The sequence below is a fragment of the Emys orbicularis genome, chromosome 12 (assembly GCF_028017835.1).
Source record: "Emys orbicularis isolate rEmyOrb1 chromosome 12, rEmyOrb1.hap1, whole genome shotgun sequence".
Classification (NCBI taxonomy): Eukaryota; Metazoa; Chordata; order Testudines; family Emydidae; genus Emys; species Emys orbicularis.
Window position 1 is genome coordinate 16,378,902 of NC_088694.1, and position 71,623 is coordinate 16,450,524.

Here is a 71,623-nt window from a genome sequence, read left to right on the forward strand (position 1 = left end):
AGTCAGGGTGGATGTGGTCTACTCCCAATAACTGATGAGGAGGTGTCAATACCAAGAGAGGGAAAATTGCTTTTGTAGTGAGCCAGCCACTCCCAGTCCCTATTCAAGTCCAAATTAATTATATTAAATTTGCAAATGAATTGTAGCTCTGCAGTTTCTCTTTGAAGTCTGTTTTTGAAGTTTTTTTTGTGGAAGGATGGCTACTTTTAAATCTGTTATTGAATGTCCAGGGAAATTGAAGTGTTCTCCTATTGGCTTTTGTATGTTACCATTCCTGATGTCTGATTTGTGTCCATTTATTCTTTTACGTAGAGACTGTCCGGTTTGGCCAATGCACATGGCAGAGGGGTATTACTGGTTAGATATGAAACAGGTCATTTGCACCTGCCATTACTGCAACTGCATTCACAATTGGAGCTACACATATGTGCATACATCTTCCTGTAAATATAGGCCTAACGAACTTCTAAGTCTTAGTTAATCAGTGGCAGAGCCAGGCCTAGAACCCCCACCTTCTGATTCACAGGCCTATGCCTAACCATGTCATTGATCCCCATTCCTTTTCATTTTTCTCCCTGTCTTACATTGTTAATTATTTAACTTTGCACCACTGTTGTTATTTGGCTCTCTAAGTGTCTGGGAATACAGTGTGTCTGATGGACACTGTGTACATATACAGCTGTAGTGTTAGTCTTTTGTCTTCCATTCTGGTTTCTCAGAACTAGGGACCTGCTGCAGCAAGTTACTTGAGCACACATTTAACTTTAAGCACAGAAGTGTTCACTGCCACCATGGCTCATTAGCAATAGCTGAAGTGGCAGGCAAAGTTGTAGGAAAGATATCTTTATTGAGCATGCACCTAGGCCTGTGTTACAGGCTGAAGCTCTAGAGTTTTAAGTGTAAGAGGGCTGGGCCAGCTTGCACTCTTGGCCCCCTGGTACCAACTGCTAGACTAAGTCCCTCTTGGAACGTGACCTTCTTTCTTTAGTTCCATTAATTAGTCTATAGTGAACTGTTCCCTCAACTTCATTGTGACTACTCAGGTGCTTACAGTTAAGCCTGTATTAAGGACCTTGCTGAATCGTATTCTAGATTAGCTTTCTGGCTTTTTGTTTTCTAAAAAGCCCATAAGGACATAGACAGACAATATTTCACCAGCCTGAATAAGACACCTAGACAATTAGGAGTGGAGCAAGTCAGTGTCAGAAACATCCTCCACCCCCAGAACCATTGTCTATGGCAGATGCTGGGGAACTTAGCGAAACAGCTTTTCTATTAGCTGGCCAGCAGCACTTTTCCCCTCTGCCTGTTGAATGGGCTCCAGGCACTTTCTCTTGTTCCTGTGATTCCCTTCCTGATTTACTTCAGCCAAGTAATTATTTCATCATGTTGCACAGAAATATTTTCCCAGTGCATCACTGTGACATTCATTTCTGAAACCAATGCTCCTCGGCTCACTGATACATAACATAAATCATGCTCCCTGAGCTTCTGCAGACCCAGATCACAGGCAGCCCAGTGTAGGAGGGAGCAGTCGATAGGTTATAAATCAGAGGGATTTTTACATTATTTTTAGAGTCCTATTTACTGTTTCTGTCATTTGGAGGCATCGTTGATGAAATACCTACCACGGGCTTCATTATCTGTTGTTGCAATATACTAGTAAGCCAAAGTATTTATAGAAAATAAACAAGCCATGATGGTGCTGGTTTTAATGGGGGGACAGAAACCATTAAGCTCTGTAGGCCCTATCAACGACTTTATTTCCTCACTTCATTCTGATTGGCTCAGTGTGCAGACTTGTTCTGTGTTAGAGCCAATCAAAAACAGGTCTGTTCACAAAAGGTCAGTGTTTTTAAAGAGCACTGCATACAGGGAATATGTTGGATTTGTAGAGGCTATTTTTTTTTCATTGTATTAATTGCATGAAATTACAACACGGGACCTAAGTAAACCCCCAGATGCAAACACCCCTGAACTTTGAGGAAGTGCTTTGATACCTGTGTGACTGATAGGTGCTTTAAAAATATCACAGACAGGAGAGGAAGGGCCAGGACAGGATGAAGACCAAGACCCTCATGTGGATCAAAATGTGTATCTAGATTCTGTCCCTTTAATGGGCTGAGCAAAACTGGATCTAGACACTCCAAACTTTGGGGAAGTTGAAAGCAGATGAAGATCAGAACATTGTGGCTCTGTGTGAAATTGGTGGCAGCCAGTTGAAGGTCTGGGTCTGAATTCAGCTCTAGGGTAAATGGTGGCACCTCCATTTATGTCAGTGACATCATTTACAATCAAGCTGAATTTTACCCCTCCTGTCTCAGAATATAATCACCCACTTTTCTGGGAGGAGGGGGAACAAAAGCTTCCATACAATAAAATAAAATAGAAAACAGTTGAGCAGGCAGGTGGTAACAGTTTCCAAAAGGCACTTTGGTTGTGAATGAATCATACTGATGGAGAGTCAGAATTAGGATGAATTCAGTAGTTTCACTTCACAGGAACTCATGAATACATTTCCTTTGGCTTTGGTCCATGTGGGATTACACCCCCCTAAAATTATCTTTTGAGCTTCAGGTTCAAACATAACCAGAAATTCAAAGTGAAACTCGATTGCAGCTTCACCTAGTTTTGCATCAGGACCATATGGAACCATGGGTTTCACATGAGTTTGATGCCAATCCAAAATGGAATCTAATCTATGTGTTTACATAGGGCACCAGTCACTATAGCAACCTGGTGCTCATCCACCCAGTCTGGATTGAAATGGAGCCCAATTCCACCTGAGAGACTCAAGAACCTCAGCAAACATTTTGGGAGATGTTATCTGAATTTGTTTCAATGCCAAGGGAATTTGCATGGCTTCGCATTCTATTGCAAACACTTCCCATGGCTCAAGTTATGAAGTATCTTTGGAGCTCAGCAAATAATTTGCAAAGGAAAATTTATAGACTAATAGAGCCTCTTTTCCTTTTCAGGGACTATCTGCCAACAGAGATACAATTTCCTCAAATATATTTTCTGTTCAACCATGTCAACATATTTTATTTTACTTTTTTTTAACTTTATGGACAAATATTCAAAATTTGAGCTGATTTGTTTAGTTGTGATTGGTCAGTTAAGTTTGTGGTGTTGTTTTTGTTCCCTGATTGGATGGTAAGTATTTTCAGCCCAAATACTTGTGGTTGTGTGTGAATTTAACTCTTCTTTCCGTTCACATTGGTTCATGCAAATTTGAAACACATCAATTTGGGCTGATAAAACTGTCTCTCGAATATTTGCACAAAACAAACATAAAAGGGTGCAAACATAATTCATTTAAAAATGCATAGGATTTTGTTTGCATTATTTCATCCAGCTCTAATGTTTAGGAGGACTTTTATGTAGCAAAAGAAGTTAGGGCCCAAACCATCACTGCCCTCTACATGTTGTGTAGTTATATCATGGCAAACTGGATGCAAATCCTACCCTTTTGATTTATTCATGTTCTACATTCACTTTGTATTTATGTGACTGACTGCACAACGTGCAGGGAGATAATTGGACCCTGAAGTTAAAATATAAACATAAGTGATGAGGTATAATCTGGCTTCCAATTTTTTTTTTCCGGTTTCTTAAAGCAGATATTATTTTGAGTTGCAGCATCCTTCCTTCTAATTTAGGACTACTGTGATTGCAAGGGTAAATCTCAGTCATCAAAACTTAGTTATACTGCCTCATTTATAGTTTCCCTGGGCTGTTTTTTTAGATATTTGATGGCTCTCACATGATTTCAAGAAGACAAACCTGTTGTTATTAAATTAATATATGACTGACCCTTCCAATAATCTTTTTGTGCATGTTTGTAATTTGTAAGATTGCATTTATTAGTGTGACACAGGAAAAAATGAATGCAGACACAAACAAGGGTAATTTTTAACAATAACTCCTACTGCTGCAAATTCCAGGGGTAACTAATGGAAGGCAATGCGAGTTAAGCATCTTTAGAATGTGAAGCACAGCATATAACATCAGGAATGCAGAAAACTGTTGCTAAAATATCTGTGACATGTAGATGCCACGGTGACAAGTGTAGTACAAGGTAGACAGATTGACAGATAACTTGCTTAAAAGTTAGAACTTGTTAATATTTTAAATTATGTTTATTTAAACAATACATTTTGAGGAATGGATTTTCTGTTGTGGAATTAAATACCACTGAATCCAAATGGTGTAGCACAGGGATTCTCAACCTTTTTCTCTCTGAGGCCTCCCGCAACATACTATAAAAACTCCACAGCCCACCTTTGCCACAACAACTGTTTTTATGCATCTAAAAGCCAAGGCCAGCGTTAGTGGGTAGCAAGCAGGGCAACTGCACGGGCCCCATGCCACAGGGGCACCCACAAAGCGACATTGCTCAGCTTCAGCTTCAGCCTTGGGTGGGCGGGGCTCAGGGGCCCGGGCTTCAGCCCCATGCGGTCGGGCTTCAGCTTTCTGCCCTGAGCCCCAGCAAATCTAATGCTGGTCCTGCTTGGCAGACCCCTGAAACCTTCTGCGACCCCCCAGGGATCCCAGACCCCTGTTGAGAACAACTGGTGTAGCAGATTCAGAAGTGGGATTTAGAACCCTTTAGAAACAGAATGTATATGGCAGGGATTTTATGTTCTCATTAGGAATATTTTATTTCTAAAGATGGGGAAATTCTGCTATCTCCTACCCCAGCAAAACCCCACTGGGGTCAGCAAGCATGAGCTGGTAGAAATAAAAAATAAGTGTTAATGATAACTTGGAAAAAAAGGCTGAAATCTGAATGGTACGCATGTATTTCAAAGGAGACAAAATTGTGCTCATGGGTCTCATCCTGATCCTTTACTTCAATGGGAGTTTTGCTTGCATATAGACTCCAGGATCACACCCCAAAATATATTTGGCTCCTCAATGAGCGTCCTCAACACAGAGAAGCAGAAGAGACAGAGCAAAGTGACAAGTGAAGTGCATGAGGCTCTGTTTTCAATCAGCAGAAATTTATTTTTAATGGGACTCTAGATCAATATTTGAGAATGAGCTAGGTTTGGATGGGGATGATCCCCATTTCTCTGCTGTGATCATACTTCGATGGATTGCACAGATTGCTTTGTTTATTTGTTTTTTGTTTCTGTTTTCCCCCAGATAACAGTCCCTGCATATTTTATACTACGAAATCTTTTAATTGTGAGGTATTTTTTCTGAAGACTCGTATTCCATGGCCCATACACACCTAAAATCATTGCAAAGCTGCTCAACTGTAAGGTAGGTGGCTGGATAAAACACACAGAGCCAGGGATTCATGAATTCTTATCCTGGCTTTGACACAGATGCCCTCTGAGGCCTTTGGCAAATCACAACATTTTGCTTCAGTTTTTATCTGTAAACTAGGGGTAGTAATACCTACCTCACCAAAGCTCAGTGTTGTACTGATACATCCCAGCTGAGTTACACATGGTCCAAATTAAGGGAGGCATTAGATTCTGTAGCAATAATCCAAGTAGTCTTTATATCAATCTGCATAAATGCTGGAAATAGGGATGTTGGGGGGAGGGCGGTGCTCCCGCACCCCCTGACTTGAAGTGGTTTCCATTATGTACAGTGTTTACAGTTTGATTCAATGGGTCTCAGCACCCCCACTATAAAAATTGTTCCAGTACCCCTGTCAATCTGTCTTGATTACAGCTGTGTGGTCCCAGTTAAAGTATAGCAAGTCCAGGCTTAAAGGCAACGGGTTAGCCCATCCATCATCTCTGGTGCAACTCCACTGCTGGAATTTGGCCCACTGATTTATGTTATTTTAAACAAATATTAGGATCTTTAATATGTCTTCTCTTTCAGTTCCATTCCCCCTCACATCTGCCCTCCACACACAGATTTGGATGGAAATTTTGTCCTTTATAAATGAAATAAGAAATGTTCCTGGGGATATTTCCAGCCCTTCATTCAGCAACTCTAAAGCCAGCAGTCCTCCCATGTAACTCAGAACCATCACTTACAAGTTTGAGAACAAATGGGCCTTCACTGCAGAGAAGAGAATAGGGTCTAAATATTAGGATACGTTTTGTAACTAGGAGAACAGTTCAACAGTGGAACCAGTGGTAATGGAAGATTGTGGAAATCACCATCACTAGGTAGATTCAAGGCAAGACCTTACATCCAGCCAGCCTGCAAGAAGTGAACCTGCCACAATGCAGGAGGGTTGACTAGATAACCCCAAAAAGCCTGATTCTAGGGGCTCAGAAAAGTCCCTTAATTACTTTGTATAAACTGCAAAGCAAAAGGGAAATACAGCTGCATTGAATCTAATCCCACACTTCTTACTCTTGCATAGCTCCTGGTGAGGGCTATGAGAGATTTGCATGAACAGAGAGTTACTTGATCAACTCCACTGTAGACTCTAGTTTTCCCTGCCTGAGGAAGATGTGATCACTGTGACTGAAAATTAAAAACAACTCCCTCATTAACCACATATTTTGTGAGTAAAATCAGTATCAACAAACACCAAATTTAAGGCTGCTCCACATCCACTCCCAATCACTGTCCTTTACAGTAAAATATATAACAGGCAGCAAGTTCAAATCCACACCCTTAAAGAAACAGAACATTTGTGCCCTACTGTAAAGCACAGTATAGAGGGGTTAAGGAAATTCTTTCCTGGTAGTTTTCAACATCTGGATTTAGAAGATGGATGTGCTTAGAGTAGGCCTAGTATGTTGGAAAATGCTGAATAAGACCTGAACATGTACCCAGCTCCCTGCACGTAATCAGCTCTAGGCTCTCATAACATTTTACAGGCACGTACACAAGAGCAAACTATAGAGAGCCATGTGTAACTCACAGGCCTTGACAAATCCCACATAGTACATCTGCTGGCCGAGCCTCTATTATTTTTGTCACAAAGTTCTTACGGCTCCATACACACATCCTCCTATACCCTAACTTTTACCCTAAACCACATACCTGACCTGTTCACTACCACCACCATTACCACACACCCACCTTTCGAAAACTCAACTGTTTCAGCAGCTTCTTTTAGAAAAACGTTTTAAAAAGAAGGCTCAATAGGAAATTATAGAGAGAGTTGTTCACACCTTTATCACACGACCTAGTTATGTGAGAGAGAGGTCCCTCATTGCTGGCCCAAATTTACCGCCATCCAACACAAAAATGCCATGTTATCACTATTCATTGCTGTAAACCACAGACATTAGAAATGCTGAGTCATGAAACTGAGCGGATACAAAAACTTGAGCTTTAAAGAAAGAATCCCTCCTCATTTCAAGCTTCCTCCTTTACTTTTTCTTTTCCACACCCGCTCCCACGCTTTAACCTTGTCCCTCGCTTGGAGGGACTTTGTTAAACATTTTTCATGGTTTGGATGGCACCTCTGGTCTTGGCATGTTGAGAGTTATGAGTGTTGCAAAAAATCCCAAACAGCATTTAACTCAAGGGATTAGAGGAAATTCAGTGAGGCAGCAAGGGGGAACTGGCTGAAGCTCCCACAGCTGCTCTTCTCTGGTTCTCTCCCGGTTTTTTGCTGAGTCACAGAGAAAGTCAAAAGGCCAACAGAAAGCCCTGATTCCTGACACAGCCAGATCTAGCTGGCATTTCAACTGATTTCATTCTGGCTTTAAAGTGCCTTTAAAATAAAACAAGTTTCCTTTTTTCCCTAGCCATAAAGTTTATTAAAATTGTTCATTAATGCTTCGAATGTAGCAAGAACGTTTATAGATCCCAAAATATACATATGTGTTTTTCTTATAGAAATAGATTTTTCTTTATAATAAAAAAAAAACCCAGGAACATCTTTAACAGATTACTCAATTCATGACTGACAGTTACACGAGATTGCATCATGTGTACACAGCATTCCCAGCCATGTTTAAAGGATTGCATCACTCTCTGCTTTTTCTCTCCCTCTCTCGCTCTGTTTTAAATAACACGAACATTCAACAAACTCTGCAGAGAGACCGCTTCGGGGAAAGGGGGGCTCGGTGGGACTGTAACATTAAAAAAAAAATTTACCATCGGCAACTGTCATTCCGCCACACGGTGCTAAGGACCATGGCGCCCGCCAGGAGAGTCCCACTCCTAGGACAAACAGGCTGCGGCGGAAGTTTTTTTCCACCAAATTGCAAATAAAAGACAACAACAACAAAAACAAAAACCTTGAGTCTCTCCCCATTTCTCCCCCCTCCCCGATCCAATCTGTCCTCATAGGGGAGGGGAAAAGCAGCCACCAGATCCACCCCTCCCCCCCCATCCTCCTTCCCCAAATTCAAGCCCTTTCTCCCTCTCCCTCCCCCCGCAACCCCAACCACTGCGGCTCTAGCAGTGTCCAGCGGTGGGGCTAGCAGTGGCCAGCTGTGGCCAGCAGGGGCTCGGGCAGCTGTTTGAACAAGTTCCTGAGGGTGCTCAGCTCCCGGGAGAGCTGCTCCACTTTCTTTTGCAGCCGCTCGTTCTCGGCGGTCAGTTCCAAGACTTTGTGCTGCGTCTCCAGGTTGCGCAGTTTGGCTTTGTCCCGGCTCTTGCGCACCGCGATGTTGTTCCTCTCCCGGCGGATCTTGTACTCGTCGCTGTGCTTGTCCACGCTCTTCTTGGACTTGTTCTTGCCCCCGGGGGTCCCGGCGTAGCCCCCGCCGCCGGATTTGGAGGAATCGGACGGATTGGGGGTGCCGGGGGGGCTGGAAGAGGACGAGGTGGACAGGTTGCCGCTGCTGCCGCTTGGCACCGATTGGTAACCGAGGTAGGAGCGCATGGTGCTGCCGTAGGGGGAGGACATGCCCCCCGGCCCCGGCCCCGCGCCTCCTTCTTCCTTACAGGGCCCTTTGCAAGAGTCCAGGGACTCGAAGACCGGCTCCACTTTGGTCTCCACGATCTGGGGCGGGAAGCAGGTCAGCAGCCCCCCGGGCTTCTGGCCCTGGCCGGCGCCCGGGTGGCAGTGCCTGGGCAGGCTGATGTAGGTGTAGTCGGGCTTCTTGCTGCCGCCTTTATAGTCCTCGGAGAAGAGGTCGGAGAGGAAATCTTGGCTGCCGTTGCTGCTGCAGGGAGGCTCAAAGTTGCCCCCTGCTGCTGCTCCTGCAGGAGGAGGCTGCTGCTGCGGCGGCGGCGGCTGGGATGCTAAGGGGTCCAGGTAATGGCTGATGTCGATAGTTCTCTCGTGGTCCCCTACGGTGAACTCAGTCATGGAGCGGCCCCCTGCCGCCCGCGGGTGCACCTTGCTCAGAGCAGCCAGACAGTCCGCCTCGTAATAGAAATTAGCCACTTCCATGGATTTAAAGGCGGGCGGCTGGATGGGGAGGCATGCTGGGTCCCAGGCCACCAGGCGTTGCATGAAAGCAAAGGGGGGGTGCAGGGAGGAGGAGACAGCGCAGGGGGGGGCCCCCAGCCACAGGATCAAGCTGCCAAAGGTGACGTGGGGGGCCTGCAACTCCTGCCTCAGTCTCTGGTGCTGGGTCCGGCTTCCCAGCTGTGCTGCCCACCTGGGCTGGCTCAGATCCTGCTGCGGCGGCGGCTGCTGCTTCTCCTCCGGACCATCTGGTTCTAGGTCCCGAGTCCTAAAGTCTCTGACTTAGGAAAGTTCCTTTGCTGTTATTTATAGGGGCGGTGGATCCCATGGCAACAGGAACGTCACTGGCTGGCTGGCTGCCACCTGGTGCACACTTTGTACAGTTGTAATTGTAAACTACCGCCTCTAGCTCCGCGGTAGGCACTTGGTGTGTGTGACTCTGACCTAGTCATTCATAAGAAAAACAGGGCTGGCTTCGGAGCGGAGGGGACTTATTCTCACCATCATTAAGGGGAGGGAAAGATTTGAGGCGGAGAAAGGGATCGCAGCCTTCTCCTTTCTTCTCTCTAGCTGTTGTCAAATCTCCAGGAGATGTCACTGGACGGTAATCAACCCTGGTGTGACCCTAGGACAAATGCACACACAGTGGGAGACTGCATCTGCCCATGTACCAGTATGGGCATGAACGCTTGAGTCTCTCCCCTGCCCGATCCAATCTGTCCTCAGAGAGGAGGAAAAAGCGGCCACCAGATCCACCCCGTCCTTCTTCCCCAGATTCTAGCCCTTTTCTTCTCCCTCCCCAACCCAAACCACTCAGGCTTTAGCAGTGTCCAGCTGTGGGGACAGCAAGTGGCCAGATGTGGCTAATAGAGGCCAGTATGTGCTGGATCCATTGTCTCTGAGGCTTGTGATGTCTGTAGATTTCATCTGTAGATCTTTAAGTGTTGTACAAAGGCGGGTGAGTGTCAGTATTCTCATTTTACGTATTAAGGCACAGAAGTTAAGAGATTTACCCAAGGTAGCTCATCCAGTCAGGGGTAAAGCCAGGCAGAGCCATCCCTTGGGTATGGCAAATTGGGGCGACTGCTCCGGGCCCCACGCTTTGGTAGGCCCCGCAGGCCAATGCAATTGGCCGGTGTGGTCGGTCCCGTAAGTGACGGGTCAGTCCCAGAAGTGACGGATTTGTTACTTCCACCCTGGGCCCGCACCTCCCTAGAGACAGCCCTGGAGACAGGAATAGAAGCCAGATCTTAATACCAATCCAGTGCCCTATGAATTTTATCATGCTGGCAGGCAAAATTGTCCCATACAGATGCACTTAGAACCAGGTTGCCACAGTGGGTGTAAAAAGCATACTGTGTTGGGCTCAAACCAGGGTAAGGCACTGCCTCAGAAGACCCTCTCTGTATCTGGCCATGATTAGAAGTGCCAGGCAAATCCAAAACTCCCCTTCCCACCTCTGTGTGCAGGGTGGATGGCCTTAAAGTTTGGCCTGGCATGTTTGCCTTATATGGTATGTTGCAATTGTCAGAGTACACAAGTGCTATGGAGTTTGTGCTCTGGGAGTTGTATTTAAAATTAATGGAAAAAAGTGAGATATATACGCGTAAAGGCATGGGATGCAATGATTTATTAATTTATTAAGTCAAATTGACTTGGGGGGGCATGGTAAATTTGGGAAGTAAGAATAAATTCTTATGTCCATTTTAATTAGAGACACCCACCTTGGGAATCAAACTTATGTTTTCCCTTTTACTCCCACATTTACCTGTTTACAAGCTGGTGATTCATGCTCAGAATAAAAGACATCAATTTAAAACAAAACATATAATTAAAGGAAGTAGGAGTGTCCTTCGTTTCAGTAAAGAAGACCAGCACTGCAGAGAAAATGACACTGCCTCATAGAATAATGTGAAGCAATCCTGCGGTGTGGGAAATATTGCAACGTTAAGCCAGAGGAACAGGTATTGCATTATACGATTCAAACAGTCAACTGTTCATGAATGTTCAAACCTCAGACTTTGAAAAGAGGAAGAATTCAAAAATCAGCCTATGAAGCATCCTTTCTTTCTTTCTTTCTTTCTTTCTTTCTTTCTTTCTTTCTTTCTTTCTTTCTTCAAAAGTTTTAAACTTCAGTAGCAAATGTACACTAACAGGTTTGTAGACTTCAAATATTTCTGTCTTTATGCAGTAGTCTTTGGTGAATTACATTTGTTAATAAGGATATTTAATTGTGGAGCTGGGCTTGGACAAAGAATTCTGGATCCAGATCTGGATCTGAATGTTGTGGCTTGAGCCTACATCTCTATAGATCCAAACATCTCTACAGAATGCAAATATTGGTAAGTTGCAGTGAGCCAGGGCTTGCTCTTACGGCTATTTACACTCCCATTCTGTGTCTTCATCCTCCTAAAGAGTTTTTGCTCTGGAAAGCTGCTCTGTGTAGGTATTGGGTATGTCTACACTACGGGATTAATCCGAATTTATCTAATTCGAATTTAGGAAACCGATTTTATAAATTCGAATGTATTCGGCCACACTAGGCACCATTAATTCGGTGGTGTGCGTCCAAGCTACCGTAGTAGCATCGATTTCCAGAGCATTGCATTGTGGGTAGCCAATAACATTGAATTGCCAATAACATCGAATTGCAGCCACACTAACCTTAATTCGGATTAACAATACCGATTTTGACGCTACTCCTCTCGTCGAGGAGGAGTACAGAAATTGAATTAAAGGGCTCTTTAATTCGAATTAAATGGCTTCGTTGTGTGGACGGGTCAAGCGTTAATTCGAATTAAGGCAGCTAAATCCGAATTAAAGTCGTAGTGTAGAACAGGCCAATGAGGTGTAGACATTCCTATTAAAGGAAGCTGAGCTCTGGTTCTTTCTCCAAGAAGCAATTGAGAGTAGCAGCACTTTTTATTAAGGCTGATCCAAATTTTTCTGTCAAAACATTTTGACAATTGGGTTATCGACAACATGACATTTTTTGCAGAAAGTGTCTACTTTTCTAGAATATTTTTGTTGAGGGAAGCCTGAATTTTGTTCTGTTTTGTTTTTGTTCAAAGCATTTCATTTTCTCAAAAAAAAAATTCCTTGGAAAAATTCCCCAATTTCCAACCAGCTCTATTTCTAATGCAATAAAACACAAATTCTTACAGCTTTGCTTGGACAAGAAGAAAGATGCAAACAGTGAACGAGTGAAACAAAATTAATGTAAAAGGAAAACGGCAAAGAGAACAACCTATTCAGATCTGTATTACAGAGATCACTCTTGCAGCTTTCCCATCATGTCTTGGATTCTGCTCCCAGATTCACAACTCCCCGGTAGCATCACAGTAGCACCTTGTTTCCCAATGTGCTCTTTTCCCAGGCTCAGACCTATATCAAAGCATTGCAGAAGCTCTCCCTCTTTTTCAGTGATTCCAGGATCTCCAAGTCTGCACCCACCTCTTTCTACAGTCCAGAAAGAGCTGGTGTTAGCTTTGGGCAGAGGACATCTGTATAATGCCAACAGATCAAAGAGTGAAGTGTTCATAAGAAGATCTGCCTACTGAAATTACACTATTAGCTGCTCTCTAGTCAGGCTGCATTTGGATAAAAACTGCAAATACTTCCCACTGCAAATTGTTAACTTGTTATTTATTATTTGTATTGCAATTAGTCCCTAGAGATCTCAGCGAGGTCAGGGCTCCATTGTGCTGGGCACTGTACAGATATATAGTAAGAGACAGGTTCAGTCACAAAAAGTTGCAGTATCAAAGACAAGACATAATTTCAAACAAACAGGAGGAGAGAGGGGAGGAGGAGGAGCAGGAACAAGTGCTGACCACAATTTGGAGATGTAATAAGCCGATCAGTAGCTGTAACATTAACTTGCCACCTGCCTAAACATTATCAGCAGGGTGGGTTTTGTAGGCAGCAGGACAGAGGTGAGTTAATGGGGCATTGGAAGGAAGAAAAGGTAATGGCTGTATAGATTCTATAGGGGAGTTTTTTCTATGCATATTGTGCAGCATGGGAGAAAGTGCAAAAGTGCTTCTGAAAAAATCTGGTGGATGGGAGGTAGGTAGGTAGGTAAGCTTTTCTGGTAAGGCTAGCTGGAGGATCATGGTAACAAAGGCTGCCACACTGAACTAAAATGTAAGTGTATCTTTATCAGATTTGGCTACAGTGCACCATGTTCACTCTGTTTTGTCCCCTACTCTCGCCCTTGCTCCCTCCACATGCACACTGGTCCTTAGTTATGTACACATACCTCGCCACTAACATCGCTTTAAATCAGGCACCTGCAGTGGAATGTTTTGCACTCATAACTTGCCACATTACAAACATAGCATGTGTCTAACTTCCTGCTTCAGGGGGTGGTCAATACCCGAAGTTTGAGGGAGTTGGATCCCATTCCAACTTACCCTCCCCCGATCCTTACCCTAATCTTCATATACAAATCTACAAATCTTGTTATTGGGCATAACATTTCCTTCCCTTTTCAAAACCCAGCTACAATATTTAACTTTGTAGTCTCCTGCAGCAGTGAGTTTCACAGGCTGACTGCACACTGAAGCTGGCCTCATTCAACTCTCTCACTATAGAGCATGTATCAGTGATTGGTTGCCAACCCCTTCTCTCCCTTGTGAACTGGTGATGCTTAAGTATTCTTTAGGCCTCTCCCCTCCCCCGCTTATTTTCTGCTAACGTCTGACCTGGCACACCCAGCCTCTGCAGTGTTAGATTGCTCAATCACTGCGTTATCTGTCTGCATGTTGCTCTTTGCCCTACGGTGTGCTGAAGAAATGATACCTGGACTCTATAGCCTGTGGGACAACATGACCAAAATACCTTCTTCTAACAGATGGCTCTGAAAAATTTCCAGTGAAACTCCAGGGTCAAATCAGCTGCTCTCTGGCCTCGGTGGAAGAAATAAAGAGAGAGCACAAAGGCACAGATGGAAGGGGCCAGCTAATAATGATGAGTCAAATCATTCAGTCTTCACTCCTTCTATATCATAGGCAAAGTTCCTGCTGATGTCGATGGGAGTGTCAGGTGCTCAGCACCTCTCAGGATGTAGCCCAATGGCAATTTTGCCTCAATGAGGACTGCAGGATTTGACCTGATTGTTTATGTTTATGTTTTATTACTGAAAGAGATTTAATTGCTTGCCAAAGACAATCCTCGAGAAGTCCCAGCTCAATATTATTTTAGAGGTTATGACCTTGACAGTTATACCCATCTGATGTCACTCCTGCTCAGGCAATTGTCATCTTTCCTTTGGTCTCCTAAACTGGTGAATTTCTCCTAGATCCTGGAAAATGAAGACAGTGTGATATTGACACTCTTCTCTGTTTTATGCAGTTCTGAAATGATCCAATCAGATGAAATGGGAAGCTGATATCAATGGGAAACCACTGCAAGTATCACTTCCTGGTGTCAGTGGACTCTGGCAGTGATTTGTTTGGGAAATTCCTAAAGCAGGAAAGCCACACAAAGGCCTTGAAATTCCTGACCCAGGTAGATAGTACATCACTATAGATGCTGGAAGTAATAGCACAAAGCATGGAAAACTATATAGAGGATGGCGGAGGGAGAGGAAAAGGGAGGGGAATCCATTCCTTGGCTGGAAAGCCACAGAAGATTAATAGTTGGAGATTTTCCCCAGTTTTCCCATTACAAACAAATAGCTGAGCTGTGGGTGAAGCTGGTGTGCTATCCTCTTGCCTTTGCAATTCATTTTTTTTCACCTGAAAATCAAAGGCCAGGTTCTCAACAGCTGTTGGCTTCTGCTGAATGCAGCAGAGAGGGTGGGCTGTCAGGGAGCTAGTTATAACTATTTGATTCTCTGTCCCAGCAGGTTAGGGTAGCCTTCAGACTGTTCTAACTGGTGTCAGCTGGCAACTGTTCCTTATGGACTATACACCAACTGGAGATAGCCAGAGCATATTGTGCTCCAGCCGACCCTTTCCTGGACATGACCTTCCCCATCCCCAATACACCCCCTGCACTGGGCTTTGAGGGGGGAAGTGTAAGAGCTGCCTATACTGGTTCTACACCCTCTGGAGCCTCCCCCAGGCTTGGGATATCCCCGGCTAGGGAGTTGGGGGCTGTCTCTGCTCTCTTTGTGCCACACAGACTGAGAGGCCCACAGAGATGGTACAAATGAGTGGAATGAGCCAGAGAAAGTGGCCTCCAAGCTCTAGCACTTCCACATCTTGACCAGCGAACAACTATGTCTGCCATCATGTTCACCTTCACATCCCAATAATCATGAAAAGCCAGCAATGAACCTCACTCTGACTGGAGTCTGATGAAATTCTCTTACCCTTCCAGTGCTCACCTCTCAGCACAGGCGCATAAAGAAGAGAAAAGTGACCGTATATAGCTGGTGCCACTCTGCTGAATGATATGATACCGTGATGATTGGGTGCTTTATAAAGCTAGATAGATCAGATAATCCTTTTTAGAGTGTAATCTCTTTGGGGTAGGGACATTCTCAGTGTTGTGCCTTAGCACATTGTCTGTGCTTTCACAGTTGTTAATGGACAGCTACCGAGGGCTAGATAAAGTATTTTAGAAGGATGCTGTCAAGGCATTCTACAAAGTGTTTAAAATCCTGTTATTTTGGCAATGTTTATAATAAATAATTCACACCCACAGAGAGGCTAGAAGCTGAAATCTGTTTTTTTTTTAACTGAATTTTTTACTCTCCACTTTATGTGCAAACTGGTTTGGTACTGATCAGGACTGACAGAATGGAGCTGTCATTTTTAAAGAGCCATATATAGATCTGAAATACATATAAAGAATTATATGGAGTTTGACAACTGAAAGAAAAAGTAAGATTTGGGCTAAAAAATTACAATTTGCTGCTGAAATTCATTCTCTCGTGTAAGTGGGTGCAACTTCAGTTGAAGCCCAGAGAAGTTGCCTCTTACTTAGTCCAAGACTGATTTTGGTCCCCACCGGTCTAGCAAGGTATGTCCTTTTTACTGAAATATATGCACTTTATACCATTGCATACATATAACGAGGGTTGTTTTTTTACCCAGAAGAGGTTGGTTTCCAGTTAATATTCGTGCTGTGATTGGGCGGAATCTGAACAATCTTCTTGGAGTAGAATCACATTAAGCACAAGCAAAGTCATTGCATTGACTCCACACCTTTAGTTGATTCACCTTAACATTCCTCACTGTCCCTGTGTAAACAAGCCCTTAGTGAACTTCAGAGTTCAGGGACTTTTTTTCCCACTGCTTTTAAAGTGCAGTGGCTGAGCTCATACTGCCACCTAGTGACTAGCTGCAGAAAGAACATTTATAACTAAATTTTTCAAAAGGGCTAAGGCCCTGCCTCCATTTGGACTCATGAAATATGTGTGTGAATATTTGTGCTAGCAAAATGAATCAGACTCTTCATAAAATCACAAGAACTTTTCTGATTCTCTGACATACGATCTCTGTCAACCCATCAGGACTATTTATAGTCAGGCCCCCCTGTACAGACATCCCTGCACAGAGCTTCTCAACATGGGCAGATTTGAAACCTGCAAGTTTCAAGCTCTGCCTATCCTGCGATGAGCTGGTTGCATTGAAAGATGGACACAGCAGGACCCTCTTCTGTTTAGGAAAGTCCCACGTACTGAGCAGATGCTCTGTGTGCCTTTCATTCTCCACAAGAATGCGTATGTTGTGGGATATGCAGCTGAAGCTTTATCTCCTGGAGCAATCTTTGAAGGGCTCCTCAGATCCCTGAGGCAATGAACTCCAGGGTCCAGACAGCAGATAAGCCAGCTTCACCCAGTACGCCATCTAGCAGGCAAGTGACTCTGAAGTGCTGACCCACCAAGGAAGGTGGAATGGAAACTCCCTAACAAGGGGTACAGACTACTGAAATTCCCTGATACCAGAGATAAGGACTATGAATCCGGGAGTCAGATCAAAGGCCCCAAGTGAGGTTGACAGAGTACTGTTTATAAGACTTGTGGTTTACTTTGGAAGGTGTGGGGACTATATATGACCCAGATAGAGGGCCAGGTTGCAAAAGAAGCAAGCCACCATAGGGCTGGCGCATCCATAACCAGGGGGTGCAAAAGGAGGAGAGCCTGCTATGTGGCATCAGCCCCGAGGGTGTGGGGGGTGCTGGTAGGTAAATCACACTCATACACCTGCCCTCTGAGATCTGGGATAAACATCATTGAAAGGACTGTCAGCCCTCTTTGTGCAATTCAGTTGCTGGCAAAGCACCAAAGTTCGAACCTGACAATGATGGAGTGCACATGGCTGGGGCTGCTGAGCCACTTGTCAGCAGGCACGTGCATGAGGTTGCTTGCCCTTGCAATGGTGGCTGAAGTCTGTGTACTTCCTGTCAAAGTATCCCCTGGCCAAAAGAGTCAGGCTTCTGCCTTGGGTCCTACATGCCTCTGAAACTGAGTCTCTGGGTTCTAGCACTCCTGTTTCCCACTCCAGGAGCTCTGCCTGGCAAGTCCAACTGAGATGGATGCCTGGTCAGAGACTTTTACGCTTTTCAGGGATCAGTGCACCTCAGCAAGTTTTTGCAGTGACACCTGGCAGCTGTTTCAAAACACAGTAGGTTTAATTAGTCAACTGGAATGCAGCATCAGAAAGTCCTTGCATCGAGAAGCAAAGGTTAAAACATAGTCCATATTGGACAAGCCAGAACTTCCTTGAGCCATGGTGCCATCAAGAAAACTTCTTGGTTTCCTCTCTCGGTCCCAGTCCCTTTGTCTTCCAGTCCCAGGTGAACCCACATGTCTGCCCAAGGGCCAGGTCTTATCCCAGCCTCCTGTCACCTCTTGGTCCATTGTTCTGCAGACCCATGCTGAGTTCACATGTTCTGCCCACCGGAATTTCTTACGGAGAAGTGTCAATTGGTCAGTCAGTTCTGGAACCTCCGTTGATCTGGGTTGGTTTCAGCCAGACCTTTAACGACTCGTTCATACCACAACAGACAGTTTTGTAACACAAACACCTCATGTCAACTATCTGCCCCAAGAGCAGCTTTTTAACCCTTTACACTCTGTGCACAGCAATGCAATACACAGAGGGAAACTGAGGCACGTATAGGCATCGTAAAACTATTACCAAAATTCCCCATTTGTCACAAGGTTTGATATAGTAAACATAGAGACTTCAAGAGCCCTAATTAATTCCAAAACCAGAGATACTGATTGTGACGGGTTAGATCACAGAAACCCCCTTGGGAGCTGCCACCCAATGTGCAAAGACTACCCCTGCTTCTGTTTTCCCTGCCAGCTCAGGATTCCAGCACCCTGTCTTGCTGAGCCAGACACTCCAGTCTGCTCTAACAAAGACTCAGGGTCTGAATCACTTGTCCCAAAGCTGCAAGTTTACCTGAAAACCAGCTCACAGGAGTGTGCTTGTCTTTAGCACTCAGATGCCCAACTCCCAATGGGGTCTAAACCCAGATAAATCCGTTTTACCCTGCATAAAGCTTATGCAAGGCAAACTCATAAATTGTTCGCCCTCTATAACACTGATAGAGAGATATGCACAGCTGTTTGCTCCCCCAGGTATTAATACATACTCTGAGTAAATTACTAAATAAAAAGTGATTTTATTAAATACAGACAGTAGGATTTAAGTGGTTCAAAGTAGTAACAGACAGAACAAAGTAAGTCACAAGCAAAATAAAATAAAATGCGCAAATCTATGCCTAATCAAACTAAATACAGATAATCTCACCCTCAGAGATGCTTCCGTAAGTTTTTCTCAGACTGGACACCTTCCAGGCCTGGGCACAATTCTTTCCCCTGGTACAGCTTTTGTTCCAGCTTAGGTGTTATCTAGGGGATTCTCCATGATGGCTTCTCTCCCTCTCTGTTCTCTTCCACCCCTTTATATATCTTTTGCATAAGGCGGGAACCCTTTGTTCCTCTGGGTTTCCACCCCCTCCCCTCACTGGAAAAGCACCAGGTTAAAGATGGATTCCAGTTCAGGTGACATGATCACATGTCACTGCAAGACTTCATTACTCACTTGCCAGCACACACATATACAGGGAGACTCACAGGTAAACAGCCATCTGCAGACAATGGGAGTCATCAAGATTCCAAACCATCATTAATGGCCCACACTTTACATAATTACAATAGGCCCTCAGAGTTACATTTTATATTTCTAGTTTTAGATACAAGAGTGGTACATTTCTACAAATAGGATGATCACACTCAGTAGCTTATGAGCTTTGTAATGATACCTTACAAGAGATCTTTTGCACAAAGCATATCCCATTTGCATTATAGTCACTTATTATCAAATTTTTTATAAAACTATCCCAGTTACATTATATTCACTTATTATCATGTTTTTATAAAACCATGTAGACTGCACAACGTCACACTGATTACCAAAAAATCCATCTATTAATTGTATTTGGTGGCTCTTTGTCCATTTCCCAGTGCAAATCACATCACAAAACCCAACATTACAACTGGTACTTGTCATCAGTCTCAGCAGAGAGGCCATCGGGCCAAGTACTGAAAGGGCCATGGAGACTAAACTCCCCTTTCACCACTAGAGGCTATTCCAGTGGTTCTCAAACTTTTGTATTGGTGACCCCTTTCACAGAGCAAGCATCTGAATGTGACCCCTTTCACAGAGCAAGCCTCTGAATGTGACCCCCCTTATAAATTAAAAACACTTTTAAAATATTTAACCGTATTATAAATGCTGGAGGCAAAGCGGGGCTTGGGGGAGGCTGACAACTTGTGACCCCTCGTTATAACCTTGTGACCCCCTGAGGGGTCATGACCCCCAGTTTGAGAACCACTGGGCTATTCCTTGGGTCAGGTTTGAGGTGACTTGCTGGGGCAGTGTGTGTAGGAAGTGGGCACTGTTAGCACCTGTTCCGTACCCATCTTGTGGATAAATAAAGGACTTTGATCTCCGGGCTATCAATCACCACCTTTCTCCAGCCCGAAATGGAGGCTTTTCTGTTATAAACCAAACAAAGGCCTAATCCTGCTATCATTTAAGTTAATAGCAACACACCCCTTGGCTCTAGTTGGAACCTCTGGGATCAGTCCCAAACAAAAAACAAGTCAGAACTCTGTCCGTAAGTATCAATTCATCAGATACCACTATGAAACGTACCAAAAAAAAAAAAAAAAAAGCCTTTTAGGCAGGGGGCCTTGTATTATTAAGAAGTTAAAGGTTTCTTCAACTTAAAATAATGTAATTCTCAACACTGGGCTCTGGCATCTAGCAATGAAAAACTGAAGTAAGTCTTGTCATGGGGCCCAATCGTGCAAGGTGCTAAATACCCCTGGGGAAATGCTGAGTGTCCTTAGCTGCCGCTGATTCACTGTGTTGCAGGATTGGGCCTTAAGATTATTACAGCCACCACAACCTGTGTGAGAATCTGTATAAGATGCAACTTAAACAAAACACACTTGAGAATCTGAATTTATTTCTAACACATATGACACTTCCTGGTTAGAATGAGCTTTACAGGGCATCAAATCAGTTCATTGAGAAGTCATATTCATGTGCTAGGTAACCACGAAATACGTGTGAATCACTCTTTGGCCTGTCATAGACCAAGTGCACCACAAGATGGAGCTGCGGTGGATATTGTCTCTGGTAATATGAGGGTGGTACAGGTGTGCACGAAGCTCTGGTTTTGAGTGTAAGAGGCGATTTTTGTCTTTGGCTGTGAGGTTGTCCCCCTTAGAAGATCTGGCCCCAGAGTCGTACCTAAGCATTTTAGCATCCGGGGCAAGTAATCGTATCTGTGCCCCTTAGAGGTGATGTGAGGTGGGGACATGCGGGATCATGTGCCCCCCCCCCCAGATTGCTGCCTATTTATCACAGAGGTTCCGAGTACTCTGCCTGAAGAGCTGGCCTGGCACTGTGGGTCTCTGCAGAGGAGCTGGCAGATCAGAAGCTGGTGGGAGCTGCCCGGCCCTGTGGTTCTCCATGCTGTGGGAGCCAGGGCGCAGGCTGGCTGCTTGGCAGCCCTCCCTGCCCTGCTCCCCAAGCCGGCTGCCTTTGCACAGCTGGGTGCTCCTGAGGCAGGGTGGGCAGTACAGCTCTGAGCTGTGCCCCTGACATGTTCTTGCCTCTGCCCAGAAGGTGCCTGGTGCCGGCCAGCGACACCCCCTGGAGCTGGCCCCTGCCCATGGAGCCTGGCTGGCATGAGATGCTTCCCAAGGTGAGCCCTGCAGTACTCATTTCCCTTGGGCACCCGCCTCTCAGCTGCCTGGTCATCTGGTCACCGCCCAGGGACCTGCCATTCCAGCCGGGTCGCTCTCCCCACACTCCCTGTGCGCAGAGCAGAACCGCTTCTTGCTCCCCTTGGCTGCCCTGGCCCAGCTCCATGGTTTCTGGGCTCGTGGTCACACAGCCCGAGCTCTGAGCTTGGCCATGAAGCCCAGTGCCCAGCCCAGGCACCGGGGGCAGGTGGCTGTTGGCAGGGTGGACTTGCTTTTGTCAGCTCCGGAAACGAAGGCTGTGAGAACGGAGCAACCCCTAGGGTTGCCATATTTCAAGTTCCCAAATAGAGGACACTGCCTGGGAGAGGGGGAGGAGGAGCCGGGGACAGGGCCGCCGGGGGGGGGGGCAAGTGGGGCAATTTGCCCCAGGGCCCGGGCCCCGCAGGGGCCCCCATGAGAATATAGTATTCTATAGTATTGCAACTTTTTTTTATGGAAGGGGCCCCTGAAATTGCTTTGCCCCAGGCTCCCTGAATCCTCTGGGTGGCCCTGGCCCGGGGAGCACTTGGGGGGTGTCAGAGGAGTGTCTGTGTACTGTGGGGGTTACTTGGGGAGTGCTGAAGGGAAGGGATATTTGGAGGGCACTGGAGGGGGTACCTGCGGCAGGGGAACTGACTGGGAGTGGGCTGCCAGTGCTGGGAAGGATGGGCTGGCTTAGCAGGGGAGCCCCACTTCTTCTTTCCCCCACCTCACCCCCTTCCCCTGTAGTCCCTAGCCCCATGGCACTCACCCTTGTATAGGAAACAGGATGCTGGCCATATAGCAGGGGTGGCCAAACTGTGGCTCGTGAGCCACATGCGACTCCTTTACCATTAAAATGCGGCTTGCAGAGCTCCCCACGTCCTCCCCAGCTACCAGACTGGGTTGGGGGGAACTCGGGACCTCTGCCTTGTAGAGGGGTGGTGGGGTAAGGGCTTCTGCCCAGTGGGGAGGGGGAGTCTCAGGGATTCAGCCCTGCGGGGCGCACCTGCCCGGGCTCAGAGCTTCAGCAAGAACAGGGCTGAAGGCCCAAGCCCTGTCAGGTGCGCCCCGGGTCTCGAACTTCTGAAGATTGTCATAGGTGGCTCGCGGGGTCAGTAAGTTTGGCCAGCCCTGCCATATAGGGTACCCAGCAAACAGAGAAGGGGAAGACATTCAGCACCAGGAGACAGTGTCCAGTTGCAAAGGTATTGGCAGGAGAACAAGCAACTCTATACCACCCCCTCCACTCCCGGCACCGGTCTCTTTATGGGCGGGGACAATGCCACCCCTGCCCCCAAACTATGCCCATCCATGGACTCCGGCTTATGCTGCTTGGCCCGATCCTTTGGGGGCGGGGGGGGGGGGGAGGGATGACTGATGCCATTGGGCCCTATCCTGCGCTGCCCCATTTTTGCACCCCCGCCCACTCTGCACCCTGGGCAGCTGCCCCTCTCGCCCCAGTTACAGCCTTGTGCTGCCCCTCTTCTGTTAATACAGCTGGCAGAGGTTCTGCTCCAGCTGTGGTGCCCCTCCCCCATTAATATAGGCGGCAGAGATGCTGCTCCATATATGAAATCCCTCCCCATTAATGCATCTATGCAATGGTGCTTCTCCAGATGTGCTCCTTTCACGGGGTTAATTCAGCTGGCAGAGGTGCTGCTGCAGATGTGAAACCCCGCCCCATGAAGACCATCCGTGCAATGGCGCGTCTCCAGATGTGATACACCGCCCCCTGTTAATGCAGCGAGCAGAGGATGTGCTCCAGATGCGAAGGCCTCTGCTGTCTTGCCATTGGCTGAGACAATAGCAACCGCTGGTTTCCATTGGCCGAAAGGCGGTGCGGGAGTGGAGGTGATTGGACGAGCGGTGCTGGGGCGTAGCTGCCCGCTCCCCCTCCTCTGGCCGGCGACTCCCGGCAGGCAAGTAAGTGCGGCTGCCCCAGCTAGTGTCGATGCCCGTGGCGCGAGCGCTCGCACTGGGCGGTTCCCTCGGCCCTGGAGCCCTGTTGCCCGGGCCGCAGCCCGAAGCCGACACGCTGCCTCTGGCCGGGGCCCGGGAGCAGGCGGCGGCGGAGCGGCGAGGCCGGGCCATGGCGAACGGCGGGGACGAGTGCGCCCGGCTCCAGGCGAACGGGGCCGGCACGGAGCTGGAGGCCGAGGCCGTCTACGCGCAGGAGGAGTTCGAGTGCAGCAGCCGGCGCTGGGGAGCCCAGCACGTCGGGGCGCGGGAGCTGGCGGAGCTCTACTCCCCAGGTGCGCGGGGGGACCGGGCAGGGGCTCTGCCCCGATGGGTAGGGGGCGCGGCGGGGTCGGGGAATGGGGGGCTCTGCTCCGGGAGTGGGTGGGGGGCATAGGGGGCGTGGTGATCGGGGGAGTTGGGGAACGGGGGGGTGTAGGCGGTATGGGGGAACGGGGGGCTCTGCTCTGGGGGTTATAGAAGTGGAGGGGGGCTCTGCGTGGAGGGTTGGGGGGAAAGCAGTCCTGTTCTTCCCCAAGTGATGCCCAAGCAGGAAAACACTCTCTTTCCTCCCCACCAACCCCCCGGTGGCTAAGCTACAACTTCAAGCCCCCTCCCCTAGGCCAGGCAGATGTTGGAGGGAGCAGCCTCAGTTGTTCCTGCACCCCCAGAGTTGAGTGGTGTTTCTTTCCCCCTTGGATCAAGCAGGTAACTAGGTATGAACCCTTCTTTCCTTGGGCTAGGGCAGGGGTAAGCAACCTATGGCAGGGGTAAGCAACCTATGGCACGTGTGCCGAAGGTGGCACACGAGCGGATTTTCAGTGGCACTCACACTGCCTGGGTCCTGGCCACCGGTTTGGGGGGCTCTGCATTTTAATTTAATTTTAAATGAAGCTGCTTAAATATTTTAAAAACCTTATTTACTTTACATACAACAATTGTTTAGTTCTATATTATAGACTTATAGAAAGAGACTTTCTAAAAACATTAAAATGTATTACTGGCATGCAAAACCTTACATTAGAATGAATAAATGAAGACTCAGCACACCATTTCTGAAAGGTTGCCAGCCCCTGGGCTAGGGCATAAGCTCTCAGACTGGTAGCATTCATTTGAAGGGACTTGTCCAAGGGGTCTGACTTCTCAATTTGAGACCTGAGGAGGAAGCCCCATGGCCTTGATGCCTTTGTAGCCAGACAGGGAATTTCACTTGAAGTGAATCCCATGGGGATGGGATGTGGGAGGAGGGCTGGGCCTGGCTTGGACCCTCATGCTCTCTGTGGAGCAGCTGATGATTTGAGCTGAACTTAACATGTCAGGTCTGAGGAGTGTGTCTGAGTGGAGGGTGGTGCTGAAACCAGGCTGCCACCTGTCAGTTTTCTTGTAATTCACTCTGCAGGGCAACGAAGTATGCTCCATAGGGGCCACCATGTGGCACACAACTGGTCAAGTCAAACCACAGGTTAGGGTGTTTGGACCAGGAAAAGTCCAGTGATGGAGGTCCATAATGGATGTGGAATGGACAGTTGGGCGTGTGGGGCAGTAAGTGCACTAGTCTGGAACCCATGGGAGAAGATGGGAGAAGAACAGATGCTTGGGTAGAGAGGCGGTCTGAGGAAAGTGCAGTGACAGCAACAGGGCCCTTTGAGGTGACCAAGAGGGAGACAGGCAGGAAGGAAAAGTTATTATGAAGCTCGGTAGTGAACAGGGTTTGGGAAGAAAAAGCGAGTGGAAGGGAGGCAACAGAAGACTGCAGAGTCGGGGTGAAGCTGGGAGCCTGAGAGAGCCACTTTCCAAAGCTAAGTGAGCTTTAGGCGATTTCCTTACTGCCTGGAAAGGCAAAACGCCGCCTTCCTTGGCTCCAGACAGCAAGGCCTGTGCATGCCAAGAGAGGCATAGGGCTGGAGCATGTGGCAAATCAGCTACCTAGCTTAGTTGTCTCTCCCAGGTCCGCAGAGGGAAAAGGCTGACAGGAGAGATCTTTTTATTCTTCAAACTACTAACACAACACAAATCCCCCCCCCCCCCCCCCCAAGATCTAGACATGGAAGTTACTGTTAACTTCCCATATCAAAGGGTTTTTTTGTCATCCTTCTTGGGAACACTGTGAAACAGCAATGTCCCACACTTGGTATCTGTGTTCAGTGTGATGTGTGTCTTGTGAAGATACCTGGAATGAACTCATCTGAAGCAGAACTGCAATAATATACACTTAATGCGAGGCACTCCATGGTTTTTCTGTACTCTTTAGATGAATGTTAATTGTTTGAATTTATTATTTTTATCAGTAATACCCAGCACTTACATATCCGTTTTCAAAAAGAGATTGCAAAGCACTTAGAAAAGATAGTTGGCTGTATCCCTATTTTACAGATTGGGGAAAGTGAGGTATGGAGAAGCTAAATGACTTGCTGTCTAGGCCAAATAGTTGAGTCAGACAGACTGGAATCCAGGTCCCCTGATTCCAGCCCCTAGAGCATGCAGCCTTCCCTGTTGCCTAGCAAGAGAAACTGTTTCCCTTCCCGCACCCCAGTCTTGCAGTTCAAGTCTTGTCTCCTGGCAAGGCAGTATCAACAGAAATATTCATGGCATTGGCATGTACTAGTGATATAGTGCTTTGAGATTGGGGCGGGGCGGTTAATTTTTTTCATACACGTTATCAAACTTTGCTGCGTGTCATTTTTTTAGCCCTAACCGTCAGTGTGCAATCATGCAGTGGAAATAGCTGCAGAAACTCATCCTAATATTCCTTTCTATGAGTAGAAAAATATATCCTTTCTTTGGAATGAAGGGTAGAGAGTAATTTTTGATGCCATTGTCGTTTCCAACAGATTCCTCCTAAGATGAGAGCTTAAATCTTCAGAAAGAGAAAAAATACATATTTCAGCACTCAGTGAAACTGTGCCTATTATTGCTGTTTCCAGCAAAACAGCCATAAATGGCAGTTCAGCTAAAACAGCTTAGCTCACAGATTTGAGGTGATTAGGAAAAATAAACTTCACACACAGGCAGAACATGAATATCAGTGAATGCATTTAAGTGTCTTAGCTTTTCAGTTTTCTGGATTGTTTATTTCAAGTGACATACCCACTTGAACTTGTTTCTCTACATTGGTCACACCACAGCTGTGCTGAAAGATCAAACCATTAATCCAAGTATGCTAACCTAACCCCAGCAGTGACTGCCTAGGCTTCAAAGGAAGATGGCCAATAATTTACCTTGCTGACTTTGTGATGGTTTATAGCGGAAGAACTTCTTCCTTACTCTCTCTAGTGGTCTGTTTACTCTCTGAAGTATGAGACTACTACCTTTACCTTCAGCTACAGATAAAAATTAGGGAGCAGTGCATATTGTGGATTTTGTAGGGGGTTTTATACCAGTAACTCACTAATGCCAGTAGGAATTAAATGTGTGAACCCTTTATGCACTGGTGGGAACACACTGCAAGTTCCATAAGTAAGCATATTCTGATGCTTTGGGGGTCCAAATATGAAGCTAGAATGATGACTGTGGGGGAATGACAGATAGTTCCTAGGTACATCGAGAATATCTACATGGAGAAACTTCCTGGCGTAACTATACTGCTATAACTTCACAAGTAGACATTTTTATTCTGGAATAAGAGTGCCTTTTTCCAGTTCAGCTCATGTCACTTTGGCTTATTTCTATAATCCTTTTTAAAAATGGTAAAATGCCTCTCTGTTTGGCAACTATTAAAGTTCAAATGTTCCATAAATATCAGGTGATCAGTGCTGACTTGCACTCTGGTCAATCAATTGCAAGTCTGGCCAAGATTGGAGCCATATTCCTGGTTTCAGTTGTCAGTATGAAGAAAGTGGTCTTAGTATCCCTAGTATGCAGAGTTCCAGGGCTCTAGTCACACACCTTGGGTCATGCGAAGAAGTGCCTTGGTCTTTCCCACATTGTCAACTAATTGCTCCTTGTGGACCTCTCAAGTTAGCTCTTCTAATCAGGGTGCCGCTTCTCCTTGCGGAATGTGGGTGTTAATTAACTTTAATTTCGGGTACCTTGGAGGCCTTTTTAGAGCAGCCTTTCATATTGTTACCTTCTGCCTCTTTGAAAACCTGTTCTTTTTGGTGTTCCTTTAATGACTTTTGCTCTTTTTACAAAGTCATCTGCTATCCCAGGATCCATCTATACAATTTAGATACGTCCATCCTTCTCCGAACAAAATTCTGCAGTGGTGAGATTAGGACATGTTTACCTTTAAAGATTCTTATTCCCATCCAAGTCTATTTCTGACTTATTAAAGCAATGCTTTCTGGGCATGCCATATTACTCAGCCTACTGGAGAATAACAAAATGCCCTGCTCGTCATACCAGACCCTTGATCACCATGATTTTTTTTTGCTCCTCCGTATACAGCTCAGCAAGGTTTTCCCTAACAATTGGAAACAGGTATTCAACATAAGTTGGCACTGATTGACTGTTTTCTACACTACAAAAAGTATCCCGTACTGATGGTTGATATAGAATCATAGAATATCAGGGTTGGAAGGGACCTCAGGAGGTCATCTAGCCCAACCCCCTGCTCAAAGCAGGACCAATCCCAACTTTTTTTTTTTTGCCCCAGATCCCTACATGGCACCCTCAAGGATTGAACTCGCAACCTCTGGGTTTAGCAGGCCAATGCTCAAACCACTGAGCTATCCCTCCCTTGCAACAGGTACATTTGAACTAGTGCTGAACATGATTTATCTGTAAAAGTAGTGGCTAACTATGTTCAGCACCTTTTCAGAAAAGAGTTAACTTGTACTTGACAATGCTTACAGTTAAACTGTGTTCAGCACCAGATCAGCTCTGTTGCTGCTGACATCTGTTGTCAGCAGTGAGAGAGTTGCTAGAGCAGATGAGATCTAAGAAGCGGGAGTGATTGGGACTTCTCACATCTGGTAGAATATTCAGAATATTCATGACCAGTAACTACATCAACTGTTATTCTTACTGGCCACTTTAAAAGATTGTAAATTCACTTTTTTATTTTGTCTGAGGAAGCAAAGGCATATCAGATAGTGTCTCACTGTCCTAAACTTAAGTATCTCTTGATTAGCCAGTAGTGGATGCTTTCTAGCTCTGATTCCCTGCAAATCAGAACCTTCCTAGAGTGTAATTCTATCCTGAAACACATGCTTCCTCTTTGTAAAGGTAAGGAGTGAGCATTTGTTGAAATGTGAAGAACTGTAGCAAGATTCAACTGAAATGACTGATTCTTAGACCGCACCTTCTTGTGTCTTCCCAAATGTCTCAGAGTATCTTGTCATAGCTGTATGCCCTGTTATTTCACAGTACAGTAGAACCTCAGAGTTATGAAAAACTTGAGTGGAGGTTGTTCATAACTGACATGTTCATAACTCTGAACAAAACAATATGGTTGTTCTTTCAAAAGCTTACAACTGAACGTTAACTTAATACAACTTTGAAACTTTACAATGTAGAAGAAAAATGCTGCTTTCCCTTTTATTTTTTTAGTAGTTTAACACAGTACTGTACTCCCCCCCCCCCCCCCCCTGCTGCTGCCTGATTGCGTATTTCCAGTTCCAAATGAGGTGTGTGGTTGACTGGTGTTTGTAACTCTGAGGTTCTACTGTATACAAAGTTCTGCATGTGACTGGGAGTCAAGACTCCTGGGCTCTATTCCCAGCTCTGTCACAGACCCACCTTGGTTAAGCAATTTAACCTGTCTGTGCCTCTGTTTAACACTCAGAATTATCATGCCTCACAGGCATTCACTGGGGGGGGGAAGGTGTTATTAATTTGAGATGACTAATTTGAGGTAAAATCCTAGGGAAGATTAGGCAGTTTATTAGCAGGCTCAGTTAAAGGCTGTCAGGGAGGCTAGTCTTTATTGTTTTCACACAAGTTAGCAAGTAATATTAAACTCCCTTGTTTTAACTAACTCAAGTTAAGGGTTTTTTTCCTAGTAAAGATAAGGCCGTGAAGGTTTGGGGGGCTTAATGCCTAAAGAGCTTTGAGAGCCACATATAAAGATGTTATGAAAGCAGCTCTGATGCGGCACAGGAATAACAGGAAAATGCGTTCTCTGGTCATTCATGTACTTGTTTGAAAGTGAAACATATAAAAACAGTTTCTGTTCATTTCCCTAATATGATGGAAGCTTTTCATGACCAGTTTTAAAATAGCCTCTGTACATGGATATGGGGGACAAAGGGTACTTCAGTCACTGTATCTGAGACTCCTAAGACTGAAAGGTAAGAAGCCTGCTGAAGGAAAATCAGCACTTTGAGGCTGAACTTCACTCCTGCTGACAACAGTGAAAATGTGCCATTAGCAGTGAAGTGGTGTGCTGCTTCCTGTTGCTGCATCGAAAAGGTGTGGCAGCTACAAAAGCAAGACCAAAGCTGCTGAAGGGCTAGACAGTGAACACTGCAAGAAGGAAACTGAAAACTATGCAGAAAGATGTTTTTTCTGTCCTTGATTTTTATTTTATTTATTTATTTATTTAAATAATGGTGCATAGCGGAGGAGTGTCTCTGACATGAGACAGAATATACTGTTCCCACCACTAAATAAGTTTCTGCCTCATCATTGCTAAACAACATGAAAGAGGAGAAACTGAGCAAATCATACAGGCAATAGATTACTATAGTACCTTGGCTTTTAATCCCAAAGTGTTTCAGATATTACTGTTAATGTGCCCTCTTTTGTTCAACAGGGAAAAGACTGCAAGAATGGATCAGTGTCATCTTATGCTTCTGTCTGATCTCTTTCAACTTCTACAATCTCCTCTCCTACTTGAGCCTGGACCATACTCTCTCAGTTATTGTTGGGATATGTAAGTAGAAGTCATATCCCACATTGAATTGTAATAACATAAATGTTCATCATTCCCTGGTCACTGAAATGCATTTTGTGAAGCTTGAAGTATATGCATGATCATAAGCATTTGTTCAGATGCTTGTCTCCTAATTGAGGAGATAGATAATGAGTATCTGCAACTAAATATTCAGTGTAGGGTGCCACTTCAAATTGAAGTTCATCACTAGTCTGGCTGTTGTTCCAACCATTTCTGTGCTCTTGTCTTGTAGATGAAATGGCTTTGCCTTGTAGAATAATGCTCACCTCTGTATGTGCTCTTCATCAGTGGACCTCAAAGAATTTTACAAAGGAGGTCAGAAGGATCACTAATTGTTCTGAGATTTTTTTCCCCGTTTTTTTTTAAATTTCTTTGAAATAATTACACGACAATTGTTCAAAAGATAAATAACTGAGTTACAAAATTAGTATGGATAACTTATCCATTAAATAAATGCCTGCTATAGAAAGTCTTTAGGATTGCAATATGCATCCGAAGAAGTGGGTTGTAGCCCACGAAAGCTTATGCTCTAATAAATTTGTTAGTCTCTAAGGTGCCACAAGTACTCCAGTTATTTTTGAGGATACAGACTAACACGGCTGCTACTCTGAAACCTAATATTAAGGTGGGTACAAAGAAAGATCTTGGTTCTGAATTGTCAGACATCTGTAAAATTTGGGCTTTTGGAGATATACGCTCTTCCTTAGTGTCTCTGATTATATTACAAATGTGGAAATAAAGACATGTCAGGAGTATCAGAATCTGAGACCTGGCCTTCACCTTCAAAATGTTAACTCTATCATTTAACTGAGATTGCAGGTCTTTTCTGCTGTCTCCTTGTTGTAAGTAATCCATAAAGAAGTGACTTTTGATCGGTTATTAATGTGTTGGACTGGAAACCCATAAATGCAAATTGGAAAGATAAAGTAAACAGATCAGATTGCCAGACAAAATCTGGTCTGTTTACTTTATCTTCCCAATTTGCATTTATGGGTGTCCAGATTGCCAGGGACAGTCTAGTCCTTTTGCCTCGCTCTGGTGGTACAAAGGGGTTGAAAGCTGACTGGATTGCTTGAGCAGAGAGGTGCTTCTGCTTAAGGGAATGCATAGCAGGCTCCTGCTCTGTTCCCTTGTCCCTGCCCTGAAATAGGGGGAAGGTGTTGGGAGAGGAGGCTTCTGGCTGAAAGCATTGTTGCATCCTGATATTATCAGCAGGAATGGAGGGTTCTTTGGCTGCTCTGAATTATACTGGAGCTGGTGAAGAGCCAAATTCGCTCCTCCTGTGGGGCACCCCTCCCACAGGCAGCACCGCAGAGAATCTGGCCTGATCACTTTCTGTACCTATTGTGGACTAGTTTGGGAATTTCTGGGGAAAATTTGTGTTTGGAACTACTAATTGCCTTTTTTCCAGACTTTCCTCATTCACGTTGTATCACATGATGTTACACCAGTGACAGTGATGCTTATCCACCTTACTAAAGTGCTCTGAGATCTACTGGCAAAACTTGTACACTTTGTTTTATTTTCTGTTACAATCATCAATACAATTTTACTGATAAATTATGGTGAGATTCAGAGGGGAAAAGGAATTATGAAAAAACCCAAGTGTGAGTCCTCAAATTGGGGGAAAAAACTACCAAATAAGTAACTAAAAATAGTAGGGAAAGAGAATACAGTAGGGAAGGCTGTAAAATGTGTTCTCATCAACACAGGTTATATGCTGTGCTACTTCACTATCTCTTTTCAGGGTTCATAGCATACAGGATTTATGAATCTGAATAGCAATTATTTTTAATATCTGATGTGTTGGAAGCTGTTTGTAGTGAACTCCTGCTATAGTAATTCTGCCTATCATGAAGCAGAACAAGAAATCAAGTATTTCAATCTCATAACTTATTTATGGCAACCTCAATTTATAGGGACTGATTCAACCCCATAGATGGAATGTATGTTGTGTGGATTTAACAGAACACAAAACTGAGTTGAAGGTGGTTCTGGTATATTAATAGAATTGGGCTCCATGTAACAAGTTGCATTCTTAACAACTTGAAATGCTGCCCAATATACAGAGGGCAAAAAGCATCCCCAGGTGCCAAATATATCTGCTTTGAAGAGTCAGCATTCTAGTGGAATGAGATTGCTTCAAAAGAACGCCACTGTGATTCCGTGTTGCATGGAGACTGTAATGGGAATCATCAGAGAAAGGATTAGAGAGAGCATGCTACCTTGGCATAGTGCTTAGCTTAGATTGTATGTTCTCCTAACTATCTGACAAACTGTAGGTTAAATACTGGTTTCTCAACAAAGCATGATGCTAACAAACGTCCCTAAAATGGTAACTTTCTGCCTCCTCTAGTGTGTGATTTTTGTACCATATACTAAGGATGAATGGTAAAGAAAAATATAAACATGGGCTTTACAGTAACTGCTTTATTAATTTAATAGAAAAGAGCATTGTGACGGGTTGGATCACAGAAACCCCCTTGGGAGCTGCCACCCAATGTACCAAGACTACTTCTATTCCTGTTTTCCCTGCCAGCTCAGGACTCCAGCACCCTGTCTTGCTGAGCCAGGCACTCCCGTCTGCTCCAACACAGACCCAGGGTCTGAATTACTTGCCCCAAAGCTGCAAGTTTACCTGAAAACAGCTCACAGAAGTGTGCTTGTCTTTAGCACTCAGATGCCCAACTCCCAATGAGGTCTAAACCCAAATAAATCTCTCTTACCCTGTATAAAGCTTATACAAGGTAAACTCATAAATTGTTCGCCCTCTATAACACTGATAGAGAGAGATGCACAGTTGTTTGCTCCCCCGGGTATTAATACATACTCTGAGTTAATGACTAAGTAGAAAGTGATTTTATTAATTACAGGAAGTAGGATTTAAGTGGTTCCAAGTAGTAACAGACAGAACAAAGTAAGTCACCAAGCAAAATAAAATAAAATGCGCAAATCTATGTCTAATCAAACTGAATACAGATAATCTCACCCTCAGAGATGCTTCAGTAAGTTTTTTCTCAGACTGGACACCTTCCAGGCCTGGGCACAATTCTTTCCCCTGGTACAGCTCTTGTTCCAGCTCAGGTGATAGTTAGGGGATTCTTCATGATGGCTCCTCTCCCCTCTGTTCTCTTCCACCCCTTTATATATCTTTTGCATAAGGCGGGAACCCTTTGTCCCTCTGGGTTTCCACCCCCCCTCACTGGAAAAGCACCAGGTTAAAAATGGATTCCAGTTCAGGTGACATGATCACATGTCACTGCAAGACTTCATTACCCACTTGCCAGCACACACATATACAGGAAGACTCACAGGTAAACACAGCCATCTGCAGACAATGGGAGTCATCAAGATTCCAAACCACCATTAATGGCCCACACTTTGCATAATTACAATAGGCCCTCAGAGTTATTTCATATTTCTAGTTTCAGATACAAGAGTGGTACATTTATACAAATAGGATGATCACACTCAGTAGATTATAAGCTTTGTAATGATACCTTACAAGAGACCTTTTGCATGAAGCATATCCCAGTTACATTATATTCACTTATTATCATGTTTTTATAAAACCATATAGACTGCACAACGTCACAAGTTGAAGATGAATACCCTAAACTCTTCTCAGCTGCTGTGCTTTCTAATATGCTTGCTCTCTGAGAAGGAGCCTTGAATAAATATAATGTGAGCTGTATGTTTCACATTGTGCCTGTGGGTGGCGGATGGGAATCTAAATCCCTGTTCAGTGTGAGCAGTGTTACTTATTATAGGATACCAAGCAAGTATGACAGCTATTGGATATTGCTTGCTCCTTGAACCTGAGCAGTAAGACTGCTTGGCCAGTTCTCAGTGGCTCTTAAACTTGTTTTTTGCTCATTTTGGTGGGTTTTTTTTTTTCTCCTTTCACTATGAATTATTCCACCTGATTTACTTAAATTTTAGAATGTTGCCCCTCTTCCCTTCTCTGTTTCCCATTTATGGGATGGTGGTGAAGAGAGAATGACATCTTGCATGGGAATTATCCCATGATCAAGAGATGATAGATAGGGGAAGAAGTCGGCAATTATTTTTAAGTACGGTGGATAAAAATCAATGGTTTTTTAAAAATCGGATTTTTTTATTTAAATTGGGTTATTTTGATAAAATGCTTTTTAAGGAAAAAACCTATCTAAAGATACATTCTAGTGCAAAGATATCTCATCATGAAATAGGGATTATAAATTCTGATTCTATAGTATGAGACAATATATTCATGTAATGTTTAAGAAAAGTTTTGTAAATGAATTCCAATAGTTCATGGATTAGGGACCCAATTTTATGGGGTTCCAGGGACTTCTGTATAGATTATTTAGGTTAATCTTTCTATCTACCCAATGGGACTCAGTGCTCAGTCTAGAAGATACCATCAGAGATGCTTAGTTTTGCAGTTCTCAAACTGTGGATTTGTCTCCAGACATAACATGCTTGTTAACAGCAAAAATGTTTTTAAATACATAATATATATAGGTGAGAAATAACAGACCTCAAATTCGTGTACACAGAGTCAATCTCTCTAAAAGTGCAAAGTTTCAAAAAGTTCCATGAATAGAAGAGTGTTGGGTGCGGAATAGGTCTGGACAAGGAGAAGTCTGGAGATAAATGTGAAAAAGGAGGGACAGGCATTAGAAACAAAAGTGAAACTGTTTGAGCAGCATATTCCAGAAGTCTTGAGGTCTTTCTGAGTGTAGCCTTCATTGATTTGAGATCTACCATACCATTCTCTCACTAGAAGGGAAAACCTATAATGGCAGCAGGCCGTAAAAGAGACCCAGTTTGGAAATAAGAACCATTCAAGAAATATATGTTTGCTGATGATGATTTAAAGAAAGTCACATCAGTGACTTAAGCACTTGGATTCAGAGACTGTTGAAGTGTTAATCTCACTTTTAACAGCAGTAGCTTCTTCTGCTGGTGTAGAAAGAATATTTTCTTACTTTGGACTAATTCATTCCAAATTGAGAAATCGTTTGGGACCTGGAAAAGCAGGAAAGCTTGTTTTTCTTTGCCACGTTATGAACAAACAGGAAAATGAAAGAGAAGATGACTGAGTTAGATGCAGAAGCCAATATTTTAAGTTTCTCATATTGACCTGGCTAATGTCGATTTTGTAATTTTTTTTTAAATATTTCATTTAACTGTTTTAATTAAAAACAACTTTAACAAAAACAAACCTGATTTTAAAAAACTTGAATGTTTAACTAAATTCAAAAATTCATATTCTTGTTTTGTTAAAATATTATATGTTTGCTGTTTAAGAAAAACATTCAGAATACATAACGCTGTTGTTTTAGTTAACTAAAACAATTTAAATGTCTGTCTGGTGATGTCCTCCTCCTAATACAGCATGGCAAGAAAATCCTCCAAATATTAATGATTAACCTGTTGAATTGGAGGTAGTTCACTCCCAATGACTTCATAAATATCTGCTTCAATTACCTTTGGTAAATGAAATAACCAAACAATCATTCATTTTCTGATATAGCTGTAAAACTAATCTGAAAATTTTCAAAATAAATCACTTAAAAAATGTATAGTGTGTACCTTCTAAAAATGAAACCTACATCTATCTCTGAGTTGTGAAGAATATGTATTAAGGTTATAACAGCCAACAAGAATGCACTTTTATGTAGAAATCCATGATTAAATCGAGTCGTCTTGACTAGTGATTTAAATCCATGATTTTAAATCAAATCCACCCTGTGTTTAACCCATAGTATCTGTTCCCAGCCGGCTTTTTTCTCAGAAGGAACAGTGATGAAAGACTGAGCCCTTGGTTGTCCCAGTTACTAGCTTAACTGATAAGGTAGCCAATTCACTGATAATAGTGTTTAAATAGCAGTGAATGATTAAAGTAGCAGAATTTGGATTCTGTGTAAATATAGTAGTGTGGAAATAGCTGATAAACTATTCAAAAATGAGTGCAATAAAGTAATATAAATGTCACACAGCAACAAACAAAGACGCTATGCTCTAATATTATTCCTCTGGAGAGGGAGATTATCAGTGTTTCATTTGATCCAGGGTTACTTAATTTCCCTCATATGCTTTCCCCAACCTTGTCTTGTTAAAAAAAACATTAAACACTTAAGGCCAAATTCAGCCCTACAGTAAGCAGGTGTATTTTATATTGACTTAAATGAGTGCACCTGCTGATCCTGAGGTTGCTTTTGGTCCATAGTCAAGGATTCTTTGACTTTTTTATAGTTGTTCTATTTCTGAATAATGTCATTCTGAGTATGGGAATGTAGAGAATTATTCATCCCTGCACAAATGGCTGGTCTGAGACCCCCTGAGTGCCTGAATCCCTGCTTTAGATGATCTCTGTCCCTGATAAAGGGTTACCCCAGGGGTCATTTTGGCAAAACCCAAAGGGCTTTGAGCTGAAGAGCAGGAGTTATCTCGTTCTCTTATTGCAAAAGGTGGCATGGATTGGTGTGTGTTAATGTTATGAACCTGCTGTTGTGTTTAAAAGTTTTAATTTAAAGCTCTAAATTTTTTTTAATGATTTGAAGCAATTAGTAACAGTGGAAAGCTCCATTATTACTGCTGTGTCACTGGAGGTCTTGAATGTTTAATTGAGAATCCTGAGCTAGATTCAATATTACCTGTCATTTGTTTGAATCCAACACTGATCAGTAGAGAGAATTGTTCCTTGCCACCTGTCTAGCCTGTGAAATGAATTGTGGGGTTTCAGTCCATTTCTAGTGGATGGCCATTGCATTACAGCATCCACTGACTGAGTTATTTGCCTCTTTTCTTGCTAGTGAAATTGCATGGGTTTTGGAGATCGGAGAGGGCCTTTCAAGGGTGAGATGAATTGATTGGCTGTGTGGGGAAGCAGGTAGTGCTGCTGCCTGTGCTGTATCTGTTCTGTGGGTAAACTGGAGTTCTGGCTGAAGGTTCCATTCACTAGCGCTACATTTTTTCAATGTAAAAACAAAAGAAGTGGGAGGAGTTATTCCCTGTGAAGGTGAAAACATGGGAAACTAGCAAAAACCTGTTTAACTGTAAAATATTAAAGGTCCAGAACAGCTGCTGCAGTAGTAACTAATAGTTTTCTTGTCATTAGTTTTCTGGTGCCCCTTCTTCGGGCTCGTTTGCAAAGTGTGTGTTTGAGCATGAGGTTCAGAGTGCCTGGAGATAAGACAGACGTGCTAACTCCACTTAAAACAGCACGCTAAAAATCACAGTGCGGATGTTGCAGCACTGACAGTGGTTCAGGCTGACCACCCAAGTCCAAGCCTGTTCAGCTCTTGGGTCCGAACTCAGGACGAGACCAAGACACAGCATCCACGCTTCAGCTCTCTAGCTCATGTGCAGCTAGCCAGTGTCTGTCTCCCCAGTCTAGGAGGCATGCTCCCAGCTGCAGTGCAGGCATACTTTACATGGCCACATTACACTCCCTCTCTGTCAGTGCCTTACAGGGTAGGAAAAAATCCTTTATTTTTTACTGTTGAATTTACTTAAAATATATTTAGTGACATTCACTGACTCCAGAAACACTGCCAACTCTAGGGGCCTGGATCTTGTGTGTGCAGGCTGTCACGAAGGCAGTCATTTGCCTGGGCGATCTGAGCAGATGCTTTTATTAGATATCATCTGACTTGGCATGTTGTAATGTGCTGTGCCAAATCATATGCTATGTGAGTCTCATGCAGGGAGAGAGGCTGGCCAAGAACTTTGTTTGGTTTCAGAACGATTTCTGAATTAAAGATTCTGTATTTGTTTGCTCAAAGGTGACCTGGAGAGGAAAGGAGAATTGGGAATGTGCCTAATCCTGGCCTTTCCTGATGTGCACAGATGGCCTGAGAGGCTTGTTCTGTTTTTTTTTTTTTTTTTTTTTTTTTTTAAAGGGTGGGGGTTGTGTGTGTGGGCTTCTGCTTGCTTTTATGTTAGAAGTTCAGGTCTTGTTTGCTGTGGATCTCTCTCTAGTGACTGGAGAGCTGTAAAAAGTCTCATTGTGAGACAAAGCTGAGCCGTTTGAAGGGGAAGTGGTATTGAGTAAGACTATTTAAAACTCTGGGGTTTTTAACACTTTTATTTAACTCCATTGCATACTGGCATGGATGTCTCTGCCAAATACTTAATACACCTGCCCTCTCTGGGTATGTCTACACTAGAAAAGTAAGTCAACCAGGGAGAGGAGGAGGCTGAGTTCTAGTTGCCAGGCCTACTTGTCAATTTCACAGCTCCTGCTGTGGAATTGACAAGACAGCCAACCACCAATGTAAGGGAGGCAGTGTCTACACAGACACTGCAATGCCTTAACTACATCATTGTAAGCCTTGCGCCTCTCATGGAGGTGGAGTTATTATGTTGGTGTAGCAGGGCAATTACGTCCGCAGGAGGAAGATTGTAGAAACTGACATTATTAGGTCGATGTAAGCTGCATTATGTCTACCTAACTGTGTAGTGTAGACCAACCCTCAGTTAAAGTGAGACCTTGGACTACATTGTGAGACAGTACCTCCCCTCTCTACCCCCCACCCGCCCCACCCATTCTCCATGTAAGAAGCCCTACTGCAAAACTAGAGAGGACGAGACTTGCCGGTCTTGACATTGTAAATGGGTTTTCTCCCTTGTTTTTCAGGCCTTCAGTATGTCATAAAGCAGCCAAAAAAACACACAAAAAAACAACAAATGCAGATGAAACTTAAAATCTTTTGTACCTTTAGGGCTGACTTGTGGTATTTGGTGTTATCTTTGTGTTTTAGAGGTTTATTAATATTGTCATCAGACTGCAACTTGACAGATAAACTGAATCCAGATTGATAGTTTTTCTCCATTTCTTTCCTCTGTGCAGAAAAAAGTGATTAGCTATAAAACCTTAACTGATTGGCTGCTTTGTTGTAAAAGTTGATTTTTATCTTAGTTACCTTAAAAAAGGTTGCTTAACTCTTATGTTACCTAAGTATCAAGTATGATCTATGTTGACTCTAGAACAAGTTCGAAGTCTGTCAGGATTAAGAGAAATTAATGTATTTTTTTTAGAATATAAGGTGCTTGGATATCCAAGTGAAGAGCGCAGTATAAATCTTGGTAGACAGGAAATTTATCCCTTCATCTTTTTGAGGTAGATGCATTGAATTCCACGCTGTCTCAAGTTACATACCCATGTGAGCACACTAACTCCATTAGAGCTAGCACAAGTGTGTCTAACCCAAGCTGGGAATCACACCAGTGTAAACATATGTACATAGCCTGTTCTGAAAGAATAGATGTCTTGGTTAGAAAATCCCACATTCAGTACTGTTGCAGCTGCATTGCAGACAGGTGCAATGATTCTTATAAGTATGTAGCTGAATGCTCTGGAATCCCTCAAAGTGAAAGGTACTCTAGAAATGTACGTTATTTTATAAAACTGGGCCCTTTACCTTGAGCCCTACACATACTGCACCATTGAAATGCTGCCACCTTTGGGGTGGAGGTGCTAGCTAGTGCTGCCGGAGGGAGTGTTGAACAGCCACGCTAGGGGGCAGACACAGGCCTTGTATGAAGCGCACCATAGGATCCTTAAGGTATATTTGAGTATTATGTTATCCTCCAAAAGGGACCTCCAGAGTAAACTGCGTGGTACTGCAAAGGGCTGCATTGATCCTGCTCGATTGGAACCAGAGACTTCAGAGAGTGTTAGTGAGCAAAGTCTCTTGCCACACACCAAGCCACCCAGGAGGTGAACTGCTGGGGGGAGGGGGGTCTTTTTAGCAAAGGGGGAAGTCTCCCTTTTGGTTCTCCTGCAGCATCCTCTACTATACCAGCCTGCACTGGGGTCCGCATGCTGCCATCGTTTGTCTGAAGAGACAGTAGAGTTCCTATGTCAGTGTCCTCTGTATAACCATCAATTTTCAGTTCTAAACAGAATTCTAGACTAGTGCATGTGTAAGTGTGATAGGAAGAAGGTCTCACACTTCAATCCCATCTGGCTCTCCAGGTAGCTGGGTACATCCAAAGCAAGCTAGTTTTGTTGCTGTTTTTTTTTTTTTTTTTTTTCTTTAGTTGAAACTTGGTTCTTTAGTTTGCTGAACTGGGGATGGGTTGTTTTGCTCAAGTCTTCTATCTGATAGCTGTTTGCTTATGAGCCAATTTCTGTGGCCGATCCTTGTGTTTAGTGTCTGGCTCCCGAGCTGATTTTGCTGGCAGCTTCTGGCTGTAACTCAAGCTACAGTGTCTGACAGGCTGTTTTCCATCTTTCTGGGCACTTCTTCCCTCTGGTACCTGTGACGGGTTAGATCACAGAAACCCCCTTGGGAGCTGCCACCCGATGTGCCAAGACTACTTCTATCCCTGTTTTCCCTGCCAGCTCAGGACTCCAGCACCCTGTCTTGCTGAGCCAGACACTCCCGTCTGCTCCAGCACAGACCCAGGGTCTGAATTACTTGCCCCAAAGCTGCAGGTTTACCTGAAAACAGCTCACAGAAGTGTGCTTGTCTTTAGCACAACTCCCAATGGGGTCTAAACCCAAATAAATCCCTTTTTACCCTGTATAAAGCTTATACAGGGTAAACTCATAAATTGTTCACTCTCTATAACACTGATAGAGAGAGAGATGCACAGTTGTTTGTTCCCCCAGGTATTAATACATACTCTGAGTTAATTACTAAGTAAAAAGTGATTTTTATTAAATACAGAAAGTAGAATTTAAGTGGTTCCAAGTAGTAACAGACAGAACAAAGTAAGTCACCAAGCAAAATAAAATAAAATGCGCAAATCTATGTCTAATCAAACTGAATACAGATAATCTCACCCTCAGAGATGCTTCAGTAAGTTTTTTCTCAGACTGGACACCTTCCAGGCCTGGGCACAATTCTTTCCCCTGGTACAGCTCTTGTTCCAGGTCAGGTGATAGCTAGGGGATTCTTCATGATGGCTCCTTTCATCCTCTTTGTTCTGTTCCATCCTTTTATACATCTTTTGCATAAGGCGGGAACCCTTTGTCCCTCTGGGTTTCCACCACCCCCCCTCACTGGAAAAACACCAGGTTAAAAATGGATTCCAGTTCAGGTGACATGATCACATATCACTGCAAGACTTCATTACCCACTTGCCAGCACACACATATACAGGAAGACTCACAGGCAAAACACAGCCATCTGCAGACAATGGTCCTTGTTAATGGGAGTCATCAAGATTCCAAACCACCATTAATGGCCCACACTTTGCATAATTACAGTAGGCCCTCAGTTATATTTTATATTACTAGTTTTAGATACAAGAATGGTACATTTATACAAATAGGATGATCACACTCAGTAGATTATAAGCTTTGTAATGATACCTTACAAGAGACCTTTTGCATGAAGCATATCCCAGTTACATTATATTCACTTATTATCATGTTTTTATAAAACCATATAGACTGCACAACGTCACAGTACCTTCTTAGATGTAACTCTTGTTTCTAAATTCCCCAATACACGCCTTAAGAGACAAAACTTTAATGCAGCCAACTTCTGTCAGTTCCTCTCTAAGGGGACAGAGAGCATCTCAGGAGATGTTTCCATCCTTCTAGTACTTGCTTTTTGAATCTTTTGGATTGAACTGAATGAGACTCCCAGTGTGTAAGGCTACCCAGCACAGGTTTCCCAGAACTGCAAGAGGCCAGTTGAGTCATTTGTTTCCTTAGTTTAACAGAGAATGTGCCAGGCTGTCTGAGGAGAGCCTATCCTGTTCACTTTGAATTGCTGCTGCTATTTTGCATCTAACTCTCTTCCCCTCACACTTCGGTAGTTTAACCAAAAGAACCTATTAGTTTGTTTCTCCCATAAGCATCTAACCTTCAGGTATAAAGTAAAAGGCTGAGACTCTTGCACTTTCTCCTCTAGGCCACACTGTTTCTGGCTTTTTGGTGGACTTTTACATTGTGTTCAGATGTGAGCTACAATAGTGGGAGGCCAGGCAAGAGATACTGCTGTATTCTAATAAAGCGTTTCTGAAAGAAGTGTAATACAGTGACTAGACCGCATGTGGTTAGGAAACCAGGAGACCTGTGTTCCATCCAGGCATTGCCACTGACTCGCCATGTGACCTTGGGTGGGGTGATTAACAACTGTTCCTCACTCTCCTCTTCTTGCCTCTCAGGAATACTTGTGGCTTAAATTTGTAAAGTGCTTTGAGATCTTTGGCTGAAAGGTGCTGTAGAATAGCAAAATATTAGTAATAATTACACTTGGCAGAATAGTCATTCAGTGCCCTAATATTCAAACGCATCGACCAATGTTTGTTTCAGGATTTCTGTTTAAATTTTCAGACAATACTATATAGAAGTAGATTTTTATCATTAAACTATACTCACTTTTGAGTAAACTTTGTGCACTGTTTGTTTTGGGGGCAATGCAGCCAAGGTTAACATGTTCAGCAGGCTGTTGCTACTTGAGACAGTCACAAATTGTCTTGTCACCACACCCTCTGTGCTGCCCCAACTACCCCTGGTGGACATGTGACCAGTGGCTCCAAAGTTTATCGTTGTCTTGTGCTTGCTTGACCTTTTGTTTGTTGGTTTTAATGTTCCCTGTAGATTAGATCAGGTGTTGCCAACCTGTGGGACACATGCAGTGGCAAAAGGAAAAAACCTTCAGCTTCTTCTAGCTAAATCCTTTAGGGACCACCTTCCTACCAGCCATTGGGACTCTGCTGTCCTGTTGATATAGTTAGCTGCTTGTGTAGGCTATGCATCCAGCTCCAATCTTGATTGCTTTACTTGGTATTTATCTGTAATGGCCTGCCAGGGCCCATATATGTGACAGGGCTAAAATGAGTGACTCTTAATATTTTTTTTTTTAATTGCAGGAAACTTAAAATGTTGCAGGATTCCTTCCTTTACTGTTAATTGTTTTCTAAAACATCGATGTCATTAGTTCTTATTTGTCATGTAAATAATTTTTGACAAAAATGAGGGGGTGTCAAATTTGTGACAAAATCGGTGTTACTGTTATGGGAATACCTAAAACAAGTGCTTCTAGGAATAAAGATGTGTTAGCAGTAAACATATATGTATATTTCTGTCTGTTTTGGGAATTTAGCTTGAGTTTTTTCCCTTCTAACCCCCTCCACTTGCAAATGTTCAGTCATTCACTTTAAACAGCAATTGTGGTTAAGTACACAGCCTAGGGAAAAATACAACACTTCAATACATGTGACACTCCTCAGTCCAACACACGTATAGTAGGAAATCTGTGAGTAGGAGTGAAACTTCACTTACTCCAGTATAAGACTGCTCTGTTGGTGGAATTCACTTGGAAATCACAACCAAGGGAAGGTACAGTTATATTTAGCATGACATTGGCGTTATCCCCATTAATGTATCTGATTTGTCACAAATCCAAAAAGAAAAAGAGAACTTTTATCTGTGGAGCTCCCAGGCATATGAGGTGCACTGCTCTCTGGCACCTTCCTATAGAGTTTGGGAGCTCAGGTCACCAGAGAATTGTCAGTGTTGTGTAACTTGCTCTAATGCGACATCCTTGGTTACACTCTGTTCTCTGGCTGTTGCAATTTTTGGTTTTTCCTGCCTGCCATCTATTGCTAAACAGCCCAAAAACATCAGAAGCTGCCGCTCCCTAGGCTTCTGCTTGTATTGATGCATGGTATAAAAGCTCCAAGCTCCTTAACACGTCTCAAATCTTTTAAGGGTCAGTCACATTCACTGGCTGTATCTCACCTGTATACCTAGAAACTCTTTACTGAGTTCTCCACAATGATGCTCATTTTGTAACAATAACCGCCAGCTCAAGATCTTACTCCACTAGCCATCACACCTTTGCCTCTGCCGAGGTCCATTGCAGCCTCTTGTTTCTGTACCTCAAGACCCTGTATGTATCTGAGGGCAAAACCAGCCACAGCCTTTCTGGCAAAAACCAGTGCCTAGCCTCTTACTTTAATAAAACTTCCTCCCTTGCATGCCAGTGATATGAGGGTTATGCCTTACTGAAACCACCTCTGTTGCTGTTCTTTGCTCCAGTTAAAATGCCTGATTAAACTCTTTGCCTGTGAAATCTGGTTTCACCTTCTGTTGAGGCCTGTCAGTTTTATTCACTTCATGATCAGTAGGCTGCTTTTGAAAGAAACTCCCTTCTGTGTGTTCCAGGCCTCTGTTTCCACTTCTTCTTTTCAGCAGAACGACATTCTGCATTAATAGTCTAAAGTCACTTAAAAAGTAGCCCAAAACTAGATAAATACTTTTATTGGGCTAGTAGCTGATTCTGTTTATTGAAATGAAGTGTTTTTTTAACAACACGTTGGTCTATATATCAAACAACAAATGAAAGCTTTCGTTAGATACCTAGTTCTGAACTGATTTTTTTTTAAAAAGCATTAATCAAAAAAATTAAAAACATTCAATGATGGTAGTCAATGTCCATTATTCTTGGCCATGATATTTTTCTGAGATCTTTCTAATCCTCATGAAATAAATGTTCAGAGTTCCTATTGATTGGATTGAAATAAGATCAAGTTCAGCAAAAGTCCCTTTTTCTGCCAGTGGCCTGGCTTCTGATCAGCATGAGACTCATGCATCCCTGAATCACAAACTTTGGGCTTCCATCTTTACTGGATATGTGACTGGCCCTCCCTAATGTTATCAATCACAATTGGGCTATGTTTTTCTCTCCAGACCTCGTTACATCTCACTCAGTCAGAAAGGAAGGAAGTTCTTTATAGTCACACAGGCGTAGGAGTCCAGAGACCTTAGTTCTATCCCGTGTGTTGCTATAGGCTTCCTGTGTGACTTTAAACAAGTCACTTAGCATCTATGCCTCCATTTCCTCATTTAAAATGGGAGAATGCCTGACTCGTGAGGAAAATGAGGCTACATTCATTAATGTTTGTAAGGTGCTTTGAGATTCTCGAATCCAAGTGTTATAAAGTGCAAAGTATTATCCCCACCACGAGTGCCAGGTATAATCCCGCATCCTCTTTCCATATTCCTTTCTGCCAGAATTACCCAGCTGTGAATCGGCTAGATTGTAAGTGAAACCTACCTAGCAATGCTGCTTGCTAGAAAGGAGCTTCTAGCATTTGCTGGGATTTCAAACAGCCTTAGAATAAGACACGTCTTACCAAACTCTTCACTCTTCCCCTGATCTTGGTGTTTGATAGACTGCTCCTGAAACGCTGTGTAAAATATTCTCAGACCCTTCCACAGAGACTTTTTTTTCTGCTTTTCTTCTCTTCCTTTTTCAATTATCTTGAAAGTTTCAAGGCCACATGATCTTCACAGAACATACTTCAATCTTTGTGAGGTCAGGTGAGAGAGAATTGGGTACACGGCTGCTACAACCTCCGTATTCGTGGTATTTGAGGCTATGGCTACACTACAGATTAAGTTGACTAAGTTACGTCGCTCAGGGATGTGAATTAGCCACCCCCCTGAGCAACATAATTTATGCTGGTGTGGACCGCACTAGGTCGCGGGAGAGCTTTCCCTGCCAACATAGCTACTGCCACTCACGGGGGCTGGAGTAATTAAGCCAACCGGAGAGCTCGCTCCTGTCGGCTTAGAGCAGCTACACAGAGAGCTTATAGCGGCGCAGCTGTATTGAGGCAGCTGTAAGCTCTCTAGTGTAGCCATAGCCAAGGTTTTTAAAATAAACTCCACCTATTCCTTTTCCCCTTTAGGTAGAAGCCACACATTCTTTCAGATTCATGATGTGGGGTGATCCCAAAGGCTGAGTGCTGTCCCACACTGGCTAGCTGTATCTCTAGCATATCCATCTATCTTAAAACAAGACAGTCTTGTTCTAAAATGTATTAATCATGGGGGTTTTTTATGGTAGTACCTAGGGACTAGCCAAATCAGGGCTTCATTGTGACAGGCACCGTACAAGAACAGCAGTGGACAGTTCCTGCTCTGAAGAGCCTACAGTCTAAATTGACAAGGCAAGACAAAGGACAGAGAAAAGGAATATAACTTGTTAGTTCCATTATTATTGTTGGGGGCAGAGACACACATGTCTGGGATTAGCTAAACAAAGACAAAGGGAAGGGCAAAGAGTGAGGGGGACCCTCAGAATATACTGTGTGAAGGGAGGGGAGTGGGTGAGCTGCATTATCTCTGCACCACACATAGACGAAGAGAATTCCTGCAGTACTTCATAGTATTAACAACAACAACAACAACAAAAAGACTACTCCTCTCTTGTTTCATAAAAGTATCTGCACTTTGGGAATCCTGCTAACGTCAAACAAAATCTTGTTAACGGTCCCAAGACAGATGATCTAAGCATCCTGATTGCAACAGGATGTGTGGCTCCATAACCCCATAGTAAAAAGCATGTCAACATCAACTCATGACTAGGAGAAACCCAACCTGTCTCACTGCTGGATAAAAATGCAGAGGTAATTTACTAAAATGGTGTATCCTGGAAGGAGGTGTTTGAGACTCTCTTTAGAGCAGCAGTGAGACGCCAGGATAACATAGCCAGGCAAGCTAACGATGTAACCATTAATTTCTGGTTTGGGTCACAAGTAGTGACACGGGTCTGCTTGTCTCTGCCTAAACCCTAGCAGACCCACATGACAAAAGCACCACCTCCTGTGACTGGGGAGCTGAGGTGGAGGGGAGGTCTAAAGTTTGTCTACATTGCAACTAGACACCCATGACTGGTGCATGCCAGCTGGCTTGGGTTGCAGGACTGTTTGATTGCAGTGTAGACTTCTGGGCTCAGGCTGAAGCCCAGGCTCTAGGACCCTGCGAGTTGGGAGGGTCCCAGAGCTCAGGCTGCAGCCCAAGCTGGAATGTCAACACCACAGTTCACCACGCCTGAGCCCATGAACCCAAGTCAGCTGACTTGGACCTGGTTGGGTGTGGGGGGGGTAATATCTAATTGCAGTGTAGACATACCCTAAGGCATCTGGAAGAGAAGCTGCTTGCCTGCTGAGTAGAAAGCCAGGAGTCCCCTGTTTTCTTAGAGTGGCAGACCAAGGTCCCAGGAAGAATCAGTGAGGCAGTTTGGGTATTACCCTCCAGTTATATACAGCAAAAATAAAATAAAACTCTGTTCTTACCTTGTTTTAAAAACTAGCTGGTGTTTCTAGAGTTAAAAAGTCAGAATATGTCTGACATCTGTTATTTTTGTAACCGAGCCGGTTTTAAAATGTTAATGTGACTGTAAAAAATGGAGAACTAAAAAAACTTCCAGAAACTCTATGACCGTGGCTATATGACTAGTTCTATTATGTGGCTTCCTATGAGCAGTTAACCAGCTCCTCAAATACAGCATGCACCCGCCTTTAGTACACATACTGCTAGACGACGAGCCTCTGCCTTATAAATTACGTTCCAAGTGTCAGATATGAATGGTGTGGTTCATTAGGTTTTATACTGGTTGCTAGCCAATCCCTTTATTGAAATGTGTTACACACACACACCCCTCATTTATTTACTTCTCTGATTCCAAGGTGCCCTTTGACAATGGATTGAAAGATCAGTGTGATGCTTAGCTTGGCAGGAGTTGTGTAAAGTTTCCATGTGACTCCCTCCAGGATAAAACACCTAATCAGTTTCCAGGTTTATTTTATTTGCATATTCCACTTCGCAGATGTGCAAATTTACGTCAGTGTCTACTGAATGCCTTTAAATAGAGCTGCAGAAGGAGTGGGTGTGGGAGAGGAGAGTATTGCTGTTCTTGACAGTTTAAGTGCAGTTATACACTGAGAAACTGATGCACCTTTTTAATCAATACAGTTCTTCTCTGTGGCCGAATTCAGCAGATAAGACTTTAAATGCACAGAAAGACTGTAATTCTGTTATACCTGCAGAGCCAACACAGCTCCACAAGGGAGTTGGATTCTATTCCTGCTTACGTTTCAACAAAATTGTAACCAAATCCTGCCCTTGGTGACGCTTCAGAAACTCCATTCAGAGCAATAAGGGCAAAGTTGGATCTGTAGAATCTATTACTAATTTTTTTTTTTTTTTTTTTTTTTTTTTTGGTACCTATTGCTGGCCATGTGATGGTTAAGGTGGTGTTGGGTTTTGACCTATAAGGCCCTAAATGCCTCGGGACTTGCCTACTGGAGAGACTGTCTCTCTCCCTGTGCCATGCTGCCACAGCTGTGATCAGCAGAGGCCTTTGAGCTTAACTGCCCCCTCCCCCCATCTTGCCCCTATAAAGTGGCTGCTGGCAGAGCCTTCTCTCCAAGGACTTTCCTGCTAATTATCTCCCCCCAATAGGTTGACGTTCTGGGCATGCTGTAAATCCTGTCTGGTGAAGAGCTGAGGCAGCTGATGGTAGAAATTTCAATGTAGTGAGGAAGTGTGATAGGGTCATCTTACGATGCGTTGGTCACATAACTGATCAGATGTCTGACAGGAAGATGTGCTGTTGCTTCAATCAATTTTTATTTGTCTTTAGATGCGCCAAAGTTGCCCTGAGTTTTTGAACAGGTGCTTTTGGCGAAGAGTTTGTATAAAACTAAAATTTAAATAAATCTACTTATCCGCAGGAACAGAGGAACACCGTTTAAATTGCAAACTTAGTGCACATGGCTGTCAGTTTAAAAAAAAAAATTCTTATTCACAAACTGTCCATGTTTGTCTACAGATTTAGACACGCATTCTTCTACATCTACCATGCCACTGTAGTAACTCTTCAGTATAGAACACTTTCTGCAGGGAATCATCAATATGGACTCTGATGCTCCTCATTGCATTATTGTAGGTGGCTCCACCCCGTAGCTGGCTGCTAGGCTTTCAACCTTACTTTGTAAATAGCCTTGCTGTAAAGAACCATGTGTGGAAGCCCCTTCCAGGTATTAAAGTGTGCATCTGTAGCTGATATTATTTAGTTGTAAGCTGAGAGAGTTCTCTGTGGATCATGCTTAGAAAGCTTTGGCGAGGTCCAAGAGTGTGTGGTGGTAGCGGGGGTCTGCTGGTAGGAGGTCTCTGCTGAGTGCAAAAAGAATAACAACCACGTTGTGGGTAGTGCTACCCACTAACACTATGAATATCTCTGCAGATCTGGGTAAGGGTGGTCTAAAGAGTACGTACTAGGTAAAACCAAACTGTCCCTTTACGTTGGCTGTTAGATGTGTGAATTAGATCTACCAGCTATACATATAGATATTTGAGAGAGGATCATATGCAGAGTAGAGATACATTTTAGAAGGAATTGGTTTCACTGATTTGACTATCATTATAAATTAATTTCTGACAAATCTAGATTTACTGGTATGGAAATTATTTGATTAACAATAGGATTGTTGGTCAGATCCAAGATCTTATTGTCAGCTAAGAGAAGACTTAATCTTTTATTGGCCTCTGTCATGATCACCCACCTTTCATTGAAGAGTTGACTTTTGTGCATTCAGAGTGGCCAGATCGCTCTTGTGTTTGGGAGTGTGCATCTGTCCAGAAAATAGTAGTAATGATATTTTTTTCTTGGGGGGGGGGGAGGGAAGAGATTGTGGACATTGAAACAATACTTCTGGATTCCTAACTCTGTTTTCTTAAAGTTGCAGGAGTTATTACTGCTGACTTTCTGTCAGGATTAGTGCACTGGGGAGCGGACACCTGGGGATCTGTGGAGCTGCCCATAGTTGGAAAGGTTTGAGATTTTTAATTTTCAAAATTTCAAATAAAAATCACTTTGGGGGAAGCTGCTACCATCTTAAATGTGCTATGCACTATATAGGAACTTGTTTCTTTCTGTCTTGTCTTCTCTCCTACTGATTTGGCCTGCTTGTGTCCTCCTCACCCTCTCTTTATCCCATGCTAATTGGCCTGGCATATTGGCGGTAGAGCTATGACATACAGTGTTAAATTTCTTCTAGACTGATAAGTCAGGAAGTTTGAGGTGACTCTTTCTAATGTGCCCTGTTCCGACTGGGAGTATTAACAAGCAGAAGTAACAGTAGACTAAGACTAAGTATCTCTGTTCCCAGATCTGCTGTTGCCTAGCTGTGTGACCTTTAACAAGTCACTTAATGTCTATGCTTCTCCCCCATCTGTAAAATTGTGATAATGCATATCCACCTTTATAAAGCACTTTGAGATGAAAAGTGCTACATGTGTTAACAATATTAATACATTGCTTAAAAATGCAAAAACTGGGCTGAAATATAAGCATTGTATGAAGATTTGCAAGTGTAAAGCAACAGATGGTTGAATTATTTCAAACACTACTTCTAAAAGCTTGAACCTTAATTCCTAGGTGCATGATAGTATGGAAGCCCTTTTATCACTCTTTGATTTGATGTTTTCATTCTGTTTCCGATCCATTCATTCGTACGAGTAATGGCCTGGCACTTTTGGCTTTGTTCTTTCAGGCTTTCATCAGACCTTTTAGAGAACATCACATTGACCCCACAGCAATTACTAGACATGATTTTATAGAGACCAATGGAGATAACTGCATGATGACTCTAGTGCCATTGGCAAACATGGCCTACAAATTTGTTTCTCTTTCCCCAGGTAAGCTATTAACAGTGACTATGTATATGTATTTAGAATCTTCATCACTGGATAAATTGAATAAGTGCTTGCCCTTGTGTGGGGAAGGGATTAAAAATTGAATCTGTGATTCATGTCAACGGCTCTAATTTATGTTGGAAGCAGATGTTTGGAGGAGGGGGGGGGGGAATTTCCACTGTTTGATAATGGGTGATTAATTTTTCCCGTGCCAAGGATCTCCCATCTCCAGGAAAGTGTCCTACTGAAGAGTTCAGTAAAGAAGCCTTAAAATATAAATTCTGCAGAAGAACTAGCATCTCATTCTTTCCCAAAGGACTTTTAAACTCAGGCAATTAAGGAAGAAAGCTTAAGATTAAAAACCAGTGAAATTTGCTATTTTGCAGAAGTAGTTCAATAAATGTAAAGACTAATAATGCAGCATTACATTCTCCTATTTAATTACAATAGCCAGTAAACCCATAGCTCAGGTTCCCACTATCCATTAGACTGAATTTATTTTGACTAATTTGGTGTGGTGCATACTAGTCTTGCAACCCTATTACTTTGTGGTATTTCAGAATGTCATATGAGATGAGTTGTTCATGACTCAGCGGCTCTGCTGTCAGTCTATTGCTGAAGCAATTTGGTCATGGGCCTTGTTAACATCTGAAGTGTCAGCCACTGCTAGAATAGTATCAGAATTGAGGGGCAACTTCTAAACAGGGCAGGCATTATTAGAATCTATCTGGTAGGAATCTGCTTCTTCAATAAAATAAAATAAAGGAAAGAAAGTCTGGGGTTTTTAATGCTTTTTTATTATTTTTGCAGAAGCGTTGTACCAGACATGCCCGTGGGAATGTTATGTCTTTGCCCTGGCTATCTTTGTAACCTTGACAAACCAGATTCACAAATGGTCTCATACGTACTTTGGTCTTCCTCGCTGGGTCATCTTTCTGCAGGACTGGCATGTTATCCTGCCACGGAAACACCACCGAATCCATCATGTGTCTCCCCATGAGACTTATTTTTGTATTACCACAGGTAAAGTAAACTATATATTCCTGGACTGAGCTTTTTTCACTGAGCCAGAAAGCATACATGTGGCAAGAATGTAGTCTGATTGCATATATGATTACTGTTTAGCAGTCTATAAAATGTGGAAGATGTTACTGCAAGTTGTGGCATGTATGTTAGCTTCTACTGTACAAGTCAACTGAGGCTCTTTACTTGGTATTGTTACATAAATAAGAAAAATCCCAATCCCAAAAAAGAAGAAAAATCAGGCTTGTGATTGGCTGAAAATCAAGTAACTTCTTACTGTTGACTTCAGGTCAGTGATGCTGAGTCTTGGGAAAGGTCAAGCAGTCTGATCTTGCATGCAAATTAGTGCATCTTTATTCAATGCAGTGAATTCTGTGAAAGCTGCTGTTCTTCTCATACAAAGGGAATGATTTCATTTTCTTAATCTACACTGGCATCTCTCCTTGAATGTTAGTTTCCAAAACAAGTTCTTAGACTTCTGAAATTCATGGCCATAATGAGAGAATTTCCAAATACTTCTAACAAAGGCCTTCAGAACATGTGTAACTTCTTTATCAAGGTTTTTTTGGCCTCTGATTCCCCTTGGATCTATAAATCATGATATTCACCTCAACTAAAGTCATTCTGGTTATGTCCATTTTGCAGATGGGCAAGCTAAGCCAGAGTGCTAATGACTTGCTCAAGGTCACATAGTGAGCGATGGCACAGCTGGAAATAAAATTCTAGATTCCTGACTCCATTTCCTGCTCTGACAAATGGACCACGAAATAAATAAAAATCTATAGATTTGTATTAGTCATGCAGTACTGTGTGCCCTGTGTAAAGCTTTATAACTTGTTCCTGTCATCTGTCAAAAAACAGTCTCCTACCCTAAGCATTTGTTTCATTTCTGTTTCAGCTTCTTTAGCTCCCTGGTACTTTAGGTACTACTGTGCTGCTAGCTGAGTCCTCTTTTTGACCTATCTCACCTTTTATACTTACACTGAAGTCTGGATTTCTCCTAACATCCAAATGTGAAGCAAAGCAAATGGTTTGCTCCTAATCATTGTCAGAACAAAATGCAGTGAGATTGAGACAGTATGGTAGAGTGATAAGAACAGAGGACTGGGAATTAGGATTGAGCTAGTCACTTGACTGTCTGCCTCCAGTAGCAAGCTTCTGTGAAGGACTTGGAGTTCTTCATACAGGAAGTACTAAATGAGCGAAAAATATTATAAGAAGTATTAATCCCATTCCCTCTTCTCCAGCCCACTTTGATTTCACATCAAGGTAATATGATGGATTGCTTCACTGAATAAAGTGTAGGTATACAAGGGCTTTTGGATCCCTAATCCCAGTGGTCTTCGTTTAGAACAATGGGGAAACCCACAGCCTTTGACATGTAAAGCTCTTTGTGTGTGCTGTGTGTGAAGTGTTAATAGATACTGAGGCATGTACTGCACTTCAAAAGCAGCCTTGCTTGTTAGTGTCACTGAGCAAGACTTCAGATCCTGAGAGTACACTCTGCTTCAGAGCTGACCCCATGTACATAAGTGTCTGCCCTTGTATCTTCCCAGGAGAGTGTCAGATAACTGAGCAAACGGACTTTTAATGGAATTCCTAATGCTAAAGCTTCCGGGCTGACTGTTGGGATTCCTTCCGAGATTTTTCCACTTGGCTTATCCAGAGCATGTCATCCAGTTCTGGGAGAACAGTTTATCCAGTTCTCTGGAATCCAAAAAATTGGTTTGAATCCAGACGTATCGCTGAGGTCTCTTTATTGGCATTTCATAAAGTTATACCTGAGGTGATGAGGCTCAGGTGAAGGGGATGGGTTAAGATGCACCACAACTCCCAAGTGCATAATTATAAATCAGATTATATACCTATTCTAAAACAGACTAACACATGCACATTACATTCTGCATTGTATCACATGCTTTGACTGGCCTCCTAATTTTGTGAACCAATTCCTGTATTGATCATAAGCTATCCATATACTATAAAGTATGCATTTTTCACACAATGCACTGTCAACCTGTGGAACTCCTTGCCAGAGGATGTTGTGAAGGCCAAGACTATAACAGGGTTCAAAAAAGAACTAGATAAATTCATGGAGGATACGTCCATCAATGGCTATTAGCCAGGATGGGCAGGGATGGTGTCCCTAGCCTCTGTTTGCCAGAAGCTGGGAGCGGGTGACAGGGGATGGATCATTTGATGATTACCTGTTCTGTTCATTCCCGCTGGGGCACCTGGCATTGGCCACTGTCGGAAGACAGGATACTGGGCTAGATGGACCTTTGGTCTGACCCAGTACGGCCGTTGTTATGTTAGGAAGCAAAGCTGCAGCTGCAAGCTTATCACACATTACTATTATTATTATTTATTTATCTACTAGCTATATTTGTGAATTCATGCAGTCTGTTAACTTCCGTTTCCTTACATTGTTCATGCAAAGCCTACAACTGTCACATTTAGAAGTTTGGGAAGGATGGGTCAATTCCCAGAGGGTGCTGGCAACATTGCTCTGATGAGACTTGACTTGTTGCCTTTCCAGAAGGGATGAGGTGTACAGAGAGGGAGGGTGGCTATCAGGAGACCTAGTAAATACTGGCCCCAGGGTACAGGTGCTGGGTCATTAGCCTGCAGACAGACTTGGTGGGAGATAGACCTGCTGGGTAGGGAGGAGGTGGGGTACTAGTGGCCAGTGCTGAAATGACCCTGAAAGTGTCCTTGTTCTATTTTGGGATCAATGGTTGCCACTTTAATGTTTGAATCCTGTGATGGGCATATACGCAGCATGAAAATCCCACCAGCCCAAATCGGTTTGCTCTGATGTACCCCATCTGTAGGAATGCTTTGCTCTGACCTGACAAAGCTGGCTGCAGGGCATCTCCTCTGGCAGCCTCTCAGTTCCTCTCCTCATCCTGCCTCCCATCCTTTCCTGCTTGTTCTGTCTCTTGCCCAATAGCCCTTGTATGTCCACGCACCTGTGCTTCTCTTTGGTTTCCTCCTCTCCACCTGCTGCTGCTTTCCCTTCACCCATGAACTCTTGGGGGAAGAAAATTTGAGAGTGAGGATTCCGCTGGTGGGTGCAATGTTATGTACTTGAGCCAGTTTTCCGAAGCATGGATTCACTGGCATGACTAACCTAAATGCCGCTGCCCTGGAAAAGATGGATTTAAGCTTTTCAGAGCAGTTCAGTTAGTATTATGTGGGTTAGTTTAAAGTACAGTATCAGGAAAGAACTGTAACTATCCTGAATAAGATTATGAAAGTGGCACACCAAGTGGTCTTGAGTCTTGCAAGTTGCATGCTAAACAAAGTCTGAACTGCTGTTTTAGAATTTCAGCTTTATACTGAGCACAGCATGTTATTTTACTAAGCACATCCAAGGAAGGTATCGCAATACTTTAGGTAAAATACTTCAAGTGCTCTAATCTCCTGACTGTATGCGGAGGACGTTAAAATTACTTAATTTATTGCAACTCTAGGCTCTTAAAATTAAGCTAGTTCTATACACCTTTTAAAATCAGACATAAGGTTACCTAACAAATCTACCACTGAGCAAGTCTCGTGATAAAAGCATAATCCCAAATGAAACTCCTTATAGTCGAAGCAAAGGTGCACTACAAGCCCCTCCCTTTTTAAATCAATAGGCGCACAGCTCAAACATTCTTGATTGCATCTGTGGCAATATTGCATAGCCAAGATCCATGCTACTTACTGTTATAGGCTAATACCAACATCTTGACCACTGCCTGGAAACTTTTTGATGGCTACTTCAGATACTGGGACACTGGAGTTAGGTGCTCCCTTTGTGATGCTTTCCTTAATAAAAACAGGTGGCCCCATGCTGTGTTAGCTTCAGTTTCCAAATAATCTCAACATGTATCCCCATCTAGAACACACAACAGTATCTGATAACAAGGTGACAAAAGCATCGATAATAGTACATAGTGTACAGTGTGATGAGAATTATTTTTTGAGTTATAATGTTTAGACAGATATGAGTTAATGTGTTTTTAAAAGCTGGAGCTTCCCTAGTTAAACATGCAGTTTTCCCTACCACTGCCCTGGCTGTGCCTTCCCACTCCCCTGGCTGTGCCACTGGAAACAAGGAATTAATATAAAGCATATTTAGTTATGACTGGGGCAACATATACTGGATCTTACTGTTTTAAAGTTAATTCATTCTTTTTTATTAGAAAAAGCAAATCTGGAGTATTTACAGTGTCAGTGAAGATCTGTTTAAGTACTTTGTGTATGGTGAGAAAGGAGTTGGCTTGTTGGTATAAACTTTGTTTTTTAAGGATATAAGTAGTGTAGATCCAAAATTTAGGTTTTTCTGAAATTTTACAAAATCTGGTGAGTTCATAAATCTGTCTAAATGTCAGTGACCAGTTACCTTGTTTGATTTGAATATTCTCTTGCACTGCTTGCAAATGAGGCATTGCATCTGTGTGCTAGTGCACAGGAACCAGAAAGGGAAACCATCTGAACAAAAAGTGAAACTCACTGGTCTGAATGAAGGGCAATTTGTAATCTAAATAACTAGCTAGAAATTTTAAAACAGAAATATCTAAATTCAAGGTGCTGTATTTACAAATTACTTTTGTTTTTTAAGTTTGTCTCTTTTACTCTAATAGTCTCCTTTAGCTTTGTGTAGTGACCAGGGCCGGCTCCAGGCACCAGCCGAGCAAGCTGGTGTTTGGGGCGGCAGATTGTTCGAGGCGGCATTCTGCCCAATCCTAGGGCGGCACGGCCACTTTTTGTTTGTTTTTGTTTTGTTTGTTGTGCCGCTCCAGCCGCCCTGTAGGGGGCAGCGGCGCGGAGGACAGGAGTGCCCTGCAGCAAGCCCGGCAGGGCAGTCCGCATCCTTCCCTCCCAGACGACCGGAGCGACGCGGAGCCTCCCGGCAGGCGGCGCACTGGTCGGGGCCGCATGGTAGTGCCCCGCTGAAGCCCTGGCCGCCCCCCTTCTCTCTCTTCCCCCCCCCCCCCCGCTTCCTCCCCCTCTCCCCCACTAGCCGGGACACGTCTGCAGTTTAGGGAGTCCCCCTGCACCCTGGCTCCGGCCGCGCCGCAGTTTTGTTTGTTTGTTTGTTTGTTTGTTTTGTTTGTTTTTGCTTGGGGCGGCCAAAAAGCCAGAGCCGGCCCTGGTAGTGACCATTCTTCATTGTTTGCCCATAGCGCACTACCACTGAACTTTTCTCTAACACATTTTTGTTTGATATTTAAAGTGAATAACGTTAAGTAGGGAAGAAAAGCAATGCAAACTTGAGTTTCTACTGCTATGGTTTAAGCTAATGCTCAATACTTTTAATTCTTTTTCCCCTCTCTGGTCTTTCAGGTTGGCTGAACTATCCATTAGAGAAGATTGGATTTTGGAGATGCTTGGAGAATATTATCCAAGGAGTGACTGGGCAAAAGCCTAGAGCAGATGACATGAAGTGGGCTCAGAAAGTTAAATAAAACTCTTACCAGCCTTCTATAGTTCTTATCTTTGTTGCCAACCTTTTAAAAAAAAAAAAAAAAAAAAGCCATCAGCCAAATGCAAGACTTGTAAAGAAATAACAGACTAAAGCACAAGCTAAAAAGTGCTAACATTGACTGCAGTTAAAAACTCATTCTTCTTAAAACAATACTTGAAATGCGAATGGTTACTTTTCCGTTTGTACTGAGCACCTTTCTTTAGCCATGTCTGCTGATGTCTTAGAAAATATTTCATCACTGAGTCTCATAAAAGCCATCAGGTGAGCCAGAGAGGAAGACGATGCACCATCACTTCTAATACATTGGTGGCACAGTAAACATGTGTTGTATCAACATTATTTAACTTTTAAAAGTAGCTTGTTGTCTAAGACCGATATGGAGAATAGTGAAGATAACTTGTCACGGCGTTTCAAGAAATCCCATCCAGATATGCTGCATGAAAACAGCATGTCAGAGTGATCGAAGCCAGTAAAATTGTCACCGTTTCAGTGCGTTTAGTGGTTGATAAATCTGTCACTTCCATCTTTGCTATTGCGTTAAGTCTTGTTAATGTGGTGTGGAGCAGACTTTGAAATCTTGACTCTATCAATGGGCAAAGAATTCTTAAGTGTTTTCAGTTTCTCTTAAAATAAAATAAAATTTATTCAAATTTTTGAGAAATTTGAACCAACCATTTCTGTATAAGCGTTCAGCTTTACATTAATAAATGTCTGAGTATCTGGAGGGCACATTGTATATGTGTATCCCACATGCTTGCATTAATTGATTCGGAGTGCTCACTGATGGGATCTTGCCAGTATGTGTTTCCTGTTCCAATAATGTTTAAAGTAGGTGTAGCATTGGGCACATCTGCAAATTGTTGTCTTTTGAGAGCAAAAGACATCAAATTTGTGTCTTTAGCACAGAAATGTTAATGGTTGGTGTTTTTTAAGGTGCTTGTTGGTTTCTGTAAATAATATAAAGCCTTAATCTATTTTGGTGTAACATGGAATAATATTTTAACGTGATGTTCTGAATGTATATAATTTATAACAGCAGTTGGATAATACTAATCACATTTGTTAAGTCTTGTTGCAGTTCTTTGTTTATTTGATGGTATAAAATCACACTTCATCCTCAACACTTAGTCTGAAATATCTAGCATTCACAGGATTAATGCATGAGTCCCCCAGCAGCCTGGGGAGGTAAACCTTGCATTTCCTTTGCTTATACTATAACAGTGTATTTTACTCTTTCAGTATATAAGCATCTGACATTATAACAAAGGACTATTCCAGTTTCTACCACCCTGCAGAAAAGCTTTACAGTGAGCTCTACGTAGGGCGGGGTGGGCAAACTTTTTGGCTCGAGGGCCACATCTGGGTATGGAAATTGAATGGCGGGCCATGAATGCTCATGTAATTGGGGGTTGAGATGTGGGAGGGGGTGCGGGTTCTTGGGTGGGGCTGGGGGTGCAGTAGGGTGTTCTGGGCTGGGACCTGAGGGGTTTGGAGGGTGGGAGGGGGATTGGGGCAGGGGGTTGGGGCATTGGAGGGAGTCAGGGGTGCAGGCTCCGGGAGGTGCTTACCTCAAACAGCTCCCAGAAGCAGCGCCATGTCCCCCCCTCTGGCTCCTATTCGGAGGTGAAGCCAGGCAGCTCTGCGCAGTGCCCTGTCCGCAGGCGCCACCCCCGCAGCTCCCATTGGCCATGGTTCTCGGCCAATGGGAGCTGCAGGGGCAGCACTTGGGGTGGGGGCAGCGTGCGGAGCCCTAGGCGTAGAAGCCGGAGGGGGGACATGCCACTGTTTCCAAGAGCTGAGCAGAGTGGGGCAAGCCCATGACCCTGCTCCCTGGCTGGAGCACTGGAGTGGGGCAAGCCCCAGACCCCGCTCTCTGGCAGGAGCTCGAGGGCCGGATTAAAACATCTGGAGGGCCGGATGCAGCCCCCGGGCTGTAGTTTGCCCACCCCTAACGTAGGGTGGATCCCTACCCCTGGGCTGAATGCCTGAGAGAAATGCCCTTAAATTGCTACATTTCTGTTGCTAGCAGACCCTCACTCAAGTGAAGATGATTAGCATGGTAGCTATTTTTTCCCTTTCTTCCAAGAAATGAACCACTGTGAAATTGAGTGTTTTTTGATTCGTTTCTTTCCCAGTTGTAAACTCTGTGTACCTCAATATAAAATTGGTACACTTAATTTTGGGGTGGTAAATAAGTTGCATTGGCTTTAAAGTTTGTCACTTTGTTAATAGGAAGGTACATTTTAAAGGTTAAGTATTGGGTCATGTGTAAATCGTGGCTTATGCATAGCCTTGGTGTGAGAATTCTGGCCATGTTTTGATTTTGAGTCAAAATTTTTGAATATAATGAGCTACACTTTTCAGAATAGTTCAGGATGTGGCAGTTCCCTTCCGTTCTCAATGGGAGGTGCTGAGTTTTGAAAATGTGGTCCTAGAGATTCACATTGCAGTCGGGACCTTGTTTTTAGGCATTTCAGGGCCTGTATTTTAACAAGCTAATGAAAAGCTCTCTCTTTCCCCCTCCATAACATGCAATTATCTGCTTCCTCCAAATTCTTCAGTCAATGTAACCATGCAAAAATTTGGGTCTTTTTAAATAGACTTGGGTGGGAACACCCCTCACTTTGGTCCCTTTACTCCTGATAGAAGGGCCAGAGCAGTGTAAAAAGGCCCTAAAAGCCCTGCATCCAGACTGGGGGAGGGTTTCCCCCAGTACAGGCACTGTGGCAGGCAGCATTATGAGCACACTCTGTGTAGGATGTTCTGGGAGCAAGGATGGGGAAGGGGATGGGAGGGGCATGTTGCAGCATGGCTTAAGCACAACACTGGGAGATGCTGGGCAGCCAGGGGGGGCTGCCATAATTTAGCAGCCCCACAGTGCTATCTTAAGCTATGCCAGGAGCCTACAGGGATGATTTGTCTACAATAGTTTTAACCAGCAGAGTGTTTGTTACTCTTAGATTGCTGGCTCTACCTTTATTGACTCTAATAGTACCGGGGGCAACACCCTTCAGGAAATCGGTTCCTTCCATCTGTTCTGCTGAATATCTACTGAAACAGGAACACTTACATTGGAGTGGAATTGAAGTCGTCCTTGTGTTACAGGTAAAGGACACTGAAGTTTCCTGGAGTTTAAATGTGTACACCTCGGGTATGTGAATACAAACGTTGCTTCCTGAATAGAAGCCAGTAACTGTGTGATACTTTGCATGTTGATAGCATCTTTCTTCTGGATTTCTCAACTTTGCAAACGTCATGACTCATGCCTTCTTCTACTGTGTGGCTCATGAGTTTATATTCATTTTACAGACTTTATATGCATGGTTTAGCTTACTTTTCCAGGGTCACTAACTTGTGGGATAGGGCTGGCTATAGAGCCCGGGAGCCTGACTCCCAGGCTCTATCTACTGCATAACACCCCTTGCCTCTTAAATAATAAACCTCATTTGAGGCAGATGCCTCTAACAGAAAACTCCTTTATTGAGACTGCACATTGAAAATAGATGAAAAGAGCATTTGGGCCGACTTATATAAACGAGCAGAAGTTGCTGGTACTGACTGCAGCAACATCTCTTGTCACCTGCTCCTAATCATATTTCAGCAACTTGCATTCCACTTAAAGACCATCGGTGTGTCTAAGAAAAGAGCAGCACAGACTACTGTTACTACCTACCCTCCACTTTCCTTCAGCTTAGAATCTGAAAAACAGAGGGACAAGGTTAGGCTCTGGCTGTAGCATCCAGGCAGCACCTGTTGACATACTCCTAAACCGTACATTCTTGGGCTACAATCGTGTTCAATTGTTGATGCAACTCTCACAGATAAGTGTCACTCTAGCATGTTTGGGGGATGTTACTGATGTCTGAATGTTTGTAGGACCATGATAACTCAACTTGCAGAGTAAGAGGCAGTGTGGGAAACTGGGAGGCACGGCCAACGAGCCCTGAGCTTTTTGTTATTGTAGTCCTTGTTCTTCCCCTGATTGCTGTGTGATCTTGGACAAGTTTATTAACCTCTGTGCCTCTTTGTTAATAGGGATGCTTACCAATCTCTCAGGATAAATGAGTGAAAAGCACAACATAAGTTACTCCTGGGGGAATTCTGCACCACTGCGCAATGCAGAATTTTGCAGAAATTAACAGGTTTGCAGAATTTCCTTTTCCCCCACAGAAATGGGCTGCAATGCTTCTAGCCACCATTAGGGGCCACTGGACTCGGCAGAGCCCGGCTTGCACATAGAAGATACTGCTGGGGAGAGGGAGCTAGAGCAGTGATTTTCAAACCCGCCCCCCCCTTCTGGCGACCCAGTTGAAGAAAATTGTTGCTGCCCATGACCCAACGGAGCTGGGGATGAGGGGTTTTGGGTGTGGGAGGGACTCAAAGCTGGGGCAGAGGGCTGCGGGGTGAGGCCAGGAATGAGGGGCTCAGGGTGTAGGAGGGGGCTCTGGGCTGGGGCAGGGGGTTGGGGTGCAGGAGGGGGTCAGGGCTCTGGGCTGGGGTGCAGGCTCTGGGGCTGGGGATGAGGGGTTTGGGGTGCAGGAACGGGCTCTGGGTTTGAGGGGGGGCTCAGGGCTGCAGATTGGGGCACAGACTTCCCTCCGGCGGCTCCCGGACAGCAGTGCAGCTGGGGTGCAGAGGCAGGCTTCCTGCCTGTCCTGGCACCTCAGACCACTCTGCGCCCTGGATGCGGCCAGCAGCATATCCGGTTCCTAGGCGAAGGTGCGCGGCTCTCGCCTGTAGGCACCACCACCCCCCCAGCTGGATACATTGGCTGGTGCTTGGGGCAGGGGCAGTGTGAGAAGCCTGTGGCCCCTCCACCTAGGAGCCGGACCTGCTGACTGCTTCCTGGGCTCAGTGCAGTGTCAGAACAGGTAGGGACTAGCCTGCCTTAGCCAGGCAGCACCGCCGATGGGACTTCTAATGGCCCGGTCGGCAGTGCTGACCAGAGCCGCCGCGACCCAGTGCCTTCCATTCTATGACCCAGTGCTGGGTCACTACCCGCAGTTTGAAAACCACTGAGCTACAGGGGTCCAGGCAGCTGCAGTTCCCAGCATGCCCTGAGGGAAGGAGAGCACATTGTGCAGGAAACTCTCTGTGCAAGCCTGGGACCGAGGATCAGGCTGTTTCTCCCTCGGGATCCCTAGGAACTGAGGGGGGAAGGGATGCGGGTATGTGGGCTGGGAGGGCTGTGACTAGGGTCTGGGGTGGAGGGGGATTGGGTGTACTGGCTGGGGGGATCCCACAGGTGGGCCCTGAGGGAGGGGTTATGGGTGTCTGCCCCCCCCCGGTTTGGCTCTGAGTGGGATGGAGAGGAAGGGAGTAGAGAAACAGGAATTGGGTTGTCATAGGGGTTTCTTTTAACTCTACTCCTGGGGGAAATTTTGTGTGTGTCTGTATTGTTACAGACATACTTGCTGATAGATATTTTGAAAGAAATTACCAAAATAATTGAAACTGGTGTGACTGACACACACAATTTGCATAATTTTAAAATGTGTGCAGAATTTTTAATTTTTTGGTGCAGAATGCCCCCAGGAGTAATAAGTGCAGAGTAAACTAGTGATGTCTGGTGGTATGCCACTCCCTACATGTCAGTTAATAAATGGGTTCTGTTCTCAAGTCTCTTCTTTCCTTTTGGCCTGTCTACACATGGTTGCACCAGATTAAATACACTTGGGTTTAAAAATCAATTTAGTTTCACCAGTGCAAATGAGGCTGTGTGGGTGCTCCTAAATCGATATAAATAGCTTATCCGTTTATCTTAAATTGATTAGAGACAGGATAAAGCTGAATTGGAAGAAGCCACTCCCTTTAAATCAGTACAAACCCCTGTATAGATGCACTTATTTCAGTTTAACTAAATCAGTTTAAAAAGCTATTTGAATTAAACCTGAGAGAGACTTGTGTGTACAGACATGATCTCAGTCATGTCCTGCTCCCACACATGGCCGTGTGAGCAGAAATGAGCCCTAAAACTTTTCCAAGTTTTCCTGCCTTTTTTCTCTGCTCTTTCCTGTAGTAGTGAGTTAAAATGTAGAGTTGTACTGTCCGCTAGTGCATTAGGATATAGTAAAAATGGGTTGACGTGGTCACGTTCCTGTGTAAACAGACTTGCGAGAGCAAGATTAATTGGCTGCTTTAGAACTGAAGCTCTACGATTACTCTGGTACCTATTTAGCCTTATAGCAGAAATAACTTTAAATCTAGGTATTTATCATTACACTTTGTGGAAGTTTTGCAGCCAATCAGATTGCCAGTTGATACTGGCTGTTTATTCACTAACAAGTTTTACAGGTTCCTCCAGTTAAAAACAATGGAGCTGTAAATGTGGAGCTCTCTAAATGTGAAGTTACATAAAACCAAGTGTTTCAGTTGGAAAAGGTAAAACTCAAGAGGACTCTGGTCATCAGTCCCTAGATCACTAGATGCATGTGGTAGGCACTTTACAGAAGGAACAAACTGGACTGTCTGAAAGAACAAATAGAATGAGCACCTCCATTGCTTTCCCTCTTCAGAGGTGGTTAATGTTTGAACAGTACTTTTGAAGATGATAATCACTATGCTAAGCATTACTTGTATGAAAAAGTCTTGGGTTCATCTCAAGAATTATTTTCCCTAAGAATGTGGGCTTTGCTTTGACATTTTGGTACAGGAAGCAGTGTTATCTTGGTCTCATGCTATGTCTTAGTAGTAAGCTTTCTGTTATTAGAGAGGTGCTGAGGAGGAGACAACCTGGAATCAGTTCCAGACTAACTTGGGCCTGGATACCAAAATCTCTCTCTCTTCTCACATTATTTCAGCTGCTGATGGTGGCAGTTGTGTGCCACCTAGGGCAGAAATCTTGCCTGTAGATATGTTCTCATGATATAGTGGCTGGATCCAAAGAGAATCTGCAAAACAGACTTCTTCCAGTTCTGCATCTGACATGGAACCAAGTCTCTAAAAGGGGCTTTGGATGAGGCAAAGATTCTAATCCCAGTTCGAATGTGGTGGGACTGAGGTTCCATCCTTTTTGACTAGTCTTTACCAACTAGAAATGTTCTGTTCCGCAGCAATTTAACATAAAAGTAGGGGTGTGTGTATTTGTGTTCATAGGCTTGAAGCTAAGTAGTTCAAAGTAACAGTTGCGGATAACTTTCAAGATTTAGACACAAACTTTGCTTGTTGGCTAGACCTGACTGGAATATACCATTTCCTCCCTCTCTTGGGAACTGCACACAATCTCTCTGTAATAAAATAATGGAAGTGAACGAGTCCCAGTGGAATTAAACAACCCATAGACAGTTGTGGGATTTTCATTTGGTATGTGTTGTGGATATATGTGCTCGTAGGGATAGCAACAACAAATTCCTTCTGCTGTTATAATAGGATAAAATTTCTAGGGAGCAGTACCTCAGGGAGCAGTTCCTCAGCTGGTGTCAATTGTCATAGCTCCATTGAAACCAATACAAAAATGACTTCAGTGGAGCTATGACATTTGACACCAGCTGAGGATCTTACCCCTAAAAATACTAGAGGGCTTTGCTAACTTTTTTTCTGCCTCTGCAGAGCAGTAATGACAGTCTGTATCAGCTAGCAATTGTTTGACCTATGTGAAATGAGTTGGTACTTTTAGATCACAAAAAACATAATCAAATTTGCCACCTTATGCTTATATTAAAAATGTAGGACTCAAGAGATCATCAAGTCCAGTCCCCTGTGCTGAGGCAGAATCAAGTAAACCTACCATCCCAGACAGGTGTTTGTCTAACCTATTTTTAAAACTCCAGTGACACTGATTCCACAACATCCCTTGGAAGCCTATTCCAGAACTTAACTACCTTTCTAGTTAGCTTTTCTTAATATCTAACCAAATCTCCCTTGCTGCAGATTCAGCCCATTACTACTTGTTCTACCTTCAGTGGAGGTGGAGAACAACTGATCACCATCCTCTTTATAACCGCCCTTAACATATTTGAAGGCTGTTATCAGGTCCCCCTCAGTCATCTCTTCTCAAGACTAAACATGCCCAGTATTTTTAACCTTTCCTCCTAGGTCAGGTTTTCTAAACATAATTTTTGTTGCTCTCCTCTGGACATTCTCCAATTTTCCACATCTTTCCTAAAGTGTGGGGCCCCAAATTGGACATAGTTCTCCAGCTGAGGCCTCACCAATGCCAAGTAGGGTGGGAGAGTTACCTCCGGTGTCTTACATTTGACACTCCTGTTAATACACCCCTAAATACCCTAGGATGAATTTTATCTGGCCCTGTTGACTTAAATACATCTAACTTATCTAAATATTCTTTAGCTGCTCTTTCTCTACATTGGCTTGTGTTTCTTTCCCCCTTGTTGTTAATATTTACGGTGAGTGTCTGGTTACCATTAACCTTTTTAGTGAAGACTGAAGCACAACCGGTATTGAACACCTCAACCTTTGTGATGCCACCAGTTATTTGCTCACCTTCTCTGCCAAGTAAACCTGCCAGGACCTGCATTGTTCATCCTTCTCTTGCTCCTCATGTATATAAAGAACCTTGTTGTCTTATGTCCCTTGATAGGCTAAGGCACAAAATGACAAACCTTTCTGATTTTGCTTTTGCTATTATTTTAGGCTCCTCCTTAACAATTTGTCCATATTTCCTCTTTCTATAGAATTCCTTCTTGATTTTCAGGTCACTGAAGAGCCCCACGTGGAGCCATATTGACCTCTTACTATTTTTCCTTCGCATCAGGATAGTTTGCAGTTGGGCCTTCACCTTGAGCAACTGCCAGCTTTCCTTTATCCAAGGGACCTTACCTACCAGTTCTCTGCATTTGTTAGTCTGCTTTTTTGAAGTCCACTGTCCTTGTTTTGCTGCTCTGACTCCTTCCTTTCCTTACAGTAATGAAATCTATCATTTGATGATCTTTCACCCCAAAGGCCCTCCACCTTTAGATTTGATTCTGGCCAACAGAAATCTTAATAGCTGTCCCCCTGGTTATGTCCTACATTTTCTGAAACAAAAAGTTATCCCCAATACATTCCAAGAACTTACGGAAATTTTGTGTTTTGCCATATTTACTTTTCCAACAGCAGTCTGGGTATTTAAAGTCCCCTATTACTACAAGGCCTTGTGTTTCGGCTATTTCTGTTGTTTGTTTGTTCTAGACATGTCTCATTCCCCTCCTCTTTTTGTTTTACAGTAGCCCCTTTACAATGAGTTTATCCCTGTTTTTCCCCCTTTTATCTTTACAGAGACATTCTACTGATGTATAATGCAACACCTCCTCCCTTTTTTCACCTTGCATATTCTTCCTGGACAATATGCCACTCTGGACCAATATGCCACTCTGGACCAATATTCCAGTCATGAGATTTATCCCTCCAAGTTGTAATGCCAGTTGAATCATAATTTAGCTCATAGTTTACTTCTAATTCCTCCTATTTATTCCCTATATTCCTTGCATTTATGTCTAGACATCTAAGATATTGAGCAGATTCACCTAATGGTTTTCCGCTTGTTGCTTTTATGACCCTATTGTAATTTTCCACGTCCCATTCACCACCCCCAATATCTAGTCATCTGTAACCTTTTATTTTATGCTTACCTGTGAGCTTTTTTCACCTGCCCCCTTTGAACCTAGCTTAAAACCCTTCGCAGGAGGCTGGGGAGTCAATGAACAAAGATGCTCCTCTTCCTAGACGTTGTCCTTACTGGAACAGCATCCCAGGTGAGGAAACAGAAGGCCTCCTGTTTACATTATCTGAGTAGCCCTGAATTCATCTCCAGGATGCGTGTGTCCCTGTCTGGGTCTTTACCCTTGACTGGGAGGATGGATGGGAACACAACCAGTACCACCGCCTCCTTCACCCTTGCTCCCAGAGCCCTGTAGTCACTGCTGATGTGCTCAGGGTCATACTGGCTGTATCATTAGTGCCCATGTGGATGAGCAGCATAGAGGGTAGCAGTCAGAGGGATGGATAATTACCTTCCCTATCCTTGACATGTCCAATAGTGAATTCCTCATCTATTCACCTAAATAGCAAGACTTTAAAATCAATGATAATTACTGCCAAGAACCTAAAGCCACTCCATGTTGCTGCAGGTACTTTGATCCCAAGCCATTGCGTTGTGTAGTCTGAACTGGCTAAGGCCTATATACTGCTGCCCTCTATGGGATGGAATTACAGTTGTCTCATATGCTGGACCTGTGCTCTTGGAGTAGTTTGGATCCAAGTTTCATCCCTACTGTTGTTACTGTGAAGTTACAAGTGGTGAAGATGTATAGTGTGCTGGCAGCAATTGAAATCCTAGGTCTCTCTGGATTTATTAGTACCTTTCACTTCTCTAGCAGTGAGACAAGGTCTAACATGAAGAAGAGCTTGGTGTAACTCAAAAGCTTGTCTTTTACACCAAAAGAAGTTGGTTTAATAAAAGACATTACCTCCTCTATCCTCTCTACTATCCTGGGACCAACCCAGGCTACAGCTCCATCAACACCACGAACTTCTATAGCACTTTTATCTGATGATTTCAAAACACTTTCCAGACAATTAACTGAGCCTCACAATACCTCTGTGAGGGTTACATACATTTACAAATAGTTATTGAGGTATATTAAGGTTAAATGGCCTACATAAGGTCTCGAAGTGTCAGTAGCAGGGCTAGGGCCAAAACCCAAGAGAGCTGTAACTCTCACCTACACATCAGCATATAAATGAGGCCAATATAGACTTTGGCTCTTGCCTATTTTAGAAAAATGCACTGGTTTTACTACATTGATTTAAAACTACCTTGTTAAGCGGCCGAAAGCCCATAATGTAGACCCACTTAACCCAGTTTAACTCTTGCTTGTATTGTTTTACCTTAAATCTTACAGTCCTTCTCAGCCTAAAACAAAAAATGATGGACAATGTTCCTGAGTTTTAATGATACCAACAACTTTTTCCCCCCCTGACAAAATGTCAAAGAACAAAGCAAATCAATTTAATCCACCTAAACAGCATTTGCATGGTCTTAGAAATTAAGAGTTCAATGAAAATTCTGGATTCATGCATCATAACTTTATAATTAGAAATATCAATTGTTATAGCATCTGTGATTACTGCCCTAAGGTTGGGTTGGATATTAAATAAATTCAGATAATCCAGCCATGTATACCACTGGGAGGAAAAGTATGTTTAGACTCAGACGTTAAGGTCAGAAGGGACCATTGTGATCATCTAGTCTGACCTCCTGCACATTGCATGCCACAGAACCTCACCCACCCACCTTGGTAATAGACCCCTACCCTCTGACTGGGTTACTGAAGTCTTCAAATCAGGAGTTAAAGACTTCAAGTTTCTAATATATACTTTTAAACATTTTCACACTTTGTTTTTCTGACTGGACAAGTGTGATACCTGGTGATGGGAAAACCTAGGTGTGAATTTTCTGGAATGGAAACACACACGCATCCCTTCTAAAATCAGAGTGTTTTCTTATTAATGTAAAATCTAGTGATGGCTTTTGGCCAGTGAACCCTAGAGAAAGCAGAGTCCAGTTTGCACCTGAATCCCCCTGGTAAGTGATGGCAAGCTTGTCCACTTCTGTTGGCTGCTCCGTACTACACCAGCAGTGTAATCTAGCTATAGAGAGAGCATAACTGATTCCAGGCTGCTAGACCAGAGCTTGTCTGCCCAGTGGGATAGAGCCAGAGGTTCTCAAGTATTTTACCATCATGCTCCACTTTTATAAGCAAGGCAAACGAGCTCAGGTCCCAGTTTCCTGTGTGCTGGAGACAATATTCATGTATACTAGTGAAATGCTAGAATACCAAAGCATGTGAGGGTATAAGTAACCTTTCCTTGACACATTGCAGTGAAAGGGATAAGCTTGGGGCAGCTGGGGTGTGGGATACTGGAGCCCTGGAGAACATTTGTTTGGGGCAACCTGGAGCAGTCTTATATCCAGCCCAGCTTTCTACCTCTTGAGCTCCCTATGCCCCCCCTCCCCCAAGCACATTACTGTCTGCAGTCCCCCTCAGTCTGTTCCACTATGAGCCCCTGGTCAGCCTTCAGCTTAACCCCTATGGTGCCCTGTCCAAACCTATCTCACCTCCATGCCATCAAGGCACTTAGGCGAGTATGTAGATGGGTGCTGGCAGCTCCAGGCAAGCTGGGTAAGGCAGAAGGAGGAGAGCAGTAAGGGCAGAGGAGAAGGCAGTGTCCCTGGCCTGCATGCTGGAGCCCTGGTGGCTGGAAGAGTCACTGGGAGGCTGTGCTCAGTGGCTGCAGGCTGTCAGAAAGGCTGTTCGAGGAAGCACTGGTGGAAATTCCAGGCAGCCAGAGGCATTTTTTAATTTTTAATAATGTAAATAATAAAAAAATTAAAGTCAGAGTTTTCTGCACCCACCCAAACCCTGTCTTGCTGCCAGTCTGAGAAGGGCTGGTGGAGAGCTGCTGGTGGGCTTGCTCACGCTACACATCTTCCCTGCTACTAGCATAGCATAACTGGGAAAAGGGGTCACAGTCTGGACTCCCCTGCATCATGTTGACCCTCAGCTGTCTTCAGTTCCTTGTGCCCTTTGCAGCCCAGCGTACGTTAGAGCAGCCTTCAAGCTGCTCTGAACAAGGCAAGAATGACCATGAAGAAAGCAGCAACAGGACCACACCAGTGCAGAGTAATGCTTTAAGTCATGTTTAGAGGGACCTTCCTGACATTCACTCTAGGTGTTTTGCCCTTTCCCTAGAAACTGATCCTGAATGTGAATCATGAAACGCATGAGGAGCTGTGTATTTCCATAGATGTGTGGTGGCCCCTGCTGGAAAAGATGTGTATTGAAGAAGCCACGGGTCGGTGGGTGGATGGGTGTTACATTAAAGTTCAATTTTGCTGAAACTTTTCAGAACCATTCTCCTTGGGGTAGAGACCAAGCATGGACAATATCCGCCCATAAGGCACAATATTGCAGCAGTTATGAAAGTAAGGAAACAGGCATTATAATGGAAATTGTTTTGCAACATTGAATATAGTGTAACTAAAATACATGCTCCGATAGATACTGAATGGTTATTAGAGACAGTAACATTGTTCCCTCTGTGTTCTTTCTATAGATCAGCTTTAGCTCCTCCTCCAGAGGTGTTGTAACTTCTCCTTCTTTTGCCGTCTAAAGTCACTGCTACCGTACAGATGTGTGGCCTGCACATCTCTCATATTTGGCTTCCAGATACCAGCATTGTTCCCATATGAAGTGCATCATGTATGTGCACATGGCTTATCTGACTAACCAAATCCTTTTATCGGTGCCACCTGTTTTCAACCCTATTATTTTGTTACTTCCTTCCGTGTCTGAAATTAGGTTGTAAGCACTTTCGGACAGGGAGCTTATGTTTTTAATCCCTCGTATAGGCACATAGGACACATTGGGGGGGCTGTAAAATAATACATAACAATAGTATTACCATCATTAACTCTCTTGATAGAGATACTGGCATTGTGATAACCTAGTGTCCCCTATAGATACAGGCTTTGTTCCTCTATATGTGCTAGCTTCACTACCCTATAGACAGGGGTGCTGGAATAATTTTTATAGTGGGGGTACTGTCATCTCCCCTATAGATTCTATGCCTCCAGGCTCCCCGGCTACCACTGAAACCTGTGACCATGCAAGGCACTGAATTTAGCCTTATGCCACTTCAAAAGTGATTTCTCCTCCCTTGGTATCCTGCTGTTAATTGATTTATCTCATTACACTGACGTAACACTTGGTAAAGCAACCCACATCCTTTCATGTATTTATACCTGCTCCTGTATCTTGTATTTCATACATCTGATTAAGTGGGTTTTAGCCCACGAAAGCTTATGCCCAAATAAATGTGTTAGTCTCTAAGGTGCCACAAGGACTCCTCGCTTTTTTTCGTACTAGTTACTGTTATTGCTCTCATCTCCTCTTCCTCTTCTAACGTCTATTGTTCTGAAACCCACATACGGGCCGCCCGCCCGCGGGTTTAATTTCCCACACAAGATATCTGTATCTAGAAATCTCTCTGTCTAGGTCCCCCTGGTCAGCCCCGCCCCGCCCCGCCCCCAGGCCCTTTCTTACTGCGCCCGCCTGCACCGCGTCCCGTCAGCCAGCCCCCGACTCGCTTACCGCCGCACTTCCCGCGTTAAGGTGACGTGGGCGGCAGGGCCGGGCTAGTCGGAGCGACAGCGGCGCAAGATGGCGGCCACCACGGGCTCGGGTAAGCGGGGCTCGGGTAGCCGAGGCCGGGCCGGGGAGGAGGGACTCGCCGCCGCAGGAGGAGGGGGGGTAGCTTGTACCGGAGGCGGGGGGTGACCAGCTTCGGCCCAGTGGGCTCCGTGAGCGGGGGTTCGCCGGCGGGGCGTGTCTGGGGCTTGAGGGGTGGCGGCTGGGGGCGCTAGGCCGGGGGCCCCAGCGTCA

General features: G+C 43.9%; 3 protein-coding genes across 4 annotated transcripts in view; 2 read left to right on the forward strand and 1 right to left on the reverse strand.

Moving 5' to 3' along the window:
- Positions 1–8,359: 8,359 nt before the first annotated feature.
- Positions 8,360–9,343, reverse strand: CEBPB (CCAAT enhancer binding protein beta). Its single transcript, XM_065414630.1, has one exon. The coding sequence runs from the start codon at positions 9,341–9,343 to the stop codon at positions 8,360–8,362; it is 984 nt and encodes a 327-aa protein (XP_065270702.1).
- Positions 9,344–23,457: 14,114 nt separating this feature from the next.
- Positions 23,458–58,305, forward strand: PEDS1 (plasmanylethanolamine desaturase 1). The gene is made up of 6 exons (XM_065415020.1): positions 23,458–23,758; positions 30,157–30,276; positions 49,786–49,877; positions 50,599–50,743; positions 51,551–51,763; positions 57,098–58,305. The coding sequence occupies exons 1-6, from the start codon at positions 23,458–23,460 to the stop codon at positions 57,217–57,219; spliced, it is 993 nt and encodes a 330-aa protein (XP_065271092.1). The 3' UTR covers positions 57,220–58,305.
- Positions 58,306–71,336: 13,031 nt separating this feature from the next.
- The window catches only part of UBE2V1 (ubiquitin conjugating enzyme E2 V1), a 17,955-nt gene continuing 17,668 nt past the window's right edge, over positions 71,337–71,623 (forward strand). The window contains exon 1 of one of the 2 annotated variants that reach the window (XM_065415021.1): positions 71,337–71,423. In XM_065415021.1, coding sequence (XP_065271093.1) covers positions 71,402–71,423 — 22 coding nt within the window. In that variant the 5' untranslated portion in view covers positions 71,337–71,401. The remainder of the gene's footprint in view (positions 71,424–71,623) is intronic. The other variant, XM_065415022.1, reaches the window with a different exon arrangement.

What these genes read in the sequence shown, in the direction of transcription:
- PEDS1 (XM_065415020.1), top strand. Translation starts at nt 23,458, where the DNA reads ATGCCCGTGGCGCGAGCGCTCGCACTGGGCGGTTCCCTCGGCCCTGGA. An exon ending in AGCTGCCCATAGTTGGAAAG is followed by an intron (nt 49,878 to 50,598) that starts GTTTGAGATTTT and finishes TTGTTCTTTCAG; the next exon opens with GCTTTCATCAGACCTTTTAG. An exon ending in TTATTTTTGTATTACCACAG is followed by an intron (nt 51,764 to 57,097) that starts GTAAAGTAAACT and finishes CTGGTCTTTCAG; the next exon opens with GTTGGCTGAACTATCCATTA.
- CEBPB (XM_065414630.1), bottom strand. Translation starts at nt 9,343, where the DNA reads ATGCAACGCCTGGTGGCCTGGGACCCAGCATGCCTCCCCATCCAGCCG.